Source organism: Malania oleifera, chromosome 3 (assembly GCF_029873635.1).
Source record: "Malania oleifera isolate guangnan ecotype guangnan chromosome 3, ASM2987363v1, whole genome shotgun sequence".
In the NCBI taxonomy this organism is placed as follows: Eukaryota; Viridiplantae; Streptophyta; class Magnoliopsida; order Santalales; family Ximeniaceae; genus Malania; species Malania oleifera.
This window is the reverse complement of record NC_080419.1, coordinates 114,771,103-114,843,191: the sequence shown is the minus strand read 5'-3', so window position 1 is coordinate 114,843,191 and position 72,089 is coordinate 114,771,103. Positions and strand designations below refer to the sequence as shown.

At 36.9% G+C, this 72,089-nt stretch overlaps 1 protein-coding gene across 2 annotated transcripts; it reads right to left on the bottom strand.

The window, feature by feature from the left end:
• Positions 1-17,410: 17,410 nt before the first annotated feature.
• Positions 17,411-57,934, bottom strand: LOC131150793 (uncharacterized). Of its 2 annotated transcripts, XM_058101757.1 has the most exons (11): positions 57,741-57,892; positions 50,956-51,321; positions 50,189-50,392; positions 49,961-50,018; positions 49,712-49,774; positions 49,031-49,106; positions 41,807-41,922; positions 41,260-41,349; positions 41,036-41,167; positions 17,571-17,725; positions 17,411-17,466 (listed from the first exon to the last, which is right to left on the bottom strand). In XM_058101757.1, exons 2-10 carry the CDS (start codon positions 51,309-51,311, stop codon positions 17,588-17,590), a joined length of 1,233 nt encoding a protein of 410 aa, XP_057957740.1. In that variant the 5' UTR covers positions 51,312-51,321; positions 57,741-57,892; the 3' UTR covers positions 17,411-17,466; positions 17,571-17,587. The 2 variants fall into 2 exon arrangements, with proteins under 2 accessions (XP_057957740.1, XP_057957741.1); XM_058101758.1 differs by having other exon boundaries at positions 17,411-17,725; positions 50,956-51,347; positions 57,741-57,934.
• Positions 57,935-72,089: the final 14,155 nt, after the last annotated feature.

The window sequence follows — 72,089 nt, the reverse complement described above, 5'->3', positions numbered from 1 at the left end:
TTTCAAGCCTCTGAAACATGTATTATCATCCCAACATGTATAAGTACAACTTTGCATGTGATGAAGCTATGTGTCTTTAGTTTGTAAATTTGGAAGATGATCTCCAAAAGAAATTATGCTCTATGCCGACAGGAGAAGTCCTCTATGCAAGGTAAATATTTTCTTGCATTAAATATGCAATGAAAGAAAAAAAATAAAAATGGAAGAGAAATATTATCGTCCATATTTAATGTTTAAAAAGGTTGAAAAATATTTTCTCTTTGTTTGGAAAAAAAAAAAAAAAATTTGTTTTCCTTTCTTTACAGCCATTTTCCCCTTTAACCAAGAAAGAAATCTTTGATGCATGCCTTATTCAAATTGAAAAATTTATGAAAACATTTTCTTGCACTACAATGCAGTGTATTGCTCTTTTATTATTATTGCATAATCGAGAACTTACAAAGGTATATATATACAGTAAGATTACAACAGAAACTCAACAATCTAATAACTAAACTAACAACTTGATAACTAAAATATAACTGAAACAACCAAAACAACTAACTGCTTGCTGTTGCTTTTGTTCTGTTACTGTCAACAAAAACTCCAGCTTACTACTCTGTCGTTGTTGCTTTTCTGCTACTAAGATTAACACTCCCCCTCTCAAGTCATAATCTGTAATCTTTGTGACTTGCATTGAAGAAGTTGACTTACTTTGTCTTGGAGCAAAAATATCCTTCAATCCCAACCTTTCTAATAGCCTTGAAAAAGAAGAGAAGCCTAAAGCCTTGGTGAATATATCAGCTACCTGAGAATTTGTTGCAATAAAGAGTTTTTATTATGTCTTCCATAATCTTGTTTCTCACTAAGTGAAAATCCACTTCAATATGTTTTGTCCTCTCATGAAATACAAGATTTGCAGCTATGTATAAAGCTGCTTAATTGTCACAAAATAACATGGCTGGCTTTGGATGTTCAATTTTTAAATCCTTAAGCAATTGTAACACCCATGTAATCTCACAAGCTACAATTGCCATAGCCCTATACTTAGCTTTAGCTGAGGACCTTGAAACCACTCCTTGCTTCTTTGATTTCCAAGATATCAATGATTCACCTAAGTAAACAGCATAGTCAGTTAAAGATCTTCGTGTGTCTGGGCAACCAACCCAATATGCATCACAAAAAGACTTAATATGCAGCTTTGAATTGATTGGAAAGAAAATTCTTTTGCTTGGTGAACCTTTAATATACTGAAGTACTCTATTGGCTGCAAGATGATGAGGTTCCCTAAGTTGAGATACAAATTGGCTTAACCTATGCACAACAAAGGTAATATCTGGTATGGTTAGAGTTAAGTATAACAATCTACCAATTAACCTTCAATATTGAGTTGGATCAAGAAGTGGTTTGCCTTCATACTTGGACAAATGCAAGTTTTGTTCCATAAGAAATTTGACAGGTTTGCTACCAATAAAACCTGTATCATTCAGAATTTCCAATGCATATTTTCTCTGATTTAAGCTAATTCTTTTATCAGTTTTGGCTACTTCAAGGCCTAGAAAATATCGTAATGATCCCAAATCTTTCAAACCAAATTTGGCATAAAAAACATGCTTCAAATTATCTACACAAGTATGATTGTTACCAGTAATCAAAATATCATCTACATAAACCAGTAGCACTATGAAAGAACAACCAGACGTGTGAGTGAACAATGAATAATCAGACTTTGATTGGACAAATCCCATTTGCAAAATTGTGGTAGAAAATTTCTCAAACCACTGTCGGGAAGCTTGGTTAAGTCCATAAAGACTTTTATTCAATTTGCAAACAAGATGCTCCCCCTTGCTGTGAAAGTCTGGTGGAAGAGACATGTTGTAATAACCCGAGAAATTAATCAGGGCCTCATCGACGAACACAGGGGATTCATCGACGAGGATACATGAAGATCTCGTCGACGACAAGATATTGAAAGGGATTTTTGGAAGTCTAAAATTCGTCGATGATGGGTGCAGGTTCGTCGACGAACTTTCTTCTAAAATCGGATTTTAAATGAATTTTCAACGCAAAATCACTCACTCTCTCTCTCTCTCTCTAATATGCTCCCCTCCCCTTCTCTCTTTGATCCCGACTCTGTTTCTCGCTGGATCGAAAATCTGAGACTACCACGACGCTCTTGGTGAAGTTCTCTATAAGTCTACCGAAGCTGATCGTTAGTGGAGTTGGTTTGAAATTCATCCCAATTTCAGGGTAAGATAATTTATTCAATATTAGCTTTCCCTACAGTTATAAGAAATGTTGTATGCAAAAAAATACTGATATTTTGTTCTGGGGGTTGTTGTTTTCAGGATGTTGAGCAGGGAACCCTACGGGTATAGGACCAGAATACAATAGGGGTTTTCCAGAATTTAGGTAAGGGAAATATACTATGTTAAAGATTTTTAATATGTAAAACAGAAGATTATGAATGTGCATTTACAAGCATGCAGATCAAATTATTTTTTTCCCAGAATATCATGAATATTATTTTTACAGCAGAATTATAGAAATTGAGCATGAGATTTTGATTACTCAAATGTGTGGCATGAGTTTATGACAGTATCATATGTTGATTTTATGGCTTTACATATATTCAGTTATACAGATTATTAGCAATGAATAAGACTTATAGTATTTCTCATAATAACATGATTTCTAAATCATAACACTCAAATAAGAGATTATAGATATTATAGACAAAAATTACAGATATTACAGACAGAGATTACTAATATTACGGACAGAAATACATATATTATAGACAGAAATTATAGATATTACAAATATTATAGATAGAAATTATAGATATTATAGATAGAAATTACAGATATTACAAATAGAAATTTCAGATATTACCGATAAAAATTACAGATATTCCATATTTACAGTGTTATGGTTATTTTGAAATCATGTTAACAGCAGCAAGATAAATATATATTTACATATGTGTACAGTATTGCATGATATCAGAAATCCCTATGGAAATTTCATATAGAGATAAATAGCAGAGCACGGTACCGTTGTTAGTACAGAATAGAGTGCAACCACATAACTCAGCTAGTACGTGGATTCCGTCTAACCGTGTCAAGAGATATTGTAGTCTCCCTAGCGAGCTGGGTTGAGGTGACCAGTTAGACGATGTTAGATATGGAGATTGCTTGAAGAAATTGCAGTGGGCCAGATTGGTGGATGTTACAGATATAAATTGACTTGCCTGGTAGGCCAACCGGAGTAAGTCTAGCCTACGGGCCGCACAACCTTATCATGAGGGATTATATCATGATACACAGATCTCAGGGTACAGCAGAAGTTTCTATGTACAAATATATCACATAGCAGCAGTTTATATCATTATATTAACAGTATGTTCAGATAGCAAACTCAAAGACACAGTTATACTTTAAATTACATTACATATATTCTGTATAGTATATCAACTTATTCATTTTTACAATATCAGTATTACTTCAATATTCTAAATGTGTAACTCAGTCACCACACACTAGTAATAGCAAATTAGTAGTATGTTCAGATAGCAAACTTAGAGACACATATATACTTTAAATTACATTACATATATTTTGTATGGTATATCAACTTATTCATTTTTACAGTATCAGTATTATTTCAGTATTCTAAATGTGTAACTCAGCCGCCACACACTAGTAATAGCATATTTCCACTTACTGAGCGTCGTCTTATCCCAGTGACTTACCTTTTTTTAGGAGATCCAGTTAGGCGAGCAAATCATATTAGTATTTTAGACAGACAATATTTATGATATACTGGCAGAAAAAAAAATATTAAAGAAATAGCAAGTCATTACACATGTATACATCCTCAATTAACTCCCCATGAAGAAAAGCATTATTAACATCAAGTTGATGTAAATACCACCCTTTTGCAACAGTTATCCTCACTGAAGCAGACTTGGCAATAGGGGAAAAGGTGTCTGAGTAATCGAAGCCAAGTTTTTGAGTGAAACCCTTGGCAACCAAACAAGCCTTATACCTCTCAATGGAACCATCGGGATGATACTTAATTATGTACAGCCAATTGCAACCAAGGGAGATTTACGAGGAGGCAACGTAGTAAGAGTCCATGTGTTATTGAGTTCAAAAGCAGCAATCTCTTTGTCCATTTCTTCTCTCCACTCATAAAACTGGAATGCTTGATGAAAGGAAGTAGGTTTTAAGGGTGTAGAATTAACAGCCATGACAAAATATTGAAAAGAGAAACCAAGGTGAGAGTATCTTAGACCATTAGAAACATCATATGGTAAACCAGGAACAGGTTTGTTACTTACAAGCTCACAAGAATAATCTGATAAGTAAGTAGGAGTATGATGAGATCTAACAGACCTTCTTAAAGAAGGAAGAGGAAGAATAGAAGGAGAGGATGGAATATCTGTAGAATCAAAGTTAGAAGGAATATTTGCTAAAGAACTACGATTTTCAGAATCAAGGTTAGAAGAATCATGTTCAATGGAAAAATTATGATTTTCAGAATTTGTGGGCAAAGTGGAGTGAGAAGCAGCAAATTGTGGAGAAATGGAAGGAAAAACAAGAACATAATTAAGATCAGAAGATCCAGAAGTACAATGAGGAAAAACAAAATTATCCAAATAAGAAATAGAAGGGTTAACAGATTTCTCAAAAGGAAAGATATGTTCATAAAATTGAACATCTCTGGATATGAAAACAGAATTTGTTTCAATATCCAAAAGCTTATATCCTTTAATACCATGAGGGTAGCCTAGAAACACACACTTTCTGGCCCTTGGAACAAACTTGTGCCTATTATGAGAGAGAGAGTAGAAGCAAAACATAAACAGTAAAAAAATTTTAAATGAAAGTAAGAAGGAGGCTTACTGAAAAGAAGCTCAAAATGACTCTTATTACCTAAATATTTTGAAGGAATCCTGTTGAGTAAATAAAGAACAATCAATATGCAATCACCCAAGTAGCTCAATGGCACTTTGGATTGAAATAACAATGCTCTTGCAACATTGAGTATATGTTGATGCTTCCTTTTAACAATTGCATTTTGTTGAGGAATATCAACACAGCTCAACTGATGCAAAATCCCATTATTATGAAAGAAAATTTTAAGAATAAATTCAATGCCATTGTCACTCTTGATGGTCTAAATTGTGGTATTAAATTGAGTTTTAACCAAAGCAGCAAATTGAGGAAGAAGAAACCGAGTATCAGATTTTTGCTTAACAAGATAAACCCAAGTACACCTAGTGAAATCGTCCACAATTGATAAAAAAAATATCTAAAACCTTGAATAGTACAAGTAGCAAAAGGACCCCATAGATCACAATGTATTAGCTCAAAAGGCTTATTTGAAACATTACTACTACAAGTGAAAGGTAATCTTTTCTGTTTAGAGAAATGACAAACATCACAACATTCTGGTTTATTAGAAATATTTACATCAAGATCATCTTTAAGCAAAGAAAACTTGGAACAAGAAGGATGATTTAGCCTATTATGCCACAACTCTAAAGAAGAATGACCAACATGAGTAGTATTGACAGCAAGAGCAGTATGCATAGCAGAATCTTGCAGCAAATACAGCCCATTGTGTTCTTTACCCAGTCCAATCGTGCTCCATAGAGCAAGATTCTGAATGAAACAACAATTACCAAGAAATATAAGGCAACAATAAATATTTTTTGGTAAGCTTAGTACCTGAATTCAAATTGAAATTGAAGGTAGGAACATATAGAACATCGGTGAGGATGAGAGTAAAAGAAAGTTGTATTGTGTAGTTTGTACAATGGAAGTAATAGAAGTTAGTTGAGAGATAGAATGGACCATATGGTCAGTGGCTCTAGTATCAATGATTCAATCATTGGATTTAGAGTCATGCGTATGAACAGATTAAGCAGAAAATATGGAATGAGATAGATTTGGTTGAAACCAAAAAGAGTTACCTGAAAAGTTAGATGAATAAGAGGGAGTAGAACTGCTATAAGAATTGAAAGAGGATTGAGAAGATGTAATAGGTGCCAAGACAGATGCAACCTGATGAGAAGCTTGCGTACCAAATTCGGATCCAGATGTTGAATGAATTTTCAAAAAGGCAAGCAACTGCTCACATTGAGGCTGAGTAACTGGGCATTGTGCCAAGGAAGGTTGTTGTTGTTAAAAATTTGACTGCAAAGAACCACCAAAACTATTTGATGAAGGCTTCTGTTGTGCTTGAGGCATGATTTCTGATTGAAGACCAATTTGAGGCAAAGAACCAGGCAAACAATCATTTATTTGGGAATTAGTGCCTTGAGAAACAGCAAGAGAATCAAAATTTCTAAAACCACTAGTCACTTGGTTAGCCATAACTTTGTTTCCTCCTTTAGATTTGTACCCTGGAGGATAACCATGAAGCTTATAGCATTTATCAGCTATATGACCTGTTATACCACAATAGGTACAAATTGGTCTTTCTTTCTTAGAATGCCCTCCTCATTTGTAGTAACCCGGACAATTATGAGAATTAAATAATAAAGAAATGAGAGGGAAAAGGAAATTTTAAAGGGAACGCAGCAGGGCCTCGTCGACGAATGCAGAGCGTTCATCAACGAAGAGTCTTCTTGGGCTTGTCGACGTGGACGCGTGTCTTGTCGACGAGAGTTTACCGATGGGCTATTTTCGGGGCCTGAAACTCGTTGATGAGGGTTAGGTATTAATTGAAGAACTCTCTTCTTGGACTCGTTGACGAGGCCATGTGGACAACACTCTATATATGGCCCCAAAACTGATTTTCAGCAGAAAAATTCATTTTATCAATTTACTTTCTCTCTCTAACTTGGTTTCTCTCACTTCTCTCCACGATTCCGACTTTATTCTTCACCGGTTCGAAGATCGGAAGCCGTCATGCTACTCTTGGGAAGATTCTCTTCAAGTCTGCTGAAGTAAATTGTTGGTTAGGCCAACTTGGGCACCATCCCAAAATCAAGGTAAGAAGGTTATTTGGATATTTTTAGTATTACCATGTTCATTTAAGCTTAAATTTGGTATTGTATGAGAATATACTGGTATTTTGTGAAATAAAATTAGGGTGTTATATTTTTAGGGTTAGAGTATTTTTTGGGACTTTGCAAGCATGGGTTGAGGACCCCAGTATATATATTTTTTCAGGAGCCCAGGTATATTAAAGTTTAAGAGAAATTGAATAGGCAAGTTCATGAAATATGAGTGAGATAATTTTCTGGAAAAATTTAGTGATTTATTGAGGAATTTGTATATATGTATTATTTTAGGATTTTGGAGATAGTAAACCGTGAGCATGAGAATAGAGTTGGAGGCGAGCCTCCCAACCAGTTAGGTAAGAGAAATATGCTATGCTAAGAATGTTAGAATATTTATTAATAAATTATTTGTTTTCCAGATTATTATTCAATTCAGAAATTATTTGTATATCAGAAAATATAGTACCAATATATGAGATATTTATTTATGTAGTTGTGTAGCATGAGACAGTATTAGATCAGTATATGAAATATATAGTTTCCAGATTATTATGTTTTATGGTATCTAAATAGAAAAATGTTTATGAGACCTTATCAGATCAGTACAGAAACAATACAGTTTTTAGATTGGTATGATTTATATTATTATGCAGAGATATGTTGTAATGCCCCAAACCCTTAAACCCGATTCGGTGCGTTATACCTAATAAAATCATGATATTCCATAAATACATTCAAACATACGCAGCGGAAAACATAATTATGATCCTCAATCATAAAAATAAATACTAGAGTTTACTATTTCTATCCATAATCCATAAATAACCATTCATCGCCTGTATTCTCATACATACACATATCTCCAAAAATATTTAGTATTCTCAACACTAGTATGTTCCACAACCATCCACAAATTTCAGAAAACTTAAAACATAAAACATAACTTATATACATCCCAAATATCATCAAAATGTTTATACCATTTTCTCTATCTAGAACCCAAAATGCTATCAAACTCGAGTTTCTCTAAGCTTGTTTACATGGTAGTCTTGAACAGATAAATTTGTAATCGGGTAAGACACATCTCAGTAAGGGAAAGAAACAATATATATTAAAAAAGCGTGTGGTTAACATAAGATTATAATCAACATTTTAATATCATTTGCAAACTATTAACATAAATCTTTAAAACCATTTTCTAATCTTATTCAAACACATGCGAAGTATTTACCCACAAGACTACCTAAGGATAGGGGTAATTACCCACTTATACAAGTAGCGCCCCTCTACTCTGATATAATAGGCAACCTAAAGGTTACATCTGAAGCATACCAAAGCACTCACCTTCCTCAGTAAGCTCTCAAGTGATAAATTAATCTCCTACTCACACAATTCATACAAAAGTTTACTAGCGAAGGCTCCCAAGAATAGGGAAATCTACCCGCTCATACAAATAGTTTTCCTCTGCCCTAGTGCATTATGCAGCCTACTGCCACATATGATATTACTAGTGCACTCGCCTTTCTAAGCAAGCCCTCAGGCAAAGAGTTTGCCCCGCCCTAGCATAACATGTTCTACTAGCATAAATACTAAATAATGTCATAACACATTATTATGTATGTCGTTTTTCAACCTTCCATAACTATTCATGTTCATAACTTTAGCATTTCTTGGCATTTCACTTTACCTAACCTTTAATATTTTACATCATTCACATTTCATATTTCATATATGTTTCATTCACATTTCCATTTCATTCATTTTCATTTCATTCATTCGTACTACAGCTCCTTTTAGATGTACATGTAACGACCTGCTTATTTTACCCCATATATATATATATATATATATTTATTTTTTTCCATAATAATAAAATTCAATATAATAATCCACCTGAAATACAATACTGATACCTAAGCAGTAGGAAATGTAATAACATATACATATCAAATTACCATTCAACACAATACCAGAGTTTACTACATCCATCATATGATTACACACAACCCAAAATATCCAAAAACAAGTCCTAGAGTCATCACCCAAAATCCGTTTGACTCTAGCAAAAGACTTACCCTTTAAACGGGTAGAACAGCTAAATCCTAACGCTGCAGAGCTCTATCCGCTCTTCTATCTGGGGCTCCTAAAATGTTTATATAATTTTGAGTGAGACATCTCTTAGTAAGGGAAATAAACTAACATCAATGTGTGGCAACATGAGTATTTTCGTGTTATACATATAACAGTACATAAACATACTTGATAAACTGTCTGTATCATATCTAAGAGAAACATGTTTTATCATATCATGCTATAACATACTGAATTTCTATACACATAAATCATCTCATATAACTGTACATAGAAAATATTCTGGATGGTTAGTTGGCTAGTGTCATGTCTTACTTCCACATGACTGGGTTGTGCGACCCGAATGTGGGACCTAGCAATGGCTGGCCGACCACGCCAAATCAAACAAAAGTCTATAAGTACGATGGGTCTACCCTCTTGGTCCGGACACCAGAGGGATGCCTGCACTACAATAAACCACATCAACTATCAATCTCTCACTGCCTCGTATGGCAAGCGGTAGCACTAACATAAATATGGTCGTAATCATATAACTACGGTACCGTACTTCGTGTAAGCCTAAACCAAGCCAATCAGATTCTAATAACATATAAAATATTTCCAAATACATGGCTATTACATAATCATATCTGTCATATTAATATTTTCATACATCTTTGCATAACATATCATATAAAATTTATGGCCCTTATGCCGGCATTTTGTATTTTATAAATCACGGCTCGTACGCCGGTATTGCATATCATAAAACCTTCGGCCCTTACGCCGGTATTACATATAAAACCCTCGGCCCGTACGCCGACATATCATATAAAAACCTCGACATATAGGCCGATATATCATATAAAAATCCTTAGTTTGAAAAATCCCTGTATCATTTTAACATTTTTGTGGAAGTAGTAAAAATATATTTACTTGTAACCATAATATTTCATCATCATAATTTCCATGGTAAATATTACTCATGTCACACAGAAGAGGTATTAAACTTATTTAAATCATATATCTGTTCACAGCAGTATTTCCCAAACATAATTCTACAATATACATATTTATCTGAAATTAAATGTTGTAAAATAATAATCATATTTTCATAAAAAGACTGACTTAGTTTATTCTCTTACCCGATTTCTGAAAAACCTCTACAAAGTCTAGTCTTACACCCGCAGGGTTTCTCGTTCAACACCTTGAAAACAACCTCTCCCCAAACAAAACTTTAGTATTTCTTCAACTACTACATTTTCTACAACTGGAGGAAAGCCAAATACTAAATAAAAAGTCTTACCCTGAACTTGGGATAGAGTCCAAGTTAGCCCCACCAACGATCCACTCCAGCAGACTTGAAAAGAACTTCCCCAAAAGTGTCGTGGCGGCTTCGGATCATCGATTCGGCGAAGAATGGACCCAGAATCCTAGAGAGAAGGGAGAGGGACGAACATGAGAGAGAGAGAGAGAGAGAGGGAAATTCGCATGAAATTTCTGTACTGAAAATCGAGTTTGAGCTACTTATACACCTGCACTCGTCTATGAGCCACGTCACTTCGTCGATGAGGCCACCAAGGAAGTTCATCAACGAATGCTTACTCCTCGTTGACGAAATTCAGAGCTAAAAGTAGCCTCTCAGTAACTTCTCGTCGATGAGACACGTGTCCCTGTCGACGATCCCCTCAAGCATGTTCGTCGACGAACGTGCTGTGTTCGTCAATGAGACCCCTGTTGAAATTGTAATTACAATTTCCTTTCTTTTATTATTTAAATACCTAATTCTTCGGGTCTCTATAGTACATCAGTTAGTCCACATAGATATGTGTTAGAATCTGCTAACACGGCTCCTTTTAACTGTCATCAATTAGTTTACAGCTCCTTTTAGCTGTCATTAGATATATGATTGCATTATCAAACACAAGCAACATGGTTTGTATAACATTTCATTATCAATGCATTTCTTACAGAGCATGCATCTCATACATATAACATACATTTACACTACATTACCATCTGCTCATGCCACACAATTTTAGTAACAAAGTTCATACATTGCCTGTAAAATAAGTCAACCTACATTTAACGTTTATATACTGAAAATACCTTTCATTTCTTACATAATTATCCTGAAAATATTTTCCACTTTCATCAGTTCATTTTCACATATACATAGCTAAATAAGCAGCCCTAAGCTCATAAAACATAGTTTACATGGTTGGCATTTTATACCCATATGGATATATACATATATATAACATATTCCATATCATTTAATTCATAAAAACCTGATTTAATATATAAATTTCCTCCTTACCTGAATCCTTGAAATTCACCAACAAGTGTCCCAAACTGACGCTTGTGATGCTCACCCGGACCCTGGTTCAAAAACCCTAGTTAATTAAATAAACCTCAAATAAGCTATTATTTCTGCATTTTCACAACTTATAAACCTTAAATAAATTTATAAAAACCCAAAATTGAGAATCCAAGTCCTTACCTTAACTTAGGAGTGTTTCCCAAAAAGCCCAATTTAAGAAATTGATCTGCTAGATGTATAGAGAATCTTCCCTAGAACACCGTAGCGACTTCCATTTAGCGATTCAGGCTGAATTTGGGCCGGATTCTTAGAGAGAAAGGAGAGGAATCATTTAGAGAGAGAAACACTGAAGGAAAATAAGTTTCCTTTGCAAAGAAGCTTCCCCAAATCTTCTTATACTTGACCTTGCCACGTGGACTCCTCGACGAGAAGATAAGACTTGTCGACAAACCACTGAAGAACGCTCATTGGCAAGGCCGTGAGCTCGTCGACGAGTTTCAAAACAGCCAAAACCCTCTCAGTTAATCCTCATCGATGAGACATGCTTACTCGGCGATGAGGCACACAACATCACTCGTCGATGAGAAAATCTTGCTCATCGACGAGCACCTGCTTATTATCCCTTTTCAAATTTCTTTTCTCTTTTTCTTCTAAACTTTTCTTTTCTCCTCTTTTCCTTTATTCCTTATTTATCTTTTTCATCTATTATTTTTCCTAATTATTTTATCATTAAAATTTTCCAGGTCATTACATATGTTTTATCATATTTTACAAGAGTATTAATTACATTGTTTATACAAATATATATTTTACAACATATGCAGATTACCATGATTTTTCAAAATACTAAAGCCATAACACTATGTTATTACAGTTTATACAGCTCAGATAATACAGTATTTTCAAATTAGTTTCCAGTGATATGGTTATTTTCCATAACACTATGGTATTACAGTTTACACAGTACAGATATTACAGTATATTCAGGACTAGCTTTTGGTGATATGGTTATTTTGGAATCATGATGAAACAACAAGATAATTATGTATATCAATACTATATAGTATCAAGCCCTGATGAATCAGTTCAGTAAATATTCAGTTATTAGAGCACGATACCATTGTTATTACATGATTAGAGTGCAACCACACATTTTAGATAGTGTGTGAAAGGTTTCCGTCAACCGTGCCTGGAGGGATTGCAGACTCCCCAAAAGACTGGGTTGAGGTGGCCGGTTTGACGAGGTAGTTACTAGTTCCGTGCCTAGGAGAGGTTGCGGTTTGGCCGGGCTGAGGATTGGTAGAGTTACAATTGACTTACTTGGTAGGCCAACCAGGGTTAAGTCCCACCTACGGGCAGCACAACCCTATCATAAGGGGTTAAATCATGATATACAGTTTTCCAGGGTAAACATCTCAGTTATGTATATGTATACATATTTACAAAATATCAGCAGATATAGTATGATACTAGAAGTACAAAAAAGTAGAAAACTCAGATATTATAGTTATACTTTAAACTATGATAGATGCAAGTTATATGGTATATTGTTTTACCAACTTTTACAGTTTCAGATATTGTCAGTATAATATTTACGTAACTCACCACACATATTAGTTATAGCATATTTCCTCTTACTGAACATTGCCTCATCTCAGTGATTTAATTTTTTTTTCAAGTGATGCAGTTAAGCGAGTGGATCAGGCTCGCAGATAGAGAAGGCGAGTACACTACCCTATTTGTTGGGTAAGTGTATACAGAAGATAGTATTTTTGAATAGATGATACTAGGGTGATGTGTATATATATGTGTGTGTGGTTGGGATGAGTTACTAAAATTCTGGTATTATTTATATGAATGGACAGTTTTATGTTTTTCCGTTGTATAAGTGTGTAATATAATCAGGTTTCCTCAGTGCTCACTTGGGGCCTGAGATGTTATAGCAGATTATACAGGAGTGACATAATGTTATGTTTTGCAGTTTATTTCGAAAAAAAAAGTATAGATTTTCAGGTCGTTACATCCTTTACCACCATTGAAATGTTAAAATTGTCCTTTGTTGTGGTTAACAAACATCGTAGCAGTAGTTGCTTCAAGATTATAACCTATGGTGCCATGACCAATGTTCCTCCTCTTTACTTCTTGTAGAACCAAAGAGCAAACTTTGCTCAATGAAGGAAATGGTTCTATTAACAATATTTGACCAATAAGATTGCTATAACTATCATTTAAGCCCATCAAGAACATGAAATCATATTCCTTGTGTTGGGCATCTAATTGAGAAGCCTTGGATCAACAAATACAAGCATAAGAACAGACGGTAAAAGGCTGATAGTTGACAAACTCATCCTATAAAGTCTTGAACTATGTAAAATAAGAACTTACTGAGAGTGAACCTTGTGAAAGATGAGAGATTTTTTTCTCAAGTTCAAACAATCATGGTGTATTACCTTGTGAAAGCCTATCCTTAAGATCAAACGACAAATCCTTTGCATTATTGATATACATCACACTAACCTTCAATTCCATACTCAAAGAATTGGTTAGCCAAGAAAGAACTGTAATATTGCAGTGACTCCAAGAATTGAATAATGGAGAAGAAGGACCTGGTTCTGTGATTGAGTCATTCACAAATCCAAACTTGTTCTTGGAACTCAAGGCCAAGAACATGGATCTAGCTCAACTCATATAATTTTTTGGACATGTAAGAGGTTGAGAGGTAAGAACAAATCCTGGATTTTCATTCGTAGGAAGAAAGTAAGGATTGTTAGCATATTCATCTACCATTGCTGTGCTTGAATTGGACACAGATTGCGAAGAATTGGAAGTAGATGTTGTCTACAATGAACCAATAGCGAAAGCCATTGAAAATCTTGAAGAAGCTCGAAATCAAGAATTCAGAAATTGAAAGGACGCTCTGATACCATATAAAATTTATGAAAACATATTCTTGCACTGCAATGCAGTGTATTGCTCTTTTATTATTATTGCATAATCGAGAACTTACAAAGGTGTATATATATATAGCAAGATTACAACAAAAACTCAACAATCGAATAACTAAACTAACAACTTGATAACTAAAATATAACTGTAACAACCAAAACAACTAACTGCTTCTTGTTGCTTTTGTTCTGTTACTGCCAACAAAAACTCCAGCTTACTACTCTACTGCTGCTACTTTTCTGCTGCTAAGATTAACACAAATAAAGAGTTAGCTAAGCCAATTAATCAGCTTGCCAGATTTAATTCGAATGAGACGTTGAATATTGTGATAATTAGTTGGAGAATTCAGGTATGAAAAGAATTGCCTTCACTTACTCTCTTAATTCTAATTTTAGGATATTCATACCCTAAATTACATTCTTCTTTTTCATAATTAAAATTCTGCAAGTATCAACAATTGGTGTCAAAGCACAATTTTGGCCTATCATACATGGAACTCTATTAAGTAATTTCAAAAGAATAAAAGAATCAATTAAGAAAATGTAATTAATTTTAATAACATGAAAAAAAAAATCATCTCAAGAATGAACCGAAGGCATGAACAATCAATTTGACAAAAGCCCTAAAGTTGTGAAGGTGAAGACGGCAGCTAATCAAAATGAACAAAAGGCTTTACAGTGGCACAAGTAAAAAAAAAAAAAAAAAGAGTCAACTTGGTGCACAAAACTCCTAAATATGTGGAATCCAAGCAAAGAGCGAATGTTTATAGTTTGTAGTCTTACTTTATATTTTTAAAAGATTATTTCCATGTCTCAACCCGTGACTATCAAGTCACACAACAACTCCACCATTATGGCAAGGCTCCCCTCCTTACAATGGCACTAGTAATAAATCTTGAGCCTTGAATATGCTTTTTCCTCTGCTTTTTTTTTTTTTCTAATAAGGATTAAAAGAAGCGTTACAAAAGCCATTTATCATGCTCAACCCAAAAGTTTGCAAGATGCTTATTCTTTGGCCTATTTCAAGAAGCTATTTTGATTACCCTGACACGATAATCAAAATTAACACACCCAACCCTCAAACCTCACCATTCCAGTCACCCACGATTTCCAATTCTGAGAACAAGTCAATAGCCAATTGAGCCTTCAATGATATAAATCTAGACATAATAAATCAGATCGGATAATCCATGGTAGATTAGGCAGATTATCGGATAAGAAAATTACAATTCATTTCTAATTCAATTAAATAATGAATTTATAGCGATTTGGACCAGATAATCTGTGGCGAATGACGGATAATCCGTCATTCCCATTCCTAGTATAATTCTTTTTATCACCCACTAAACAATTTTTTTCGTAACATAATAATTAAAATTATTTTTAAAATTATAATTTGATAAATTATTAAACATTTTATAATCAATCATAAAATTATAATGTTTTATTATTATTATTTTTTTCAGATCATGAATTTAGGACTTTTAATTTTATCATGAAAATTGATTATTTGAACTTGAGTTTGAATGTGGGCATGAAATGGGCCCAAAAGGTTAGTACAAGAGTTGGGAGTGAGGGATTGGCCTCAAACCAATTGAACTTATGTTGGTTGAACCAGTGCCTAATAAGTATGGGCATATGAAATTATTTATAAATTTAGACATTAGTTGATAATGCATAGACAAATATCCATCAGATAAAACCAAAATCCGTCAATTGACTTATTTAGAGACGAATAAAAAAAATTTAAACCATATTAGACTCATTTAATGTGCGGATCGGTTATGAGTCAATTTAAGCAGGTCGGATCAATTTGAATGAACAAACTTTTATCCGTTTTGTCAGGTCTAACTAAGCCCACACAACCTAGTGTCTCGCCAATACCACCACATCCATGAAGCAAAACCCTAAACCGATTCCCTAAACACAAAATACCAATTCCAATAAAGAATTGGAGGAAATAATAGTTAAAGGTCAACGTTTCCTAGTGAGAAGAAAACTATACACCTGTAAAATGTTCCTAGTCATGGCTTTTAAGTTGACCAAGGGTCCTTGCACTTATAAATGCCTCACGAATGAATTCTCAGGACCATATTAGAGGAATTTTGGTGGTTTTTGAAGATATACATACTAGGAGTATGAAAGAGCATTTGGTACAGTTAAAGCAAACCTTTAAAACTCTCAAAACAAGATTAACTATTGCTTAAGCCGTGAAAATATAGATTGTAGGTGCCAAGATTGAGTATTATCTGCTGATAGGGTGTCAACTAATCCCAAGAAGATTGAATCTATGGCCAATGTACCAAAATATTAAGCAGCAGTTAAGGCTTGACTATAGCTATTATAGAATTGCTCAAGAGGGATTCTTTTACATGGAGCAGTGAGTCCACTAAAACTTTTAATCAGTTAAAATCCGAAATGACTACACCACAAGTGCTGAATCTACCCAATTTCTCAGAAGAATTTGTAATTGAGACAAATGCTTTTGAAGAATGAATAGGAGTTTTATTAATGCAACAAAGACATCCCATTGCTTAAATTAGCAAAAACCTCTCCAAAGCATCAGTTGTTCCCATCTATGGAAAAAGGACTGTCTGCAATTCTTTATGGTGTAGGTAAATGGAATCATTACCTTATGGGTAGATATTTCAGGATTGATACTGATTATCGAAGCTTGAAATTCTTGCTACAATATAGTTGGCTGGAGGATTCTCAATTAGAAAAGACTATAACTCAATCACAATAATGGTAATAAATAAAACCAAATAATCTAAATATACCTGGTAGTCTGGAGAGCTTAAAACAGAATGTTGCTGCAGCAAATAATTGGAATGTATCATAGAAGTTCACTTGGAGCATTCAGGGGTAGAAGCTACAATGAAGAAAATTTCTTCCATCTTGTATTGGGAAAATGTTAAAAAGCATGTCAGGCAGTCTTAGCAAATAATTGGAATGTATCATAACGTTCACTTGGGGAATTCAATGGTAGAAGCTACAATGAAGAGAAATGTTAAAAAAACATGCCAGGCAGTTTGTGAGGGGATGCCAAACCTGTCATAGATCCAAAACTGATAATGCAGACAAAACTCTTAAAATTTTGAAATGCATTATTCTTCCATCAACCAGTTCTCCTTGCAGTTCAAACACATTATTTTCAGAAAAAACATTCTCAAACTGTACAGACACAGTTTTCATGTTGAAAGATGCAATACACACCCACGCACTTGAGACCTACCAACAGGGTATCTACCATCAGCTTTGATGAGACAGCCCAAACCAGTCACTAATAGTTCTAGAAAGCACTCTAGTTTCATTCAGTGTGAAAGTTTTAATCCCTTGAGCAATAGCATCTGCTGGTGTATACAACTGAGCCACTTGCCATCTTGGTTCCTGAAAAGTAAATGCAAAGAGAAAGTGTCAGCAGTTCATAGGATAAAGTGCTGGAAACAAGAATATTAGGGGTTGTTTGGTATCATTTCTGTTTTCTATTTTCTGTTTTAGTTGCTGTACAAAATGACCATGTGATTTTAAAATATAATTGAAATAAAATATCCATATAATTTTGAAAAAAGAAAAGGAAAAAAATTATTTTTAAAAGATATTTTAAATATTTTTTCAATTGCCATGTACAATCAGATTGTTCTTGTAGTACTAAAAAGTGAGTTTGAAATATAATATGTAAAATTATTCAATAATTTCATTTTTATTATAAGATCTTTAATTTGCATTCTTTTGTACTAATTATTTTAATCATATTTTTAGTTGCTATTTGGTTCAAGTACAAAAATGAGTATTTGTTCATTCAAGTTTTTAGCTTGTTTTTGTTTTTACAAATATTAACCAAACAACTGTTTTCTGTTTTTAGCTTTTGTTTTTGGTTTTTAGCTTTCGTTTTTAGTTTTTGTTTTCATAATTTTTTATAGTGATTCCAAATGGCACCTTACAGTTTCGAGAATTGGGTAATATAATGGATATTGTTCTATTAATGAGCAATCTAGCAGAAATCCAAGGCCAAGTACAAATAATTTTTTCCATGGATGAATGGTTTTAAGCTGTGCAGCCTTTGTTTTTTTCCTTGTTGCTGGGATAGTGCATAATGCTGGAATGGCTGAGTTAGATTTTTGGAAACCTTATGCTGAATGACACTTCAAAGGAGCTAAACAGATGTCGTGTCACCCACAGCCAGTACAAAGAATGTGTGAAGATCATCTATAATAGGAACTTTGAAGTTGGTATAGGCTATTAGTATTAGTTGAACCCATGTCACAAATATAAGCCTCTTCTTGTGACTTCGTTAAATAATTTACTTAGCAGTCATAATCTACATCATGATATGCATTTGTGTGTATGTGCATGCATGCATGTGTGTGTGTGTGTGTGAGAGAGAGAGAGAGAGAGGGAGAGAGAGAGAGAGAGAGAGAGAGAGATAATTTCCCATTCCCTTATCATGGAAATTTCTATGAGATTGCAGAAGAAAAATTAGAAATAAAAATTAGAAATTTCTAGCATATAGATTTGGATTTGAAATTACAAGATAGCTATCTTAGCCAAACAATTTTGGATTTGAAGTTACGAGATTGCTTTCTTAGCCAAACAATTTCACTTAATCAAAAAATCTTAGCCATAGCATTAAACAGAAGTATGAGAACTCTATGACAGTTCTTACCAATGCTCTCAAACTCGCTAGACGAGAGGGATGCCCAGTCTCACTCAATAATGCTTTTAATTTTCAAATATTTTGAGGAAGACTGGAACTCACAATATTGGTAAGGGCTTGAGGTGCTCTGAGACCCATGCATCATCATCACAATGGATCTAAGACTCTTAAGTACATCTTTGCGGATAATGACTTTATGACCTCTCTGCATCTCACCCAAGATCCTTCTTTTTAAAATTCGATTATATTAAAATATCCTCATACATGCCTACCTTTGAAAAACAATTTTTTAGGGAAAAAAAAATCCGTATGTTTGAAGTTTATTTGAATATGACTCTTATATGAGCAGACCTTAGGCAATGATATTATATTAGTTTTATATTTCGATATTGTTGAATAATCAAGTAAAATGAAAGACCTAAAAACAATGATAGGTCTCTCCCTCTATTTAAAATATATGTCAAGTACAATATAAATGACCATAATATCCTTACTAACTCATACTTATTACTAACTAAACTCTTAACACATAATAATAATGCTAAATGACTAAATAACCATTAACACTCCCCCTCAATCTAGAGCATACATATCATATGCTCCAAGCTTGTTACAAATGAAGCTCAGACTTCACATGAGTGGTTGTAATAAGCTTTTGTACAAGTTTCTCTCGAATAAAATGGCAATCAACTTCAATGTGCTTTGCCTGCTCATGGAAGACTGGGCTGTAGGCAATATGAATAGCAGCTCAATTATCACACATTAACTCCATCGGCTAAGAATGTGGAAAACCTAGTTCTTTCAATATTTTCTTCAGCCAAACAAGTTCACAAGTAGTGTGTGTCATAGCCCTGTACTCTAACTCAGCCTTGGATCTAAATTGCGATAGCGAGTAGCGTAACGTAATGACAACAAGTGTAACGGGAAGCGAGAGTAGCGGATGTTACATAACAGGAAGTAGGTGTAACAGCTGTGATTTTTTTTCAAGCACGCACAACCTTGTGTATATTAGCGCACTTGCATGTTTTAAGCTTTTATCCCTTCTTCGAAAGAGTTTGCGTACTTTGGTTCCTTTAGTTCAACTAAGTAAGGGCAAGAAGTTTACATTTGTTTTGAACCACCATTGATAGAAAAATTACGTGTGCGTGTATTTATACTTCTCATGTGTGCTAAATTGATTAATAAAACAAAATACATTATACACTCTATTAATCTATTAGACACATAAGACATACGAATAATACAAATACAAAATAACTAGAAAAGAAAGAAGGTTGAAGTTGAAAAATATATAACATAAATATCAAATTACTAATATTATCTAAATAAAATATTTTCCTACGAAGTTAGTATATTGAGAATGATTTATGAAAGTGGGGGAAAAGTGAGAAGAAAAAATAAAAAATAAAATATTTTTTTTGGCATAACAGTCCTGTAGCGATTACGCAACGGTCGTAGTGGCCTTTATGTAGTAGTCGCGATCCATAATGGCTACTACGGCCGTGATTTTTCTTCCCACCGATTTCACAGTGTGTATCGGTATCATTAACCCAAAAACCATTACGTAACAGCATTACGTAATGGTTGTGGCTGTTTTTTAAAACCATGGACTCAACACTCAAACTGGCCACCACAGTTTGTTTCTTACTTTTCCAAGACACCAATTTTCCACCAACAAAGGTACAATACCCGGTTGTGAATCTTCGATTAGGAGATGACCCGGCCCAATCTGCATCTGTATATCCTTGAAAATGAGTGTGACCCTGATTCTGATATAAGAGACCTCTCCCTAGAGCACCTTTGAGATATCTCAAAATTTGAATTACGGCATCCCAATGACTTGCTGTCAGGGAATCGAGAAACTGACTCATAATACTTGTTGCTTGGTTGAGTGACTATGAGATAATTAAACTTTCCAACAAGTCTTCGCTAGTGACCTGGGTTAGGGCAACAAATCACCCATATCTGGCACTAACTTGCCATTAGGATCCATGGGGGTGTCAATAAGTTTGGATCCCAACAGCCCCGTATCATCTAAAAAATCAAGAACATACTTTCGTTGTCACAAGACGATTCCCATACGAGATCTCGATACTTCTATACCCAAGAAGTACTTCAATGGTCCCAAGTCCTTGCTTTGAAACTTACTCTATAGGAAAAGCCTTAGGTCTTAGATGCCTCGATCATCACTAGTGATCACAATGTCATCCACATACACAATAAGTGGAATCCTGCCAGATGGAGTATAACGATAAAATACAGAGTGAAGTGGGACACCGATGAAGGTCAAACTCAAGTATTACAACACTAAAACGGCCAAACCATACTCTTGGAGATTGTTTTAATCCATACAATGATTTCTTAAGTTGACATACTGAGCTTGCCTCCCCCTGAGCAACAAACCCACATGATTGCTCCATATATACCTCCTCATGAAGATCACTATGTAGGAAAGCATTCTTCACATCGAATTGATGTAGAGGCCAATGACAAGTGGTAGCTAAAGAAATGAACAAACGTACTGAGGCAAGTTTAGTGACCAGAGAGAATGTGTCAGAATAATCCAAACCATACACCTAGGTATACCCCTTACAAACAAGGCGGACCTTCAAACAAGCCATAGAACAATCGAGATTGACTTTCACATTGTAGACTTAGCTACAACCAACCACAAACTTATCAGGAGGAAGAGGTACCAAATCACAAGTATCATTATCATGTAGTGCATGCATCTCTTCAACCATTGTTGTCCTCCACCCCGAATGGGATAGGACTTCAAACATAGATTTTGAAATAGCAACAGAAGATAGTACTAAAAAAACAATAATAAAAGGGTGACAAGAAATCATAACAAACAAAATTAGAGTACGGATGTTGGGTATAAGTGCATTTACCTTTTCACACAACTATAAGAGGATCAACATCATGGGAAATAAGATTATCCAAGGAGGGAACTAGAGGCACAGTTGTAGAGGCCGGAGGAGGCACTTTCTTTTTGGAGTCACCGTGTATATACCTACAAATTGGGATGATCCAAGCGACAAGGACTCAAACTGGATGAAGATGGAGGAGGATTAGGCATAGATACTAGGTTTGAACCTAGAAGGCAAGGCAAAGGAAAGGACTAATCAAGGTCAACAGGACTCAAGCAATCAAAGTAGTCTGGTGTAGACTCAAAGAAGGTGACATCGGCAGAGACAAAGAATCGATGTAAAGTAGGAATATAACATCGATATCCTTTTTGAGTATAGGAATAGCCCGGAAAAATACATTTGATAGCACAAGGATCCAACTTATCCATTCCTGGAGTTAACTAATGGACAAAGGACACACAACCGAATATATGAGGAGAAAGGGAGAACAAAGGAGCCTTAGGGAAGATAATTGAATATGGGATTTTACCACCAAGGACAAAGGATGGCATTTTATTGATAGGGGAGAAAGTCGTGAGCACACCATTGCTCCAAAAAACTTTGGGGGCATTTATTTGATACAATAAAGTACGAACAACTTCAAGAATATGTCTGTTTTTCCACTCTATAACTCCATTATGTTGTGGAGTGTGGGCACAAGAAAACTAATGGATCATGCTAGAGGTAATAGAAGAAAGTAAAAGAAAGAGAACCATACAAGAGGAAGAGAATATCACTTGGTGTACTTAGCTTACAACCTTGAGATGTATATATAGCTATACAAGAGAGAGAGGTTATCCTAAAATTCTGATGTGGGACTAAAAACTATACACTATGTTCAATACTCCCCCTCAAGCTGAAACGAAGATGCTAACAAGTCGAAGCTTGGAGAGAGCAGTCTATAATAAACCTGGGCCAACAGACTTGGTGAAGACATCAGCAACCTGGCCTTTGGAGGAGATAAAGTGGGGAGAGGTGATCCCAGAACGAACTTTTTCCATGATGAAGTGAATATCCGCCTGAATATGCTTGGTCCTCTCATGCAGAACTGAATCAAAGGAGAGAGATATAGCAGACTTATTGTCACAAAACAACAAAGAAGAGTCTGTCACAGGAAAGCCAATCTCAAATAGAAGAGAGCTTAGCCACATGATCTCACAAGTACCTTGTGCAATAGCACGGTACTCAGCCTCAGCAGAAGAACATGAAACCACCACCTGGTTCTTACTTTTCCAAGAAAGAAGATGATCACCCTTGAAAGTACAAATACCTGAGGTAGATCGTCTGTTAGTCTTGGACCCAGCATAGTCAGCATCAGTAAACACGAAATGACCTAGTTGTATTCTAGATGAATAGAATAATCCCAGTCCAAGTGAGGTCTTCACATACCGTAAGATGTGATAGATAGCATCAAGATGTGAAGTCCAGGAAAAATGCATGAACTGACTTACTAGACTCATTGGATAGGCCAAATTGGGCCAAGTTTTGGTTAAATAGATGAGGTGACCAACAAGTCTCTGATACACCAAAGGGTTTGTCAATAGATCACCAGACTCTGCAAAAAGGGAAATATTATGATCCAAAGGCGTAGAAGCAGGCCAAAATTCAAACATACCAGTGTCCATAAGGAGATCTAGGGCATACTTCTGCTGAGAGAGGGAAATGCCCTTGCGGGAGCATGCTATCCCAATGCCCAAGAAATACTTGAGGGGTCCCAGATCCTTGATGTCAAAGGTGTCCCCCAAGTCCTTTCTAATCTGAGCAATTCCAGACAAGTCATTACCAGTAACAATAATATCATCCACATAGACAAAGATAATGGTGCAAGGACCATGAGAGAGATGCCTAATAAAGCAAGTGTGGTCTGACTAGCACTGAATAAATCCCATAAAGAGAACCATATCACTGAATCTTCTGAACCATGCACGAGGTGATTGCTTAAGCCCATATAAGGACTTGCGCAATTTACACACCTTTCCAGAATACTCCCCCTGAGCAGAAAAACTGAGAGGGGGATCCATGTAAATAGTATTAGTAAGATCAACATTCAAGAAGGCATTCTTGACATCAAGCTGATATAAAGGCCAAGTGAAAGAAGCCACCAAAGGGATCAGGAGGCGAACAGTAGTAAGCTTTGCCACAGGAGCAAATGTAGCATGAAAACCCTGACCTAGAATCTGCGTAAAACCCTTGGCCACCAAGCGGGCTTTATACCTGTCAATAGTACTATCTATAAGGTGCTTAACGGTGAACACTCATTTACAACCCACTGTGCATGCGCCTAAAGGAAGGGGAACAAGATGCCAAGTATGTTGTTGCTTTAGAGCTTCCATCTCAGTACACATGGCTGCAACCCATTTGGGGTCCTGGAGGGCCTCATGAACTGAGCAAGGTATGATAATAGCATCAATCTATCCCAAAAAGGCTTGATAACTCAAGTAAATATTCTGATAAGAAAGATACCGGAGATTGGGTAGTCAGTAGAACAGGCTAAAAAAAGTCTATTAGGAGTGCGACGGATTCGAGAAGGATACCATGAGGAGGGAGCAGGGGGATCAGGGACTATAGGAGACATACCTGAGCTCGATGAAGATGCTGGCAGAGGCTCCAAAGGGCACAGTCGGCGAGTGTAAACATGTGGAATGAGAGAGATATGGTCTTGCCCAGTGGGAGCAGAGATAGGAGGCTTAGAAGATGAAGACGACACCGGAGAAGAGGGCACTGGTACAGATGGGAGAAAGATAGGCTCGGGTTGAGGAAGTGGAGATGGCACTGGCAGAGATATGGAAGGAGAGAAGTCAGTGTAGAAGGGGGTAGACTCATGGAACGTGACATCGAGAGAGTGATAAGTGTGCCAACCAATCGGATCATAACAGCGATATCCCGTAGACATAGAGGAATACCCTAGAAAAATGCACTAGATGGCCTTATCATAAAGCTTGGTTCGAGAAGGACTCCGGTCATGAACAAAGCAGGTGCATCCAAGCACTCTAGGGAGAAAGGAGAAAAGGGACCTGTCAGGATGCAGAAGATGAAGTGGAGCAGAATTCTGCAATGCACAACTCGGGGTATGGTTGAGAAGATAGGCTGCAGTGAGAACAACTAAGGCCAATAAGACTTGGGTACTTGCATTCCTAAAAGAAGACAATGGACAATAGACATGGTGTGGCGATTTTTGTGTTCAGCCACACCATTTTGTTCAGTAGTGTAGGGAGATGTCAGCTGTTGGAGAATACCCTGTTGATACAACTCAACACGAAACTCATTATTGAGGTACTCATGGCCATTGTTAGACTTTAAGATACGAACCACGGTATTGTATTGATTCTTAATCATTCGCAGGGAAGCCTGAAAATGAGTGAAAACTTTGGATTTATTTTTCATAAGGTAGACTCAGTTACAACAAGAGTAATCGTCAATAAAGGTGACATAATATCGATGCTGAGTGAGTGAAGAGACAGGGGAGGGACCCCAGACATCACTATGAACAATATCAAAAGCTGCAAGAGAACGGTGCATACGAGACGGATAAGATGAATGAACATGCTTAGATAATTCGCAAGTAGCACACTGAAAAATAAAATTCTTGCAAGCTTTATTAAATTCTGGAAACAACCAACACAAATATTTGGGGCATGCCACAAATCCAATGTTTTTAAAGAGAAAACAAAGGAAACATTAGAAGGCAAAACAAATGCCTGAAAGCCAGAAGAGGATGCAAGACAGGAAGGCAGATCGCCAAAGTAGTAAAGCCCTTCCCTTTCAAAGCCCCTACCAAAAATCTTCCTCGAACTCAGGTCCTACAAATAACAAGAGTTGGGTAAGAAAACCATAGCATAGTTATAGTGTTTGGTAATACGGCTAACAGATAACAAGTTACCCTGAGTCCAATATCCAAACGGGTGTGCCATACTTACTTAAAAGGGCAATAGGGTTACCTGCAGCAAAGGTGGCTATAGAGGAAGATGCAATCGGTGAAGCAAAGGCAAAGAGGCAAATTTCAGACTGAAGTTGAGTAAGCTGAGCTTGGAGTTGAGAGAAATCTGGAGCAACAGCAGGTGCAAGAGTAAGAGAAGCCGGAGGTGCAGGAAGAGATTCTACAACAGCTCCAATGTTAGAAGGTCCCCGACCTTTGCCACGGCCACGACCATGAGAGGCTTGTTTAGAGTAATGCTCCTACAGCTCAGGGTGGAGAATGAAGCAACGCTCAATGTGTGATTATTTCGCTGGCAGTGCTGGCAGAATTGAGTCTTGCGGTCAACAGACGTAGCACCAGTAGGGGCTACAAGGGCAACCTGCTCAAGCACACTAGAAGAAGCAAATATAGGGAGAAGACGTCGTCGCCAATCAACACCATCAATCATTGCAAATGCCTCATACAAAGAGGGCATCGGGGATGTGTTCAAAATATGAGTTCGAACTCAAGTTTTAAACCCATCAAGAACCGATAGGTATGCTAACGATCCTGGCGCTTTGCCTCAATAGTTGCTGCCTCTGTAGGAAACTCAGAGAGAGGCTCATACTGGGCGAGCTCCTCCCACCAAGACTGGAGATAAGCGAAGAAGTCAGACACAGATAAACCCAAAGAAGCCTACATCGCTTGGTGGAACTCCCGATAAAGCTCAAAATTTCAAGCCTCACACCTTGCATGGGCGAACTCTAGAATGAGATAGCTTCTTGTGCAAAAAAATGCTCGGGTCCTGGTGAGTGCATAAATTGACTTACCACGCTTATTGCAAAGGCTATTTTAGGACGTGTATGAGAGAGATAAAGGAGTTTCCCTACCAATTTTTGGTATCGCTCTCTGTTGATCACTTCTTCAGCCTTAGCTGGTTGGAGTTTTGTGTTCGGCTCTATAGGTGTTTCTGCTGCTTTGCACCCTAGCAGACTTGTTTCTCCAAGTAAATCAAGCATATACTTGCGTTGGGAAACAAAAATTTCTTTCTTTGACCTTGCAAATTCCATACCAAGAAAATACTTCAAGTTTCCTAAGTCTCTCAAATTCCTGAGCAAGGATCTTCTTTAACCTCTTTAGCTCATTGCTATCATCACCTTTCAGAATTATATCATGTACACAGACAATAAGGATAGCCATTTTACCTTCACTCGTGTGTCTATAGAACATAGTATGATCGGCTTGACCTTGGCTATAGCCATGACTCTTTACTACCTTCCCAAAGCGTTCAAACCAAGCTCTAGGAGATTGTTTGAGTTCATACAATGATTTCCTCAATCTGCACACCTTGCCTTTGCTACCTTTCCCTTCAAATCCTGGCGGTAGATCCATAAAGACTTCCTCCTCTAAGTCTTCATTTAAGAAGGCATTCTTCACATCTAGTTGATATAAGGGCCAGTTAGAGTGAGCTGCTAGAGAGAGCACACACGGATTGAGTTCATCTTGGCTACAAGAGCAAATGTTTCCTGGTAGTCAATTCCATATGTTTGAGTGAACACCTTCGCCACGAGTCTTGCTTTGTACCTTTCTATACTCCCATCAGCCTTGAATTTTACTGTAAATACCCATTTACAGCCAATAGTATTCTTCCCCTCTGGTAAGTCACCAATTTCCCAAGTGTCGTTAGCAATTAGTGCATCCATCTCTTCTTGAGTAGCCAATCTCCATTCTAGGTGGTCTAGTGCTTCTTGAATTGTTCTTGGAATAAACAAATGAGAAATATTTGAACTAAATGCCTTATGAGAATCGGAGAGTCTATGATAGGATAGATGGTTGGAAATAGGATGTGTGGTACAGGTTCTAACTCCTTTCCTAAGGGCAATGGGCAGGTCAAGATCAGAAGAATTATCAAAACAAGGATCTGAAGAAGTAAAAGTACCTGGAGTATGTGAAGGAGGACCAACTTGTGTAGGTGATGATGATTGGCCTTGCTCTGGATTTGAAGAAAGAGCTCTATTATTCTGATGATTTCTTCTTCTGGTATAAACACGAAGCTCAAATAAGGGAATATCTGATAGTAGTACTTCTCCTCCTATTTGTGAATCAAGTATGCCTTGTATAGGTAGACTAGGATTTCCATTATTTTCGTCAATTAAAGTATCGGTTTCCTGACCCTTTAAAGAGTGGATGTCAATGTCAAGGAAAACATTTGGAAGAGACTTAGAGGTTTGCCATAACTCATCTTCAGTTTCCTTTTTCTCTCCCAGAAGATAGTTATGGTTAAAAAAGGGCTGGTTTTCAATAAAAAAAAAAAAATCCATACTGATATGAATTTTTTTGGTCAAAGGATCAAAACATTTGTACCCTTTTTTATTAGGAGCACATCCAAGGAAAACACATTTTTTTGCCCTAGGATCAAGCTTGGATCGAAGATTGGTAGGTATATGAACAAAAACGGTGCATCCAAACACTTTTAGTGGCAGGTTTGATGTTATCCGACATGTAGGAAATAGTTTTTTTAGGCAATCTAAGGGAGTGATGTATTTTAGCACTCGAGTAGGCATCCTATTAATAAGATAACATGCAGTTAAACTAGCATCACCCTATAGATATTCAGGAACTTGCATTGAAAACATTAGGGGCCGTGTAACCTCTAACAAATGGCGATTTTTTCTCTCAGCAATGCCATTTTGTTGTGGGGTGTCACGACAAGTAGATTAATGTTGAATACCCTTTGTTGAAAGAAACGTTCCTAAACATTTGTTAAAATATTCAGTACCATTATTTGTTCTAAGGATATTGATTTTCGTTTGGAATTGGGTTTCAGCCATATTATAAAAAACATTAAAAAAAATTCCAACCTCAAATTTGTCACTCAATAAGTACACCCAACACAAACGTGTATGATCATCAATAAATGTAACAAACCATTTCTTATCAGAAGTAGTAGTGATTTTTTAGGGACCCCAAACATCACTATGAATTAAATAAAAAGGTTTGGAAGAAATATAAGCTTTTGATTGATAGGTGCTTCGGTGACTTTTGGATATGTGGCAAACATCACAATGAAGAGAATTGAAATCCAGTTTTTTACATAAGCTAGGAAACAAATGTCTTAAATAGAGAAAACAAGGATGTCCTAGTCTAAGATGCCAAAGCATTATTTGCTCACGTAAAGAAATAGAACTAGTACTACTACTCAAACACTGAGCTTGTTTATTGTTGAATAAAGTCTCATCGAAGTAGTAGAGTCCATCAATCATCCTAGCACTGCCAATCATCCTCCCCGAGAGTTGGTCCTAAAATTCACAATGGGAATCAAAGAAAATGACACAACAATTAGAATCCCGTGAGAGTTTACTAACAGACAGCATGTTACAAGCAAGTTTAGGGACGTGAAGGACAAATTTGAGTTCTATTTTTTCGGAGATTTGGACAGAATCTGTTCCAGCAATGGATGAAAAACTTCCATCTGCAATTCTAATCTTTCTATTACCAGAACAAGGAGGATAAGATTGAAGCAATTGTGAGGTACTGGTCATGTGATCAGATGCACCGGAATCAATAATCCATGGTGCAAGATTTAAGCAACAAGGGTAGACACTAGAGTTATCACTTGTTTGGGCCAATGAACCAGTAAGAAGACCAAAGGCAAAAGTAGATTTCAGAAGTTGAAGAAGATGATCCACCTGCTCAGCACTTAGGAAATTAGCTTTAGAGACTGCATGATTGCTACCAGAGGATCCAGATTTGTTGCTTTTCTAGTTTGCTGGCTTTCCATGGAGTTTCCAACAATTTTCTCGAGTGTGGCGTGGCTTACTGCAATAGTCACACCATACTTGAGGCTTACCTTCCAACCTCCTTTGATTAGAGTAAGGTTGTTGTGCAGAAATATTGGCAGTAGCCAAATCTGTGTTACTAGCAACATGAGGAGCAAGATTATTGACAGCAAGTAGAGCAGAATTTTCCAGAGTCTCATGCTCCTTTTTCTTCATCATCACACTCCTTCGACAATCTTCTCGTCGTACTTCAGAAAACACTTCCCTGAGTGGGGGTAGAGGTTGCCTCCCTAGGATTCTTCCCCTTACTTCATCAAACTCATCATTAAGTCCAACCAAGAATTTAAAAATTCTTGCTCCACCATCTTCTTATTGTGATTGCAATCAACAGGATTTTTCCATTCATAATCATTGAATAAATCTAGATCTTGCCATAGGCCCTTAAGAAATTGAAATACCTTGTTACACTGCTGTCTCCTTGATAAGTATTGCAGATCTTCTACTGCAATTCATAAATCTGAAAGTAATTCCCAAGGTCAGAGTACATCTGACTCACATTGTCCCAGAGTTCCTTTGCAGTAGAATAGCACATGTAATTAGCATTAATCTCTTCATTCATAGCAGTCACGATCCATGCCATCACCATGGAATTTTCAGCATCCCATATAGCAAAAGATGGGTCTGTCTTCTCAGGCTCTTTAGCTTCACCAGTCAAGTACCCTATCTGAACAAGAGCAAACTAAGCCAGAGATAAGTTAGGGAGTGGAATATCACTGTTTTTGGTAGTCATTGTAAAGAAGAGGAAGAGGCTGCAAAAGTGTCAACGTAGCAAAGCAAAGCAAGTCGCCGAAAGAGTGGTCAAAAAAATGCTGAAAAGTGGCCAAAAAAAATGTTGGGAAAGTCGCCGAAAAGGTTGTTGGAAGTCACCGGAAAAGCAGCCAGAAGACACTGGGAAAATAGTAAACTGAGTTTTTTTATGTACAAAATCCACTAAAAGTAGCAAGTACAAAGCATACGACACAACCTACTACCAATAAAGCTTTCTGATGCACAAGCTCCACATACGTGACAAATGCAGAGCATATGGCTCAATTGAGAACCCGGACCTTAAACAAGGAACCCAACCTTTCTCTGATACCAAGAAGAAATTAAAAGAGTGAGAACTATACAAGAGGAAGTGAATATCACTTGGCGTACTTAGCTTACAACTTTGAGATGTATATATAGTTAGACAAGAGAGTAAGGTTATCCTAACATTCCGATGTGAGACTAAAAACTATACGCTATGTTCAATAGTAATCATATAAGTACTGAATTGGGTACTAAAGTACTTCTTAGCATTATCACTATGAAATATATTGACTAGCATATCAAATTGAGTCTTTATTTGGGAACAGAAGGCACAAAAGATATCAAAAAATGCGGAACAATCTTTCATTAGATATAACCAAGTCATCCTAAAGTAGCCATCAACAAATGTAACAAAGTACCGAAATCCCAACTTTGATGTGACAGGACTAGGACCCCAAATATTGGAATGGATTAGCATGAAAAGACTAACCACCCGTTTGTCGACCCAAGAAGCAAAGGGAACATGATGATGCTTGCCCAATTAACAAGAGTCACACTCAAGATTAGACACAGAACTCAATGGAGGAACTAGCTATTTCAACTTGTCTAAGGACGGATGACCAAGGCAACAATGGATTTGAAGGGATGTAGCTGCGAATGTGTAGGCAATGGGTGCAAAATTGGGTGGAGAAGGTGAGTCAAAATAGTAAAGTCCACGAGCCTCATGTCCTGTGCCAATTTTATTTCTTGTCTTCAGATCCTAAATAACCACAAAATCAGGAAATACTGTGACAGAACAATTTAGTGACTTTGCAAGCTTACTAACTGACATAAGATTGACAGGGGATTTAGGAATGTATAAAGCAGAAGAAAGAGAGATAGAAGGAGTAGTATTTACTGTTCCTGTCCCCTTAGTAGCAATAGTGGACCCATCAACAAGGGTAACTTCAAGTAGATTTTTAGGATACTAGAAATCAGAAAAGAAGTTGGTTGCACTGGTTATATGGTCAATGGCAGCAGAATCGATAACCCAAGGACTAGTAGGAAGGATACCAGATGGCATACAGACTGTAGGATTACCTTCTAGGCAAAAGACGCAATGTGAGAAGATGCTTGTTGAGACGATTGATATTGTAGAAACCTTAATTACTCCTCTAATATAGTTATAGTAAGTGGTTCACTCAAACAAGTGGCTAACGAAGGAACCATACTTTTGGAATTTGCTAACTCCATCCCAACATTCGAAAACTCAAACCAATGACCATAAGATTACTTGTTGGAACAATCAAAACAACCACGAACAAGTCACAAATAAATTAGTACAAGGCTGCCACAGCACCAATAAACTCAGACGCAGCCCCAAGAAAGCAACATGCAGCAATGGAACAATTGGAGAGGTAAACCACCAAAAATACCATGGACAAATCACCAACAAACTTATATTACACTGCCAGAGCCTCACAAAAACAGCTTATGAGCACTGCCACTGCTTCAAGAAAGTCACTAATGACTGTTACTAACACCGAACAACAACTAACGAATTACCACGAGTGCATGGTCACAACAAACATTGGATCTTTGAGCAAAATGCCCAACAGCTTGATATTTTGACATATGGAAAGAATTAGAACATTGAATCAAAACACACAGAAAATCCCACTGTTTCAGACCCACTAAAATCAATAACCATTGATGAAAAGATTCATAAAGCATCAAACAACCATTCCTTGGGTGCCACACATGTGCAATTAAAAAAGGTGAGATCTTTGGGCAAAACACATCATGAAAAACTCCAATAATATGTGAATAGAGGGATTGGATCACTGCTGGATGATTTCTGGTCAAAACCATGCCTGCAAGTAGCTTCATGCGCCGACGTGTGGAGCTGACCCTGGCGGCCTTCTACCGGCGCGTGGGACACTGCGTGGAGATGGGGTTTCAGTGGGAGGCAGATCGGCAGTGTCTCTGTGTGACTATGGTGTTGTTTTTTCAAAATCTATAGCAGATTTGATGTTCTCAAACTGGCAGTGTCGCCCAGAAAATACCAGCGACTGGTCTGACTTTCTGCTGCTGCTCGCTGTTTTCTAGGACTATAGCATTGCTAGAAATTCTTATGTGATGGTAGACATGCAGCGGATTTTGGGTTTTAGGCCTCAGTTTTGATGGTGGTGGTAACAATTAGGGTTTAGGTTCTTTCTGCTGCTGCTGGCTGTTTTCTAGGACTATAGCATTGCTGGAAATTCTTCTATGATGGTAGACATGCAGCGGATTTTGGGTTTTAGGCTTCAGTTTTGATGGTGGTGGTAACAATTAGGGTTTAGGTTTCAGAATCATGCTCTGACACCATGTTGAATGGAAGACCTAAAAACAATTATAGGTCTCTCCCTCTATTTATAATATATGTCAAGTACTATTGAAATGACCATAATACCCTTACTAACTCACACTTATTACTAACTAAACTCAACACAAAATAATAATGCTAAATGACTAAATAACCGTTAACAAATATCTTGCAATAAAATAAATTTGTATTCTGAATGAAAGAATATCTTCCAAAAACAATTAGCTATTGAAATAAAATATGAAAATTTCATCCCCTAAAAAATTTGATAACAATTGTGGAGGTAAAAACATTGTAAACGTCAATCCAAAAATTTTATGACTTAAAAAGGCTCTAAAACATGGAACCACCAAGTCAAGCTAGCCAATTGAAAAATGTCATGCATTTATTGAACTTTTGATCAAACAAATTCAAAGAAAAAATATTAGTATAAATGCATTTTCAACTGATTTGACACATAATTCAAAGACATGCTAATACTAAGGGATTAATGTGTTTCTATGCTAAAAATAAAAATAGAATTTCATCTTATCTATGTCAAAATTGATTATAAAAAATTAAAATTTGCTAATTCACATCCTAACTATAAAGCAATAAAATGATATTAATCTCAAGAAACTCTCATTATCTTGCGTTGATGCTTGATTTGTCCCTTTTTTTTTTGTGGGGGGGCCATCCCCCCGGGGGGGGGGGGGGGGGGGTTTGAGTGGGTGGCACTTAACATCTACACAACATGTACCTAACTTTAAATTGCCTCATTTTCTAATGTATTGAAAACTTCATGCACAATAAACCAACATTTTTATGAATTTAAATAATTATTGTAAAACTCAATAAAAGCAAAGATTTTTAAAATATTTTTTTTTAGTATAAATAAATTGCTAGACATATCTAACCATCTTCCAAAATATTATATCAATACAGCAATCGCTAAAAGTCTAATATATAAGTATATGTCTAGCACATAATATTTTATATCTATTATCTCTTGACTTTTCTCATTTTGATAGCTGAGGCTTTTTTTGGATAATAAAAGAAAATGTATTAATAAAGAAGACAAAACGATTACAACTTAAGAGAGAGTAAGAAATCCTTAAAAGAGGAATAAAAAACAAGCAAAAGAAGAACAACGAAAAAAACCAACCAAAAACTAAATAAGTTCAAAACTATGTGAGTTATTAGTTTATACTATTTAATTTTTTCTTTTAAAAACTGAACTTTAATTATATTCCAATTATATTTTAATGTACATGACAACCATAAAATTGGTTGGATCCTCCAAGCTCCAACTACCTATTGTGGTCTCAAGTAGAGCGAGTGTATGCTAATGCAAAAGGGAATTGTTGCATTCTCCTCCATCTCCAGTCTCCGAGGATTATGAATATTGGATGCAAGAGAGTAGCAAATTGCTTCTGTGATTGTGAAATAGCATGGAACCACTGCTGTGGATGTGATATTTCATAGAACAGCCAAGACTATATGAGATGATCTTCATGAAAGCTTCTCACAAGATAAAAATGAAACATGTGTTTTTTTACCTATATGAGAAGTTTTCCAAATATGACCAAGAGGACACATCCATTAATTAGTATTATAGCACTTTGAAAATTATGTGGGAAGATCTCAACATCTACCAACAATGAGATGATTAAGAGGCACAGTACAGAATTTTTGGCTTCAAAGTTTGTGGGTTGACCGGTTGAGCTATAGGCTTCAACCCATCCGTGATTAGATTCTTGCTAGTGAATACATCCATAAATGAAGCATATTCTAGAACCCAACAGATCACCAAAAATGGCTCTCAATCTTCTTCTGAAGTTTCTTCCTGTGATAGTTCAGCCATGGTTAGCACTACCTCCAACTGCAAGGGAATTGTTGGAGGACAAGGATGGGCTTTGCGGTCATGGCTGAGGTAATGCATCAAGACACAAAGTTCCTCTAGCAATTCTCACATTTGCACACATTGTGGCAAGGAAAACTGTACTATTGATCACTATGAGGATCTCCACAAGAAACTGACTTGGGCCTTTAAAGGGTGATTCGACTGTTGAAACTTCTAGTGCACCTAGCCACTCCACTAGGTAATTGAGTACATCATCTACTGTGTCCCGAGAGACGTATAAAAATCTTATCTACAGTCCAACAACTCCAAACTTAGTCTTCTACTTCTAATGCCAATGTTGCCCATTCAAGTGCAAACGGGCTTCTTGCCTCTTCATGGGGTTATAGAGCGCCTCCTCATATATGACATGTAGTATTCTTATATTTCAATCCTTGAAACCCACTACTTTAAGGTTACTCCTCTTTCTTTACGTTATATGTGCCTAAATTTCCTATTAACCTCTTATTGGTTAGTCAATTGACTAAATCTTATAACTGCTATGTGACCTTCTTTCCTTCTATTTGTACTCATGGTTTTTCTTTTTAATTAGTGGCACACCCATTTGGATCATCCATTCCTTCAAAAACTACAAGTTTTTCCTATGTTCAAGATTGTTTCTCAATTTGAGTGTTATGTGTGTCATTTGGGAAAGCATGTTAGGACATATTTTCTATCTAGAATCGAGTCTTGTAGTCCGTGTAGAGTTAAGAATTTGATTGATCATTGATATTTTGTGTCTTTTGTGGATGATTTTGACGTATGAATCTATTTGTTAAAAGACATGTATGAATTTTTGAATGTATTTCCTAAATTCTACCAAGAAATAAAAACTCAGTTTGGCCTAGGTATTCAAAGTTTTTTAATCTGAGAATGCACTTGATTTTGTTCAAAATGAGTTTCATTATTTTGCTTTGCCAAAGGGATTATTCATCAAATATCTACATATGCATACCAATGGAGTTGCGGAGACCAAAAAAAAAAAAAAAGACATTTACTGTACATAGTAGAGTCTCTACTACTTCATATGCATGTTCCTGAAACCTTTTGGAATAATGCTCTTCTTACAGCCTCAAGATGCCCTTTAGTCTTCTAGGGGGGACAAATTCTCTTCTCCATTGTGTACCCAATAACATACATGGTCTTTGTTATGTCTTGTGTCTTTGGGTGCATGTTTTGTTCATGTCAGGACAAGTTCTCCTATTATGTTGTTAAATTTGTCTCTGTCAAGTATTCAAGAACTCAAAAAGGTTATATATGTTATGATCCCCACACTCGCACAAATTATGTTAGTGCAGGTGTCACCTTTTTTAAAGGGATGCCTTATTTCTCTAGTGCAAGGTCCTCCTTGGATGAATCTATGTTGATTCCATCAAAGATTTACGATCCCCATGTTGATCCTCTTCCTAATCTAGCAATTAAAGACCTAGAGAAACAATTGAGGGTTTGTCAACCATAGAGAGCAAGCACAGACATCACTACCACCATGCCGCCACATCTTTCTGCCCATCAGTGTTTTGAATTCCGGTTGTGGAGATCCATCCCCATGTGACTTGAATTTGTCACTTTGCTCACTGGAAAGGTACTCGAACATGGACTCAACAATCTTAGTTGCTTATCTTATTGCAAATTATGTAACAGTTCTTCACCTTCCTACACCGATGCATTCTTTTGCCCTATCTACTTCCGTTATTTCTATCCTTTCTCACATGTTGAAGCACTTGGTAACCTTCGGTGGAAGCATGCAATGAATGTAGATATGGATGCCTTGATAATTCAAGGGACATGGGACTTGGTGGATCTTCTTCCCTGTGAGGAATTGGTTAGATGTTGTTAGGTCCAAACCATCAAATATCTTCCTAACGGTTATATTGAACGGCTTAAGGCTGATTGATTACCAAGGTGTGCACCCAAACATATGGTAAGGATTATTTTGAGACCTCACCTGTTGCTTGATTAAATCACATACCTATATTGATATCATTGGTAGTTAATTTTGATTGACCATTATACGAATTGGATGTGAAGAATGCCTTCTTGTGTGGAGATTTGTAGTAATACATGGAGCAACCTCTTGAGTATGATGCTCAAGAGGAGGATGGTAAAGCAGGTTGCATAAGTTCATTTATGGGCTAAAGTAGTCTCCTCAAGCTTGGTTTGAAAATTTTAGTTGGAGGCCTCTACATTTGGCTCTACCCAATGTTACTCTAATCATTAGGTCTTTGTTTGCCAAAATGAGATAGTTGTGGAACTTTTATTAGTTTATGTTGATGATATCATCATCATTGATAGAGTGGGTTGTACATGTTAACCAATGGCTTCAAGCTAATTTTCAAATCAAGGACTTGAATACTCCACATCACTTTCGTGGTAATGGGATTGTATGGTGTAGGAAAGGGCTGAATCTATTTCAGCGAGTATACCTTGGACTAGTAAAGTGACATTGGTTTGTTGGGAGCTAAACCAGTTACTCTACGGATTCTAACATGAAGTTGTCTAAGGATGTTGAACTGGAGTTTGAAGAGAGACTTCAACACAGGAAGTTGGTGGAAGTTGATCTACTTGACTATCATTAGACCTAGTATATCTTTTTGCAGTGAGAGGGGAGAGTCAGACTGGAAATTCACAACCAACCACATTGGGTTGTTGTCTATAGGATTTTATGGTATCTCATGAGGTGCTCTCATCTAGATTGGGTTGGCTATCGATACTGTACATTTTTGGGAGTTAACCTTGTTACCTAGCTTAACAAGAAACAAAATTGTAGCAAGATTTAGTTTTGATACAAAATACCGAGCTATGGCTCATTGCATGTGTGAGCTTATATGGCTGCGGTCTCTTATGACAAAGATGGTATTCTTGGCAATGTAACTAATAGATATATTTTGTCATAATCAAGCTTCCATTTATATCACTAGCAATCCATTATTTCATGCGAGGACAAAGCACATTGAAGATGACTGTCATTTTCTAAGAGATGCTGCATTGAAGAAGGTTATGAGGATTCCTCTTTTGAAATATGTGGTTCAATTAGACAATGTTTTCACAAAGCCTTTTATTTAAGCTTGCCTTGTTTGGAGCTGGGGTTTGGTGATATTTTTACACCTCCAGCTTGAGGGTGAGTATTAGAAGATAAATTATATTTTAGTAATTAGGTTGTGTAAGTGGCAGTATTTTTGTCCTAAAGTCTTCTTTTAATCATACATAAATACGTAAGGTAGACCTGGAGCTATATGGAAGGCTCCACTTAAATCTTCTTCATTTCTTCTCTTTTTTCCTGTCACTGCTTCATCTCTAACTTCACAACAATAAGGAAATGTGAGATGGAGATACATTATGTAATACCCAATGCACAAGGCTGACATGCCATTAGGGGTCCAAAGAGGGCAAAGTGTGAGCAATCTTCATTCCATACCTGGAGAGTAAGGACTTAGGAAATGTAAAATGTACAAAAAGTGAGGATGATATTTTCTTGGTTAAGGACAAAGACATTAAAGAAAGATGGTGAAGTTACTTTAGTGAGTTGTTTAAATAAAAAACCAAATAGAAGGCCTTAACTTAGATTTGATAAATGAGGAAAAGACTAAAAATATGAGATTTATTCACAAAATTAGAGTTAATGAAGTTAAGTTTGCACTAAAAAAGATGAAATATGGGAAAGCTATAGGACCAGATAACATTCCAATTAAAGTTTGGAAATGTTTAGGTGATAACAAAATTATATGGCTGACTAATTTATTTAATACAATCATATAAACTAAGAAAATGTCAGAAGAATGGAGGAAAAACACTTCAATACCTATATACAAAAATAAAGGATATATTCAAAATTGTAATAACTATCATGGAATTAAACTTATGAGTCATATGATGAAACTATGGGAAAGGGTAGTTGAACAAAGATTAAGGCTAGAAACGAAGGTCTCAGAAAATCAATTTGGTTTTATGCCTAGGAGATCTACCACAGAAGCTATATATCTTTTAAGAAGATTAATGGAAAAGTTTAGGGAAAAGAAAAGGGACTTGCATATGGTATTTATTGACCTAGAGAAAGCATATGATAGGATACTTAGGGAAGTTCTATGGTGGGTTTTAGAAAAAAAGGGTGTATGTAGTAGATATATTGATGTTATTAAAGATATGTACGATGGAGTAATGACTAGTGTAGGGACAAAAATGGAGAAACTAGAGAATTTCCAATCACCATAGGTGTACATCAAGGATCTACTTTGATCCCTTATCTTTTTACTTTAATGGACCAATTGATAAAGAGTATTCAAAAGGACGTTCCATGGTGTATGTTGTTTGCAGATGATATTGTATTAATTGATGAAACTAGGGGCGGAGTAGAGACTGAGATAGAATTATGGAGAGAAGCTTTGGAATCTAGAGGCCTTAGGAAAAGTAGAAATAAGACTGAATATATGAAATGTAATTTCAGTAATGGTAGGAGGAATATTGGAGACAAAGTTAAACTTGATGATAAAGAAATAAATAGCACTTGTAGATTTCGATACCTTGGATCTATTATGCAAACTAAAAGCGAAATTGAAAATGATGTAATGCATAAAGCAAAAGCAAGTTGGGTAAAATGGAGAAGTGATTCAAGTGTGCTTTGTGATCATAAAATACCGTTAAAATTAAAAAGGAAGTTTTATAAGACGAGTTATGCTATATGGATCAGAATGTTGGGCAACAAAGAAACAGAATATCCAAAAAGTAAAAGTTGTGGATGAGTGGTATAACACTGAAAGATAAATTAAGGAATGAACATATTCACAATAAGTTAGGTGTAGCTTCTATAGAAGATAAGATAAGGGAGGGACGACTCAGATGGTATGAACACATGTAACGTAGGCTACATAGTGTGCCAGTGAGGAAGAGTGAGTTAGTTACTGTGAGGAGAGTAGAAGGGCTAGGGTAGACCTAAAATAACTTGAAAGGAGATAGTAAGGATTTAATAGCCTTGAATCTGTCAAAAGAAGTGGTCCATGATCGCGTAAATTGGCGGAAAATGATTCATATAGCCAACCCCACCTAGTGGGACTTAAGGTTTGGTTTTGTTGTCGTTGTTGTTGTTGTTTGGAGAGACTAATTTGAACCACTAACCTTCAACTTCAAGTTTGAATAACCTCTAGTTTTGATATTTTAACTTATAAACACAATAACAATAATATATTCTCAATTTATTTCATTTTCAAATTAATTTTCATTATGAGTTTTTGTTCCTATCATTTGATAAATATGTTCGTTTATAAATTAAATGATTTAAAAATAAATAATTTAACTATATTTACTCAACTTTATTACAGGCAACTCATGCCACAAATTTACTAGTGTGCGCGAAAACCTCTCTCTGCGTGTGTACGCATGTATGCACACTTTACTCATTCCACATCTACATTTACAACTTAGTGATTGATAAATTTAGTCACTGTTCATGTTCTTATCAAGGGCTTGAAATTTCAAATACTATGTATTATGTTTGGAGACCTCACTGCTCTCTCTCTCTCTTTTTCAAATACTATGTATTATGTTTGGAGACCTCACTGCATATCAAGGATACTATCTCTCTTACCCTATAACTATGAATCAATTTGCCTAGTTTTGGAGATCATTATAAAACATTATTCAAATAATAAGTGATTTGAGTACTTAAACAGATTTTTGCCATGTAATTAGGTGCTCGAATTGTAATTTGGATTACATATTGTCAAAAGCAATAAAACTAATTCAAATTTATGTGACTCTGATTGGAAAGAGGATTGTTCCCAGTCAGACAAGTTGACTCATCCAGTCTGAGTTTAAAAAGCACCGGTTATAGTTTACTACTTGACCTAAAAGTTTAAATTATTAGGTTGTAGGCCAACAAAGTGTAAGCCTCAAGGACTCCCTCAAACATGAATTCCAATTGCATGTGGAAAGGTAAACAAATGATGAATCTAATCCACCACAGGAAAAAGACAATTTTTTGACAAGAAACACAAGAAGCAAGAAGAAAATACTAGGCCAGACACCATGTTAGATTAAAATTTGACCTGAAGGCTTAAGCTGGTAGGTTGTGGCCTTGTGGGTAAACAACGCACACCAAGCTTTAATAACTGGTTCTTACAGTATATGGGAATGCTTCATGAACAATGACTGAAAGAATTGGCAAGCTAACCTGCATGCATGGTGTGATATGGTTACCATCCAATGACACCTTCTCCAGTGTCCCGCCTATAGACTCCACACGAGGCTTCAGTGTCTTCTCAAGGAGATCTGTCTCATCAATTGCATCAAAGTTGAATTTCACCTGGAACAAAATAAATCATCGTCACCACCAAAACAAAACAAACATCAAAAGCATCCATTTCAGTAGTTCTATCATGGAAGCATTATAGATACCAGTAGTGTACGTTTGACATTATATGAGTTCCTAAAAAAATCACGATTCTCAGCAGGTGTTGGCTTGAACTCTGATATCCCTTGTTTGACCTGTAAGAAACAATATCAATAATATCAATTTTACTCATGTATCTAGAGTTAAGACATGAAAAATTTCCTGTCAACCACTCAAGGATGGGAGGGAAGGAAGCATTGAAAATGAAAAACTAGACATTCCTGATTTCCTCTAACCAACCTAAAAAGGATCACCACCAACAGTCACCAACTATAACACCCATAAGCCACCTTAGATGAAATTCCTAGTTATTCACTGACAATTGTGAAGCCAAGAATTTAAGTGTGTGAGCTACGGCGGGGCCACTAACACAAACTTTTAAGGAAACACCCCCCCCCCCTCGAGGCACAAATCTCCAAAAGGAGCATTGTCAGCCAACAGGATTGATTCAAGTATAGTAATCAGTTACAAGGAAGATCGAGTCATTGATCCAAGAAGCAAAGCAAGATGCACCTTGATGCATCTTCTCATGAGTACAAGACAGACAAATACCTGATTCAGCACCGAGGGCAATTGATCAGCAAATTTGGTCAATGAAATTTCAGCTCCCTGATCAAAGTTTTGTCCCATTCTTCCAGCCATGTCAAGCAGCACCTTCCATGCATCTCCTATACATTTGCATAATTAACAAGTTGTAGCATTAGAAAATAACTGCAGACTAGGAACAATAAGTACAAGTATTAGACATGCGAGCAACATACAGTGAAATTAACAAAGACTAGCATGGTAAATTTACAATCATCAGATGTGCAAGTAATGCTTGCTAGATGCATTGGACAAGTGCCTTTCGAAGAAGAAGCAATCCAACTATTTATCAGGTCATGTAAACATATTTTAGATACATAAAAATCAAATCATTTCAGTGAATAAGGATGGGTTGCCAACAATCATTTGCAAATATGGATTAGTGTTGGAGGGCGAGTGTCTGATAAAACTAGGTGCATTCATAAAGAAGATTATGCTTACAATAAAACTATGTGGTGATACTCTTGTCTTTCTTCTCCGACAAAAAATAATGTCTATAGGATTCGAGAGAAAAAGAAGTTGCCCCAAATATCTCAACCTTTTTCTTCATCTAGCATCATCTCATTAAATGCCAGGCTGACCTTTGTAGATGCACTTTTTGCTTATCAAAACAGAAGGTTTCTTAAGTCTTCAAACCTCTAAATGAATACATTTGGAACAGGAGGAAGTTTTTGAAGCTAAGAGCATTAGCTTTTCTGATAGCAAAAGAAATCAATTCCATAAACAAGGCACCAATTTCTCTCTTTCTTTCTTTTCAATTTTCATTCTCTTTCTACATTTCTCCTTCAACTTCTCTGTCAACCAAACATGCATAGCATGGGTCACCATCCAATTTATTAAGAAGATGAATGTACAAAAGCAAGAGAAAAAGCTATCCTCCAAAAAATAATAATAATAAATAAATAAATACAAAAGAACAAACCCAACCCCCACTCCACCACAAAAGAAAAAGGATCATTCAAAGAGACACCCCTAAAAACCTTGAAAGCTCTGTGTAATATCCCAAGCCAAAATTCTAAAATTTTAAGAGTATACCTATTTTCCCACTTTTTTGCTTTAGTTACACATGGGCCTCCATTCATCAAAATTCATAGAGGGGTCAATTTTAATGATGATGGCTTAAGAAAACCCTAACTAGTTGTCTTGTTCAAGAAATCTTTGATGATTCTCAGGAATGTGAGTAGGAAATCCTAGATGCCTATGTTTGGTTTCTTTTTAGGAGCTCTACATGGCGAGCATTTGAGGATTACCGGGAACCTATAATGCCTACAAAATACTCCCAACTTATTTTTGGTAATCTGGATTCCATTAGAAGGGTGATGACAATTAACACCAAAATTTGTAGGAGGACAATTTGGCAAAAGCCCTCACGAGCATATTCTAGCCAGCCCAGTGTACTACCCCATCTACCCCTGCAAGAGTATGAATAAGATTCTACGATTAATTCAAGGACAATTATTAAGGGAATGTATTAGGAAGATTTTTTTTTTTAAATTAATTGCATGATATCTACAGATTTTGGGATAGGAATCATTTAAGATCAAGGGGATGAGATTAACACATTTATTGCTAGTCCCTTAAATTTCGATGAAATTGTCAAAATGTCTGTTGGAAAAGTTCCACTTTCAAGTTCACCACCTACAAAATTGAAATGGCAATCAATTTTTGTTTTATAAAATTTCCATGGAAATTTCCACAAACCACCTGAAATTTATAGAAATCTTGAAATTTTAGTGAAATTTGTCTAAATTTTAATTATAGAATGGAATTTCCTTGAAATCCTTTATTTGCTTTTTCCTTTTCTTCTTTCTGTTGGTTTTTACTTATTTTGCATTCATTTCAAATATATTTTAATCATTAAAAAAAAAAAGTCCAAAAATCTGGAGAAGCAGAAAATACAAAAGCTTTTATGTTATGTATGTAGTTTTATTATTTTTATGGTATTATCACTACTCTTAGTATGGCAGTTTTTGGATTATAATAATAATAACTATTGTTATTATTATCATTATTTTATCAATGAAGAAAATCTTTAAAAAAATTTCAGTTTCTTTTTTTTTTTTTTGTTTATTATTATTATCATCGGGATTATTTAGATGTTATCACTTAATTATTACTAAAAAATTAAAATAAAAAAAAAGGTGACATGATCACACTTAGGTCAAATAACAAGTTAGTACTCAATAGCAACTCTGAACCATCAAAAAATAAATAGACACATTTTTTCGTCAAGGAGCTAGATGTCTAGATCAGCACGTGTTGACAAAAGGCATATTCCCATGCTTAGGGTTTCCTAAACCAAATGCCTAGTAAATGCATCCAATTCTCATATTTCCATCAGCTAATCATAGAAAGGATGGAGAGCCCAATTTTGTGCAAGAGCAAGAGGAAGCCATTGGAGGTTGATTTTGCAGCATCAAATCACATTTTTGAGAATAAAAATTATGGATTTTATAACTTCCTTCATCTTGCATCATAGAAAACGCAAGGTTAGTTGTGCTCATGGTTATTAAGTTTCTAGCCAATTTTCAATGACCAAATTGACCTTGATAGAATCCTTTTGTCAAAATATATTATTATTGATGATATAACCAAAAAAAAATGCGTACATGGAGTATGCAGGATTCACAAATCACATATTGCTAGTGAAGTAAAAACATAAAATAAAATAAAATCATTACAATGATCATTAAACATTTATCTAAAAATAACTATATATTTTACGTAACATTTTTTTATTATCTAAACAATTCACTGTTGAAGCAATTATCATATCATGTGCTATGATATCATCTTAATCATTCCTATCATTCAAAATAATTTGGTCCATTTTGAAATATATTTTAATGGAAAATTTGAGATGGGTCATTCATGCCACTATATTTTTTGAGAGGAAAAGAAGAAGGGAGATCCATTGCAAGTTCATGAATTTAAGAAAAGCCCCAAAATATGCATGTTTTTTCTTCTTTTTTTTCCAACTTCCAAATTTTTTAAAATTTATACTAAAAGTTGAAAGAGAAAAAAAAATAATATTGAAGTTGAGTTTCCACTCATTCACTTCCAAAATCTGCAATTTCAGCCAAAAATTCAGTAATTTCGGTGAAATTTAATGCCTACAATCCAAAACCTTCAAAAGGTCTTGTCAAGGAGACTTGGTCACTTGCGTCTATAGGATTCTAACTAAAGTCTCGTTGAGGAGACTAAGGGAGGCATTGGGGGAACAGGAAACTATTTCATTAGCACAGTCCGCTTTTGCTTAAGAGAGACAAATTCTAGATGCAATCCTGGTAGCTAATGATGTAGTAGAGGATGTTAAAGGACAGGTCATTATTTCTAAATTAGATTAAGCTTAAAAAATGGTTAATTAGGTATTTCTGGACAAGGTGATGGCCAAGTAGGGTTTTGGATTCTTATGGTTATGGTGTAAATGGATCAAAGGTTGCCTTACTTTGGCCAATTTGTCTATGATTACTGATGGTAAGCCCTAGCAATGGTTTGAGATGTCCAAAGGGGTTAAGACAAGGGGATTCATTGTCTCAGTTCTTGTTCACATTGGTTGCAGATAGTTTAAGTAGGCTGGTATCGAGTGCACAGGAGTATGGTGTGATTAGGGGTTTGGAAGTAGGTACGGATAAGGGGGAGGTGTCTCACAATTTGCCGATGATACTATTTTCTTTTCAGAGAATAGTACTGAAAATTTTTTAAAGGTACTCACATTGCTAAAAATTTTTGAGAAAATTTCAGGACTGAAAATTAATTTAGTTAAAAGTGATTTCGCTGGCATTAATTTGAGCAGTAGGAAGTAGGGGGTTTTGGATCTTTTGCAGGGCACGATTTGTTGTCTTGGCCCATTTCATCTCGTGGTCTTCATCTTGGGGGTAATCTGGGTTGGTATTTTGTTAAAATAGTATTCCAAAATCCGTTACTACTTCTCTCCTCTAATGATCATTTAAATAATTTATTTAATTTTATTAACAGTTATAAAAAATGGTTGACCGTTTTGTGACCGTTGTTATCAAACTTTTTGTGACCATTTTGTGACATGTTGTATACCGTTTATGTGACCATTGTTATTAAATGTCTTGTGACTGTATTGTGATTGTTGTTGTTAACTGTTTTATGACCATTGACCATTTTTTAATAATTATTTGTATATATATCTCGAGGGTAGATACATTTTGAAAACGTGATTTTGCAACAATTTTCTTCTTCTTGCTCACAAAATTCTTCTCTTTGAAAACTCTTTTTGTTGCCAATCTGATGATAATTTCTTTTTGTGATCATTGTTACAATATGTGTCTAGGTTAACCAAGTCTTGTTGTTTCTATGTCCCGATTGGTGAGTGCAGACCAATCAGAAGGGCTGTTGTATCTTGAGGTAGTTGCCAACGAGCCTTCTACACCATATTGGAGGGACGAAATCTTACCTAAGAGCAGTGCTATGCACACCTCAACCAATAAGTGTCTCAATATTATTTTTCACATCTTGACTTCAAATTCATTTTTCCAACAATCCGTTGTCCGCCACTTTTGAGATCAGGTGCTTGGGAGAGTAGTGAAGAGACTAGGAGGGTGGAAGAAGGCTTATATTTCCTTGGATGGTAGGATTATTCTCATCAGTGTTTGTCTCTCTAATATTCCTATTTACTATCTCTCTTTTTTAAAATTCCTATGAAAGTAACAGGGAGTTGAGAGAAGCTTATAAGGGGAGGTTAAGAGGGGTCATCTTGTTAGTTGGGAGGCAGTTAGGAGACCAAAATCTGGGGGAGGCCTGGGCACCCGTAGTTTGGATTTTTAAAAAAGTTTCTTTAAAAGACAAATGGTTATGCACATTTCCGCTTAGAGTCTGGTTCCTTATGGCACAAAGTAATAAAGAGTAAGTATGGTATCCATAGGAATGGGCGGGATACTATGGTTCTCATTTCTGGATATTTATTTCCTTTCACTTGTTTTTCTATTGGTGTTAAGGATAGGGTTCATTTTTGTAAAGATATTTGGGTGGGCAAGACATTATTGGAATGCCTTGGATCTTGATTATATAGACTTTCATCTATGCATGATGCTCCTATTTCTGATTTTTTTTCTTCTAAGAGGAATCTTGTGTCTTGGTTCCATCTTTCTAGGAGTCTCGATGAGAGAGAGATAGAAGAGCTCACTTGCTTGTGGAGTGTTCTGAATTCATTCATTACCAAAACCAGGGGGATAATAGGCTTTGGATTGGGGATTCTTCAGGTTCATCTCTTCAAAGTCTTTTTTTGTTCATCTGTTCAAACCCATTATTCCCAGTCCTTTTCATCTGAATGAAGAGGTGTGGAAGGCTGTGGTTCCTTTAAAGATTCGAGCTTTCATATGGACTTTGGCTCTCAGCAGGGTTAATGCAAATGACTGCTTCAGATTAGAAGGCCTTATAAGGCTCTCAGTCCTGACATCTGCTTGATGTTTGACAAGGAAAGTGAGACTAATTGTCATTTATTCCTATATTGTGAGGGGGCAAGGGCGCTATAGAATAATGTGTTTTCCTGCAGTGGTGAGAACTGGTTGGCTTTGAAGACTACTTATGATTTCATATCGTTACAGTTCTGGGGCTTCGGAAGGAAGAGAAAAATGAAAAGGTTTTGGTTTTGTGTTGTTTTTGCTTTATTGTGGACTCTTTGGCTTGAAAGGAAAGCCAACATATTTAGAGATCAGACGACTTCAACGGATTTGATTTGGGAGAAAGCTTCACTTTTGGCTGCATTTTGGGCTTATTCTTTTGGGATTTTAAGGTATTTCGCTGTTCGATATCCAGAGGGAATGGAAAGCAGGATTGATGTAAATACTTGTTTCTTTTTCCCTTTTGTTTTTGCTGCGAAGAGGATGGCTTGTCCTCTTTTTCCTGTAATTTTTTCTCATTTCTTGAATTAATTAAATTTTTGTTATCTCAAAAAGAAAAATCTTCAAAAGGATCCCAAAAAAGAAACGAGCATATGAGATATAACAACCTACTCTAATTAAAATCTCAAAGGATAGTTAATCAAGATAAAAATTTATCACTGGAAACTTCAGCCAAATTAGAAACTTCATAAAAGAAAAATATTCAAATAAAAAGAAATACACTAAAAGAATTAACACCGCCAATACCAGAACCAGATAGCTAAATATCCTGCATACCAGACAACCAATTACTTAAAATTATGAAAATGTCTCTAATAGATTAAAACTTAGATATAACAACCTACTCTAATTAAAATCTCAAAGTTTAGTTAATCAAGATAAAGTATTATCACTGGAAACTTCAGCAAAATTATGAGCTTTGCAAAATAAAAATATTCAAATGAAAATGCATACACTAAAAAAAATTAACACTACAAATAACAGAACCAGATAGCTAATATCCTGCATACCAGACAACCAATTACTTAAAAATATGAAAATGTCTCTATAGATTAAAACTTTAAAAACCCTTATTAAGAGGTACAGAATTAAAACTAATGACCCAAACAATTGTCATGGACACATCATCCCAAGAAAAAAAATATGCTTCTCCCACGGAATTTGGCAAACAGCCCTTGTTTTAGCTACAAAATTGGGTAATGCTTCCCCGATTTTGAACTTCTTAGGATTAAGGAAGGTGTCCAAAACTTGTTAAGAATAGATCCATCAAGAAATGTTCATTGTTACTTATGCCCACAAATGTTTGGTAACAATGAATCAGTTGCACAAATCATGAGCAATTCTTTTCTTCATGAGAGGAGAAAGCATAGTGATGTGTACAGTTTTTTTTTTTTTTTTTTTTTTTTTTGAGATAGTTACTACAAGCAACCTAATATTGCATAAAATGTTAAATTTAGAGATCAGGAAATGTGTTCTTTTTTGTAACATGCCATGCATAGCAGACATCATGTCCCATATCATGGAGGTACATTAAGAGAGCAAAGGGTTAGTTATAAAAGATATTTTGTGCTTTCATGTCTCTCGCCAAAATATATGACGAACGAATAGTTTACCCTGGTTTGTAAAAATCTCTATACCCCTTTAACACTCCTTTCCACAGTTATCCAAGACTGCTTGTTTGTAACACACTTAAATCCATTCAATGTAATCCATAACTAAAATGAGTGACTGTATAGTCCAAACGAAGACAGATAAAATATTCAAAACCACTTTAAACCAGAATAACAATAATATAAAAGGCAAGGGGTGTGAAATCAACCTGAAGCACTTGAAGCAATGGAATACACTGGAGATGCTTCCACAATGGGCATTATTTGACTCACAAGAGGACCCAGCTGCAGAGTAGGCATTATAAGTACTTAGAAAGCATAATATTGAACAAGACAACTACATACTCAGATTAGACAAATTGGATATCCTTACCCCCTTGTCAATTAGACAACTTATCCTTATTTCCAGTTCCATGGGCTGCACCCTTCCCCACCCCCCTTTTCCTCGATTTCCTTACTGTTATTTTTCTTTTGCTTATTAAAAAATTTTCCAAATCCACACCTACCATTCTACCAGTAAAAATCAAATAAATTTACTTTCAGATTTTTATGTAAACGTAATAACTATCGATGCCCCAGTAGTCCTTTCCTCAGTTTTGCTTAAGTTTTGTTTAAGTTGTTTTTGTAGAAACGTCTACCAAATAAAAAAATTTCTCACATAATTGCATGAAAAAGTTAAAGAAAAGACCACAAACCACCAAATGCAAAGACTAGCAGAATAATATAGCCATGCAATGGATCTTAACACTATTTAGAATACTGACTATGAGGACAATCATGACCATGATCAAAGATGATGATGACAAACATGATGAGGAGCAGTAGTACCATCCTGTTGCAATTAATTATTACTTCTATTGAATTGCATTAATCGAAGTTACCAAAATTACCTGCTCAAAGTATGGCACTGCCTCAGTTGCTGGCTTGTTGTTGTAAGAGATTATAACATTAGCCTTCCACATAAGACAGGAGAAAATCCTTTATCACTCTCCACAAATTGCTTCAGAGATTTCAAACTAAAGGGTAATTCATAATCCACATTTTTCTTCAAAACACTAATGCATAAGATCCACTTCTTAGGAATCCCTTTTTAACATCATACTTAGACCAGCTTGTTTTAAAAGAAAGAAAACCCGAACCTTTGGTATCCTCTCCGAGAAATAACTTCCTATGAGTACTTGGAGGAGTGCACCATTGCTATGATTAGAATTTAAATCAAGAAAGAAGTCAGCATGAACATGAACATAGCAGGATCTAAACAGGTGAAATAGATTGTGCTCTTAAGATTCTAATTGATGGCAATATAAATGATTTTGCAGCAATTATCGAAGTGATGACATCTCTATTGAATTAGAGATCACATTCACCTGTGACCAACAGAATAAAGGGGAAGATGAACAAGATCGCCTGCTGTTATGTTCACATCAGGCAGTCCAGATGCTAAAATTATATCCAAGCAGGTGTTAAACTTCTCATATATTTCTCTGGCGGCTTGAGTGTGATCAAATGTCACATGATATGGCACAGAGATTATAAGAAAACCTTCATTCGCCAAACACTCAATCAGATAGCTGCATGTATACAACAGAGACATAATAAAGGTCAAACAATACACACGCAAAACCTTTGGCAAAATGAAGATCAGCATTATGAGATTAAAAAAGTAAAGCATCCAAAAAATTCTAAAAAGAACAAATTATCCATGAAAAAAATTGAATGAAAACAAATCTCCAGTAGTTCTAAAATACAAGTGTGAGAGAGAAGCAATAAAAGTTCACATGAAAACTGGCGCTTCTATGTGATACACTAATTAAGAAAGAGTGATGCTATGCATTCCAACTAACTGGGCTGACTGCCGAATCAAAATAGAAACAATATTATTCCTGTAATTATTTGAAAAATTAGGGCATTAACTTCATGCATATAGATGGAATGGGCCAACCTTTTCCCATTGAAATACGTAGAAATTTCCATTGATAAAACAATAAACTTTAGACCAAATAAATATAGAAAAACAAGAGGCATGACAATGAGAACACAACAAGAAAACAAGGTCAAGATGATCTTGTAACTGTTTTCCCTCTAGATTTCCCTCCATTATACAATTCAACAGTAAGAATATCAGAAGTCTTACCTGTAGGTAACTTCAGGAACTGCTCCAATAAAGGCACCACCCAAGAATTTGATAATTGCACGTGGCTTCTTATCTTTTGGTGGAGGGATGATCAAACAAGAAGCTAATTCCAGCCCTTTGTACAATTTAGTTTTATTATACTTGTAGCTGTCTCGCCCCACATACCCATTGGAAGCCATCTTAATAGCATGGCAACGAGAGAATTGAGACAGCCTTTGTAGTGGAGGCCTAAATAACAAATTACCAAACCAATGCCAATCCTTTTCTAGACATTTACATCTGTATGATATGAAATTATTTTGGGAAACATATCTGAATTCGATTCTTGGGATGCGGGAAAAAGTAACCAATTCCATAGAACCACACCTGTGACAAATTAAAAACAGCAACTTCTGCAGTTCAAAACTAGTATCAAATGACATAATTTGCAAAATAGAAAATAAAAGAGAGTAAATGCATGAACAATTTTATCTTAAAATGAGTCCATCTTACAAATGAAACTTCTAAATATATATATATAACCACAAATAGTCAGGGCTCTCATTTGGACCAACAATTTGACAGAATAATTTACTCCTATTATAACAAGCAACAACTTAGTTGAGTAATGCTATTCATCATGGGCTCGTGACTTCACAGGCTCACATGACAGCATAAGAGACTGTGCATGGGACCACAGCCCCTTTTTCCTCTCCTATGCTGCCATGTGTGCCTTTAATATCATGGGCTCATGACACCAAACATTTGTCCCATTTAGTTGGGAAGTGATCATTATCAGCTTTGGTAGAAACTTCAACAAACCAACATCCTACAAATTCCAACATGACTTACAAATTAAGTTGTTGAAATCTAACAAATGGAATCACTCATAATTGAAAGCGTACCATAAAAGAAGTGCAGTATCACAAAGTGAAGGAAATATTTAAAACCTTAATAAAATAGAATGAAGCTTTTCTTTAATCCTTTTTTTAAAAAATAAATAAATAAATGAGTAAACTGACGAGTCAAACCCTTTCACATGAAAAATATTTTTATCTTTGATATTCACAACTGCATTTTCAAGTTTCTGCCATGACAAAAGTTGTGTGCTTTCACGCACTCACATGATTGCAATATTCAATATGCTTTTACTTCAACTTCAACTAACAAGTAACAAGAACGTATTTCTTTCCCTTCTCATTGCAGTGGTAGCATTAGCAAATGTTTCATATTCTTAGGCAGCAGAAGAGGGAAAAGAATTTCAATCAATAAAGTGAAATGATTTTCAAAAGATAGTCCATCCATAGATACAATCATCCCTTCATCTCCTATGCATGGTTTGTTAAATAGTCCAAAAGGATAGTCTATTCATAGGCTTCCATTTAGTTTTCATCAAACCATGTGATATCTTTTTTATTTAAAAAAACCAAAGAAAAAAAGGTTCCAAAATTTATCGGAAGAATAAGAAAAATAATATATATATATATATATATATATGTACATGTAACAGCCTGCACAAAGCCCCAACATCTACAGGAGTAAATTATGTACGGTCTTACCTCCATGCTTGGAGGTACAAGCCTGAAGCACCAAAAAAAGTTCTCAAATTTTGTAAGTAGCATCAAAGAGAGAGAGAGAGAGAGAGAGAGAGAGAGAGAGAGAGAGAGAGAGAGAGAGAGAGAGAGAGAGGGAAAGAGGGAGAGAGATGTTAAAATCAGAGAAAACGAACCAAAGGAATAAAAGAAATATAGAATTAGAGGAAGAAGAATAAAAAATAAAAAATAAAACTCTATTCAATTGTATATTTTACAACTTACAACACCTATTTATATTTGTAATTGGGGAACGATAGAGTAAATACATAATCAATCCTAAATCAATTTCCACGCTCCTTTCTACAATAAGAAGATTTGCTGACTTTTCTCAAAGGAAATATCACGTAATTGGGGCCTCATGTTTGCTCCTTGATTTGTGGTCTTCCTCAACACTCCCCCTCAAGTTGGCATGGATATTTATAACACCCAACTTGCTAAGTAAGTAGTTAAATTGTGCAAGTCCAAGAGCTTTGGTAAATAAATCAGCGAGTTGCTGGCTTGTGTGCATATGGATTGTTTGAATGGATCCCATTTTGGAGTTTTTCTCAAACTACATGACAATCTATCTCGATATGCTTGATTCGTTCATGAAACACTAGATTTGAGGTTATATGTATAGCAGCTTTGTTGTCACAGTACAGTCTGACTGGTTGAGAATATATCACTGCAAGATCTACGAGTAAAGATTTTAACCCAATGACCTCACAGCATGTAGAGGTCATAGATCTATACTCTGCTTCAGTTGAGGAGCGAGAGACCATTGTTTACTTCTTGGTCTTCCAGGAAATGTGTGATTTTCCAAGCAGAATGCAATACCCGATGACTGATCGTATAGTGTCCCTGCAGCGTGCCCAATCTGCATCGTAATATGCATGGCGTTGGATTTCACTAGAAGCCGACAAGAAAAGCCCTTGGCCTAGAGATTTCTTAATGTACCGCAAGACTCTGTGTGCTGCATTCAAGTGTGGTATACATGGCTTGTCCATAAACTGACTGAGTACATGTGTTGAATAGGCTAAGTCTAGTCTTGTGACAACCAAATAAATCAGTCTTCCAACAAGTAGTCTATAGGATGAAGGATCTGTAATGAGTTCGCCTTCACTCTCATTGAGTGCAAGGTTTTGTTCCATGGGGAAGTTGCTAGGCTCGAAGGAAGCTAGCATCTTCCAATATCTCAAGGGCATACTTAATTTAAGACGGAAATATTCCCTTGGCTGAACGAGCCACTTCAATTCCCAAGAAATACTTGAGAATTCCCAGATCTTTGAGCTTGAAGTGGTCACTTAGAAATTTCTTGACCGCATTGATCTGCTCCAAACTGTTTCCTACAATGATAATGTCATCCACATATACTAAAATGGCAGTGAAATTGTTCTTATGGGATTGGACGAAAAGTGAGTAATCTGCCTTGGACTATGAATATCCTACATCAATAAGGGTGGATGAGAGCTTGGAATACCATTGCCTCGAGGCTTGTTTAAGAAAATAGAGAGACTTAACGAGCTTGCATACTCTAGTCTCCCCCTTTCGTGCGAATCCCAATGGAAGCTGCATGTATACTTCTGCTTCCAAATCTCCAAAGAGGAAAGCGTTGTTGACATCAAGCTGATGAAGATGCCAGTTATGCGCGGAAGCAAGAACCAGAATAGTGCGAACAGTGGTCATCTTGGCGACCGGCGCAAATGTCTCGATATAGTCAATGCCTTCTTGATGACTGTAACCCTTGGCAACGAAGCGAGCCTTGTATCATTCAATGGATCCATCTGGATTGTATTTGATCTTATATACCCATTACATCCAATAGGCTTCTTACCAGGAGGGAGTGGAGTGAGGATCCAGATATTGTTGAGCTCGAGAGCATCAATCTCAACACGCATAGCAGTACGCTAGTTTGGATCAGTCATGGCCTACAAGAAAGATTGTGGCTCTTTGGCAAAAGAGACAACTCAAGTGAAGACACGGTGAGAAGGAGTTAAGCGAGAATAAGAAAGGTAATTAGTGAGAGGATAAGGAGTACCTGATGAATGGACCAGCGCAAAGTCAGATGATTAAGTGGACCGAGATGGTAGAACCTATTCCACATGAAAATCCTTCAAGTATGTCGATGGCTAAGTGGGATGACTAGATCGTCGGGGCACTAGAGAAGGAGATGTTGATGGTGATGGTGATGATGACGGAATGGGAGACGGGTCATCTAGAATGTGGTCAAGGGAAAATACAGGACAAGGTAAGACAGATTTTGTATGTTCAGGTTTAGAAGAGGCAAAAGGGAATATATCTTCATGAAAAATGACATCTCGGGAAACAAAGACTTTGTGTGTACTAAGATTATAGAGCCGGTACCCCTTTTGACCATACGGGTAAACAAGGAAGACACATTGGATGGCTCGCGGGACGAATTTGGCTAGGTTCTGAGAGTGAGTGGAAGCAAAACACAAGCATCCAAATACTTTCAAGTGATTATATATGGGTTTGACACCATGCAATCTTTCATAAGGAGATAAACCACAAAACGGGAGAAGGTGTGCGGTTAATGAGATAGGTGGCAGTAAGAATAGCATCCCCCCAGAAGTGTGTTGGCATATGTGCTTGAAAGAGTAAGGAGCGGGCAACATTGAGAAGGTGACGATGTTTGCGTTCAACCACTCCGTTTTGTTGAGGAGTGGAGACACAACTGGTTTGGTGGACAATACCCTTGGGTGCATAAAATGTGGGCATGTGAAACTTTGGCCCATTATCACTTCGTATGATTTTGATGGTGGTGGAGAATTGGTTTTCAACGAGATGAATGAAAGACTGCAAGAGAGAACAAGTGTTAGATTTGTGGTGCATTAAATAAACCCAAGTACTATGGGTAAAATCGTCAACAATAGTGAGAAAATAATGTGCACCAATAATAGAAGGGGTGCGATGAGCCCCCCAAATGTCAACATGTAGTAGTTCAAAAGGTTTGTGGGATGAAATGGAACTAGTTGGAAATGGAGCACGAGTCTGTTTAGCCAATGGGCAAATTAAACATGGTTTCAAATTAGAACTACAAATTTCTGGTACTTTATTGGAAAGGAAAGACAATTTTTTATTGGACAAATGTCCTAAACGTTGATGCCAAATATGGGAAGTCGAAGTGGAGGTGGCTGCCTAACAACAAGCCTTTCTAGTGTTTGCAAAGTGGTAGAGGTCATCCCGCTCAATTTCCATCTCAATCATCTTCATCGAGCACAGGTGCTGAATAAAACAGAAATCAGAAGAAAAGATAATGAGACAATAGTGTATTTTGCATAACTTACGAACAAAAATTAGGTTGAAATGAAAGGTCAGGACACAAAGAACATTGTCTAAAGTGAGAGTGGGAGAGAAGCGAACGGATCCAATATGAGTAACGGCGACATGGGAGCCATCCGGTAATTGGATAGTTCGACCATGAACTGGAAAAGATTGGGTCGGAATAGTGGGTGTGAAAACCATATGGTCGGTTGCACCACTGTCAAGAATCCACAAATGATCATTATTAGGCGTACCTTCCAATGAAGAGTTGACACTACCTACTTGGTGTGCCATGGATTACGAAGGGGTGGAATTATTGAGAATAGCCAAGACTGGGCTGCAGTCTGAACTGGGGCGCAGGTCGCAGAGATCCAATCTTCCTGGTGTGGGTCGCTTGGGCTTGGATCTGTAGCTATGAAAAGAAGGTTGTCTTCAACCTTTGATTCAGACGAACCAGCGTGTTCTCTGATTTGCTGAAGACGACGACGAAGACGGTCAGGAGATGACATCAAATCGGATGAAGACTATCCACGAAGGCGCAGATCTAAAAGAGCAACGAGCTGATTAAGGAAGACAACGTCAGAGAATGAAGTCGACCGAGACGCCGATGATGGAGATGACGATGTCGAAGACTTCAGCGAAGAACGACGATAAAGACAATGACGTCAGAGGTCGTTGATAGCAGAGACAAAGATCAAATATGAAAGGCCTGGTAAGCGCCAGCGATCGGCAGTGAAGGAGTAACGGTTCCTTCGTTGTCGTCGATGGCGGAGCTGGTGGTGAGCTCATCGGACAATCAGAGCAGAGGTTTGACGAACCAGCTTTGATACCATGTTAAAATCATAGCAAAACGGACCAGAGGAATAAAAGAAATATAGAATTAGAGGAAGAAGAATAAAAAAAAAATAACTCTATTCAATTGTATATTTTACAACAACTTACAACCCCTATTTATACTTGTAATAAGGGAACGATCAAGTAAATACAAAATCAATCCTAAATCAATTTCCACGCTCCTTTCTACAATAAGAAGATTTGCTGACTTTTCTCAAAGGAAATATCACATAATTGGGGCCTCATGTTTGCTCCTTGATTTGTGGTCTTCCTCAACAAGAGATTTGGGTTTTTCTTCCTTTTGAAGGTTTCTTCTCCTAAAGTTTAAAGCTCCTTGTTGAAAGGAGGGAGATTTTCTTTCAAAGCAAGCAGTTTTTGCAGCTGTGTGGTCCATTTGGACTTTAGGAGTAGAGTTATTTCTTGGGCTTCTCTTTAGAGATATGCATTAGTTTTCTTTATAACTATGATTTGTTGAGGATTTCCTGTCTTAATGAGTTGTTTAGTAGGCAGTAATAGAACATATTGGTCTTTATATTTTTACATGTTCACCATATAATTTTTCAATATAGTTCACTCCCATTCTATTTCATCTAACCTACCAGACACTGCATAAATCTAGTACTCTCTTTCTCAACAGATTTTTCTATACATATAAACACACGCACACGTGTTTATAAACGAGAAGAATAAAGCTGTTATTGAAAAATCAATGAAGTAGAAGTTATACAAACAATTAAAGAACACAAATGGAAAAAAAACAAAAACAAAACAAAAAAAACAGGAAAATGGTTCTTAATTATCAGCAGATAACTTTGGTCGGCCCATAAGACTCCAACCAACCAATTAATCAATCCGAGTAATCGGAATCACTACAAACAATTAAAAACACAAATTAAAAAAAAAAAAAAAAAAAGGAGGAAAATGGTCCTCAATTATCAGCAGACAACTTTGGTTGGTCCATGACGCTCCAATCAACCAATTATCAGTCCAAGTAACCGGAATCAGACCCCGTTATGCATTCGCCAAGCAAACCCAAACAAATTCTAGCATTCCACAAAAAAGAATCACCAGAAAAAGAAAATTCGTTTACGGAATCAAGATTAGAAAACTCACGTAGTTGTTTTCTGCCTGTAGCCGGAGCGTGTCCGCCGGAAAGCTATCACCACGCCGTAGCTTAGTGGGACCAACGGATTGCGCGCGTCGGAAGTGTTGGCGCCCAAACAGAGCAGCTTTATCTGCCGTGCATACAAGTGCTGTCCATTATCTCTATATTTATTTTTTTAATGAATTCATGATGAAAATAAAAAATTTAAAAATAAAGACATGAAGGACTGTATTAGTACATATGTTTATTTTTTAACTTGTGTGTGTATATTTATCCGTGTTACCTTACATTAAACTAAAAAATAAAAAACATATAGAATGGATAAGACCTCTTATCCCATTCTCATTCACTCTTTTATTGTTACGATAATATAATCCTTCCAAATTCCCTAACTTAAGCATCGAATCGAAGCGATTCCCTAGAGTACACATTGGTTCTCTAAGCTATTTTTTTATTATTCTGAGTAGCTGTCAAAGTCGTAATTGTTTCAAATTCTCTCGAACAAATTTTTGCTACAATAGTTAGCATCATCTACAGGAAACTTTGAAGGATTTCTTTCTAAAACTCAATCATGGATGAAATACGTAATTCTGAGTCTAAACTTGTTGCTAAGAATCAATCGTCCCAGTCAATATACTCTTCACCATTAGATAATTCGTCGTAAATTGTGTCTTTAGACCAATTTCTAACCTTCCAAAGGAGGATAAAAGGCATATTTAGCATAATCTTAAAATAGGAAAAAGATCCTGTAAAACATGGACTTGGGATTGTTCAAGCATGACAACACTTACGGGTAAAGTGGTAATACTATATGAAGTTACCTTGAAATTTTCATATCCAACAAAGAAAGTAGAAAGAGTGAACAGTGTGAGCATTAACGAGCAACAGTCCCAAAAATTTAAAGAAAAACTTAAGAAAATTGATTAATTAGAAAAGCTAGTAAAAGTTCGCAGTCAACCCTTAATAGGGGAGACCTCAACTAGATTTCTAATTCCCCCTTTACCAAGGAAATAATGGAGACCCCTTTGCTTAGTAAATTCAAGATGCCCAATGTAGAAAGATATGATGGGTCGTTAGATCCCCTAAACCACCTCAACACCTTCATAATGTTGATGTATTTACAAGGTGCAGTTGATCTCATTATGTGTCGAGCATTTGTGGCAACCCCAAAAGAGAATATTAAAGCATGGTATTAGACATTAAAACCCGGCTCTATTGGGCATTTCTCTAAGATAGAGTAGTAATTTTTGGGGCATTTCGTTAATAGCTAAAAAAAGGCAAAGACTTAAACCCACCTTATGAGTCTTAGTCAAGGAAAAGAAGAGATATTGAAAGAGTTCATGCATCATGCTATCAATGCAACTTGGAGATCAAAAACCTGGATCATGGAGTAATAGTAGCTACCTTGACAATGGCTCTGCAACCTTGCGACTTCCTCAATTCCATAAGGAAGAAACCTTCCGCCAATATGGGAGAGCTAACGGCACGAGCCCATAAATATGTCAACCTAATGGAGGTTATCTCCACAAAAAGAAGCAGACCAAATTTGAAGAGAATACATATTAGAGACACTAATGAAATTGTCAAGGTAGGAGTAAGGAAACATACGAAATTGTTAAGGTGGGAGTAAGGAAACATATGAACTGCTTGGAAAAAAAATTTCTAAGCATCACACATGAGGCAACAAGAAATAGGTACTACTTGGAAAAATATTGACTTATCCGATGAGCATCATTCATGAGACTCAAAGATATCCATCTGATGACTTAATCTGAATCTCATGATTATAAAAATACTTATAGTAAATCCAATATACTCACGAGCCAAAAAGGTAACTCTAAAACTCAAGAGTAGACTCGAGAATATGGGGAAATTAACATAACCTAAAAGAGACCATGGCATTAAACTCAGAATTGACTTATGTAGGACCGAAAAATGAAAGACATCAAGGATGTTAGATAATATATATTTAATTAGGGTCATTTTAGTCTTTGTATATTTATTGGGGTTTGGTTTATTGTATTAGGTTTAAATTGTATTATATGCTTTAGTTATCCGCAAGTTGACTCGTTGGTGTGCGGCCACTCTCTCTCTCTCTCTCTCTCTCTCTCTCTCTCTCTTGCATTGGATTATGAACTCTAACATGGTATCATAGCATGGTGCAATGCCTTCTCAGTAAACTAATTCGTCCGTTCTTTCTCTCGTCGACGGGCACATCCGTGCTATCCTAATTGGTCAGAGTTCTTCTTTTTTCGTGGCGACGACTGTTGCAAACACCGAACTCCTTTTCTGCACTGATTCTGCACCGTTTCCGACAGCACGACACCGGTTCTACAACTCTGGCACCGCAACGCCAGAGTTGCAACACGACACTGATTTCAATCCCTCGTAAATCCAGCACCGTCTCTGCAATAGCGGCATCATCTCTATAACTCAGGCACATCACCGACCCCTTGTTCCTCTCCCTGCACTTGCTGCTGCACTTTTGCAATGCTAGCACCGTCTCTGCAATGCCGGCATCGTCACATAATAAGGGGGGATTGTATGTGTTTCTAGTTCCGCCACTGCACTTGCCGCCTTTTTTTCTTGGTGGCTCCCGAATCCAGGGTTTTCTCTCTTTTGATACACATAGATAATTATTTTCTTTTGCAAGATCTTGGTTTTATTTGTTGATTGGATTTCTAAAATTAATTCTTTTTCATTTGAAGATGGTTGGGGAAGGAGATGACTCTCTACAAGCCATTAGTGCTAAATTGAATGGAAAAAATTATTCATATTGGGCATATGTTATGAAGAATTTTTTGATTGGAAAAAACTTATGTGGATATGTTACTTGTAATGTGTCCATGCCCTCTGATAGCAAGAAAGAAAATTATGTAAAATTGTTAGTCATTTGGGAGATGAATAATTCTAAAATTATTACCTAGATTAATAATTTTGTTGATCATTTTATTGGTATGCAGCTAGTTTGAATAAGTCTTACTATACTTGTAGAAAGGAACAATAACTTGTTTAGTTTTTAATGGCACTTTTAGATGAATTTGAAGCATTTCGTGGTTCTATTCTTCATTAGAGTCTTCTTCCCTCTGTCGATTCAATTGTTAGTGAACTAATGGCTGAGGAAGTGCATCTCAAATCACATGTTGGTAAAAGTCTTCTCCCAGTTCCTACTCAGACTGTTTTGGTTGTCTCATCTAAGTAATCTTCCAATGATCAAAATCGACGTAAGAAAGTTACCATTGATGAGTGTAGTTTTTGTAAGCAGAAAGGACATTGGAAAGCTCAATGTCCACTATTATTAAATAAAGGACAACAACAGGCTTCGAAGCCTAAGAATTATCACACTACAACCACTACATCATCAGAAGAATTGTCTCCCTTCGTGCCTACACTATCTATTATTGCAAAGCAGTTGAAGAAGTTTCTTTCGACATCAAAGCCTAATGCCTTATCTGTTTCTCCTTCCATAGATTTCTCCTCCTCATCCACTTCAGGTATGTCTCCGTCCACTTGGATATTTGATTCTGGTGCTACTCATCATATGTCAAATGTCATCTCTATGTTTACATCAATATCTTCTACCTTGAATCCTCCATTTTTTTTTGGCTACCAATGGTACCCCAATGTCAACGGTAGGTACTGGTTCCATCATTTCATGGTATTTGTGTAGCACCCCAACCCGACACGTGGGCCCGGGTGCTACTTTAGTGATGTCTGTGCACCTGATACCATCTCATACATACAAGATATGCAGCGGAATAATGAAACATTTTCCATTTTCTATTACAAGAGTCTAAATTACAATATACATCAAGGTTTTGTCCATACACATATCACATCCAAAAAAAAAAAAAAAACTAGTTCACATGCTCGATCCACATCACCAACGATACAAGCCCGAAGGCATACTACCAAATCTACTCATATCTATGTTCTTCAAGACACTCACAAAAAAAGTAACTAACTAGTCTCTATCCCCTGGATCCCGTTAAACTCAATCTCTGGGATTTCCTGAAAAGATATGTTGTACAATGGGGTCAGACACCTCTTAGTAAGGAAGATTAAGTTAATGACAGTGTGTGGCAACATGTTTTTCAATGTATACTAGAATCATATCTCTTTCTCTTACTGAACATAGTATGTATACTCATTTCTCATTTCTTATAACATATATCAATACTGGAAAACATTTACATTATTACATAAATATACAGATATGCATAAAAGATACACCCTAGAACTACTCACCATGTATAAACCCACGTGGTCAGGGTTGTGCAGCCCAAAGGCTAGACAAAAACTCGGGGGGTTAACCCAAACCAAGTCAACTTCTTGTTACATATGTCAGTAGGCTTCCGCAAGCTCGCTTACGGGTCCAATTGCGTCTAGGTCCATCGGCTAGGACCACCCAACACCACATGCTTATAGATGTGGGCGCACGCGGTCAGCTGGTGAAACTCTCTTTAGCAACGATACTGCGCTCGCAACACTGGGTTTATAGGTTTCCTAAAGCATATCGTGCAATTTAAGGAAATAAAACTATACTTTAAAACTCATTTCATAAAATCCGGCCACTTACCGTTTAACACCACTTGGGTCTCTGTCCTCTCATAAAGTTCAAATCTCGAGCCTCGGCCCCTCTGTTACAACTTGGTCGTTTAATACAAACTCTGCCCTCAAAATAAACTATGTTATTTATAAAATCTGACCTCGATCATTTAATACAAACTCGACCTCGGCCCTCTCACAAGTTCTTGCATTTGTCAAAACAATTCCAGTATTTTCGCAAACAATTCAGTATTACATAACATACCCTCTCTAGTATTTCCATAATTAAAAAAACAATATACACCCGCCACACAATTTTCTTTATTTAACACATAACCCATAGGTAACTATAAAACACCGTGCAAATGGTTTGTAAGATCAAACAGAACTTTCCACCGTTCATATCTATTCAAAATATCATATGGTATATCTTAGGTTTGTAAACAAACCCGTTGAACGGTTGGTTTTCAAAAGAATAACTGAAAACATAAAAAAACACATACCATAAACATATCCACCGATCAAAAATGATAAAACACTACATTAAACATAATCCCCTTACCTGATTTCCAAACAAAAACCGAAACGCTTGAAAACCAAATCCCGACCTTTTTCACCAAATTGAAAATCTAATCAGCTAGAATTGTAGATCCTAGTTCCCTGATCCTTGCAGTAACTTTCGATCATTAAAACGGGCGACAAACGGCGAAGATGGTAAAGAGAGAGAGAGAGAGAGAGAGTGAACTCGCCGATTCTAGAGAGAGAGAGAGAGAGAGAGAGAGAGAGAGAGAAATTTGGGTTTCTTAACCCTTAAGCAATGAAAAATGATATTTATAGGCCTCATGACCCAGTCAAACTCATCGACGAATTGGTTTGTAACGCCCCGAACCCTTAAACCCGGGTTTGGTGCGTTATACCTGATAAAATCCCTAATAAATCATGATCCATAACATACGCAGCGGAAAACATAAACAAAATCTTCATATAACATAATACCAGAGTTTAGTAATTTCTATCTATAATCCAAAGTATCCATCCAACACCTGTATTTCCATATGTACATACATCTCCAAAAGCATTTCAGTATTTTCACAACCATTCTGTTCTCAACAGGCTTAAAACATAAAAACTTAAAATATAAATATTTACATTCCCCCAAAGTATATAAAAATATACCCTTTCTCTTTGTACAATCCTTAGAAGGCTAAAAACCCTCGAGCTCTCGAAGTCTGACCTCGAGGATGTCCTGAAAAGAAATAATCATATTCGGGTGAGACACATCTCAGTAAGGGAAGAAACATACATATTAAAATAGCGTGTGGCCAACATGAGATAAATAGATATCATTTTTATTTCATTTGCAAATCATCATATAACATTGAAATCGTTTTCTGAACCTAAACAATCACATGCAAATATTTAACCCACGAGATTACCCAAAGATAGGGGTGATTACCCGCCCATACAAGTAGCACCTCTCTGCTCTGATACTTAGGTAACCCTAAGGTCACAATTAAAACATATCAAAGCACTCACCTTACTCAGTAAGCCCTAAAGTGGTAGATTAATCTCGTACTCACACAGTTCAACAATAGTTTACCGACAAAAGCCCTAAGGATAGGGAATTCTACCCGCCCATACAAGTAGGTTCCCTTTTCCCTAGTGCTTTATGCAACTACTCCCACATCTGAAGCCACTAGTGCAGTCGTCTTACTCAACAAGCCCTCAGGCGAAGAGTGCGCCCCGCCCAAACATAACATGTTCTACATACATAAATACTTATAATATCATAATACATCATTATTTCCATCATTATTCAATCATTCACATTCTTTCATGTTCATAACTTAATCTTATAATATCATAATACATCATTCTTTCCATCATTATTCAATCATTCACATTCTTTCATGTTCATAACTTAATATTTCCTTGTATTTCACTTTAAGTGACTCTTTCCCATTTGTATCATTCACATTTCACATTTCATTTCATTGCATTGTCATTCCTTGTCATTTCATTTCATAACATTTTCATTCCATTCCTTTGTACTACAATCGCTCTTTAGCCGTAATTTGTTAGTCCACATAGAAATGCACTAGAACCCACTACAGTTAGTCCACATAGAAATGCGCTAGAATCTGCTAACCCGGCTTTTAGCTGTTGTACCTTTACATGGTTGCATTTAACATGCATAGGCAACATTGTCCATATCATATTTTATTCTCATTGCTTTACTTACTTAGCCTGCATCTCATACATTTAACATATATGTGCACAGAATCTCATGTCACACAATTTAATAGTAAAATTCATACATATTTCTCATAAAATAAGTCAACCCACATTTAACATTTATATGCTCAAAATATATTTCATTTCTTATTTAATTCATCAAAAAATTATTTTCACTTCCATTCGTTCACTTTCACATATACACAACTATATCGACAATCCTAAGCTCAGAAAACATAAATTTCATGGCTGGTATTTTAAACCCACATAAAAACATATATACATACATAACACATAGTCATTTTTAATTTATGAAAAACCTGATTTAATACATAAATTTCCCCCTTACCTGAATTCTCGAACTACACCAGACAGGGACTCCAGAAAAATACCTGCGGCGCTTACCCGGATCCTGAGATAACGTGCCCCAAGAACACGACCTTCTCAAGCCAGAATTCACATTTACTGAACTTGGCATACAACTTCTTTTCCTGAAGTGTCTGTAAAACCAGCCTCAAGTGCGTCTCATGCTCCTCATAGCTCCTCAAATAGACTAGTACATCATCAATAAAAACAACAACAAACTGGTCTAGGTATCGGTGGAAGACTCTATTCATCAAGTCCATAAATACCGCAGGAGCATTCGTCAATCATAACGAGAAACTCATAATGCCCGTATCGGGTCCTAAAGGCCGTCTTCGAGACGTCTTCTACTTTTACCTTTACCTGATGGTAGCCGGATCTGAGGTCAATCTTCAAATACACTCGTGTACCCTGAAGCTAGTCAAACAAATCGTCGATACGGGGTAAAGGATACTTATTCTTGATTGTTACTTTATTAATTTCCCTATAGTCTATACACATCCTCATAGTCCCGTCTTTCTTCTTCACAAATAAAACTAAAGCTCCCCATGGAGATACACTAGGTTGTATAAAGCCCTTATCAAGAAGATTTTGCGACTGATTTTTCAATTCTGCCAACTCTACTAGCGCCATTCGATAAGGTGCTTTGAAAATAGGCGTTGTACCTGTAAGTAAATCTATGAAAAAATCTACCTCACGATCGGGTGGCGAGCCTGGTAACTCATCTGGGAAAACATCTGTAAACTCCTTTACTACAGGCGTGCTAGCAAGTTTCAATTCATTTTCTGACATCTCTTTCACCATAGCCACAAACCCCTGACACCCACTCAGCAGTAGTCTCCTAACCTGAATAGCTGAAACTAGCTGAGGCGGGGATTGTACTCGCGACCCGAAGAACTTAAACTCTGCTTTCCCTAGAGATCTTAATATCACTTCTCATGCACGGCAATCTATGCTTGCAAAATTAGCTGCTAGCCAATCCATGCCAAATAAAACATCAAACCCGTGCATGTCCAGCACTATCAAATCAGCAGACAAAGCCTTCCCTTGAATATCAACTGGACAACCTCGGAGCACCCTATTACACCTTACTGCTAACCCATTCGGTGTAGATACCAACAGTTCAACTTTTAATAGTTGTGTTTCAACCCTACATAATTTAACACACCCCGAAGACATGAATGAGTGTGTAGCTCCTGAATCAAATAATGCAATAAATTTAAAAGAAAGCATAATGACCATACCTGTCACCACGTCACCTGATGTCTCGGCATTAGAGTAAACACCCTAACTGGTGCCGTATTCCTCTACTGGCCCCCACATGGCGTCTGATAACCTCCCCGATATGGTCTAAGAGCTGGAACTACATCTGGTGGGGTAGGGTAGTTTCGTACCATATGCCCCGATCTACCGCAGCGATAGCACACCAGAGCTACATCTAGTGGGGTAGGACAATCTCGCACTATATGCCCCGATCTACTACAGCGATAGCACACTACACCACCAGCTCGACACTCTCCCTAGTGCCTCCTACCACAAGTCGGACAGATTGAAGGACCCTGCCCTGTCTGCACCTCACGTCCTCCGACCTCCTGTCTATGTCCTCTGCCATGATTTCCTTTCCTCCACTGGCCCGGTCTATGACCCTGCTGGTAACCGGTAGATGTAGATCTCTTCCTCTGTCCCTGCTCCTCTGCATCAAAACGCTTACCAATCTCTACCAAGGCTGCCCTGTCGACTAACTCAGCAAAGTCCTGGATCCACAGCACCACCACCTGCTTGAATATGCTCCGTCTCAAGCCTCTCTCAAACTGCCTCGCCTTCTTCACTTCTTCAAGAACAATGTATGGGGTGAAACGAGAGAGCTCGATAAACCTTATTGCATACTGCTAGACCGATAGCTGTCCCTACTTCAGACTCAGGAACTTTTCTACTTTAGCCTCCCTAACAGTAGCTGGAAAATATCTATCGAAGAACAGCTCCTTAAACCGGTCTCATGTTATGGCTATCAAAGTCACCTTCTGCTGCTCCAGCAGTCTCACCGCAGTCCACCACCTCTTAGCCTCTCCTATCAGTCTATAGGTCGTTAAGAGGACTTTCTGCTCCTCTATACACTGTAACATTGCCAAGACCTTCTCGGTCTCCTGCATCTAGTTCTCGGCGGCTACAGGATCAACTCCACCCGAGAATGACGGAGGATTCATCTTCGTAAACTTCTTTATAATGCACCCATGGCCTGTAGATGGACCACTCTGTTCCCTCGAGCTCCTAGCGATCTCAGCCATGACCTGCTGAGCCACGCTACGCAATACCGCGTCAGAGTCGGTCCCAGCTGCACCTGATGGTCCTGCTCCATCACTGCCACTCGCATGGGCACTATTTCCCTCTAGATCCATCCTGAAAACAACAACCACAACTTAGGAATTCTATCTTTATAGTTTACCCACCTATCCTCACCACTTCTCTCAACATTCCTAACTCATTTCTAAACCCCAGTCCTACATTCTAGGAACACAACCTGACAATAGTTTACTATGGTTTTCCTGAAATCGTCACCCCAGGAAAAATACAGAAACTACCATAGAAGTCCTGCCTCTAAACTGTAGAACAAAACCTAAAATCATTTCCTAGACTCTGGTATTGTTTCCGCTGCATTCTAAAGTCTACAGAACCTAGCAACCTAGACTCTGATACCAAACTGTCACGACCTGCTCATTTTCCATATTTTTTTTATAATAATATCAACGTCATACATTCTAGCTCAGTAGGTCACCATCCACCTGGACCCGTGGGTACCAAGGATATAACAGAATATATAGCAAAAGCCTAAGCAGCATAAAGCATATAATCATATACATCTCATCATAACATGCATTACAACACCAGAGTTACTACAATCACTATATCTCAATATATACATCCCAAAAATCATATCTAGGGACATTCCCCGCAAAATCTAACTGTTCCTACAAAAACTTACCCTTCAAAAAGGGCAGATAAATAGTACTATATCAGCGGGGCTTTTCCCGCTCTTTTATCTGGGGCTTCTAAAAAGTTAATAAGATTTAGGGGTGAGACACCTCTCAGTAAGGGAAATAAACTATTACCAGTGTGTGGCAACATGAGTATTATGTGTTCTACATATATCATACATAACATATTTATTACTATTTCGTCAAATCTAGAAAATATATATATATATATATATATATATCAACACATGGCAGAACATACTGCATTTTCGTAAACATATCTCATCTCATACAATAATAATATCACAAAAACATTCCTGGTAGGTTAGTTGGTTGTTGTCATGTATTACCCCCCACATGACTGGGTTGTGTGAGCCGAAGGCGGGACCTGACAATGGTTGGCTAACCACTGCCAAGTCAATCATAAAGTCTGTAAGTCCGATGGGTCTGCCAGACCTGGTCCGTACACCAGGGGCGATCACAGCACACTTCTTTAATAACAACATATCGACCATCCAATCTCACACCACTCCATACAGTGGCGTTAACACAAATATCATGATCATGAAGACCATGGACACATAGCAACGGTATCGTGTAAGTGCTAACCTAGACCAAGCCAACCAGTTTCTGATATCATATAACATATTTTAAAACCGTGATACATGGATATCTCATATCATTAATTTTCACATCAATCATATCATTTTGCATATATATATATATATATATATATATATGTGTGTGTGTGTGTCATAAAAATCATCGGCCCATATGCCGGTAACACATAGCACAACCCGTACGCTGGCAAATCACATCATAGCACGACCTATACGCCGGCAAACATATCATAGCACAGCCTGTACGCTGGCAAATCACATCCACATACCACGGCCTGTACACCGGCAAATCACAATCACATAGCACGGCCCGTATACCGGCAAATCACCGTCACATAGCACGGCCCGTACGCCGGCAAAACATATAAAAACCTCGGCTTGTACGCCGATTTTTCCATTATAAAAATTCGTATCATTTACATGCCTAGAAAATAGTATTTCATAACATTCCTACTCATGCCACACAAACAGGTTTTTCACATATTCAATATACCATCATTTAGCAGTATTTTTCCAAATATAAATCATATATATATATATATATACATGCATTCTCTCAAAAGAACTAGCTTAGTTTATCCCCTTACCTGATTCCTGAAAAGCCCCTAAGAAAATTGTCCTGCACCCGCAGGATTCCTAACTCAACACCCTGAAAATGGAAACTCCCAGTATTAAATTTCAATATTTCTAACCATATAACACTTTTCTCAATTGTCGCAAATCCAAATATTGAGTAAAAAGCCTTACCCTGGATTTGGCATGGTTTCCACCTTACTTTCACCAACGATCCGCTCCGGCAGATTTGGAGAGAACTTCCCCAAGAGCATCGTGGTGACTTCGGATTGTCGATCCGGCGAAGATCTAGCCCAAAATCGATGAAAGAAAGAGAGAGGACCGAAGAGGAGAGAGAAAGATGATAAATTTCTTAATCTTGAAGTAAAATCTGGATTTTCCATATTTATAGAACAGGGGGTTTCGTCGACGAGCCACATCATTCGTCAACGAATCCTTCATTAATTTCGTCGACGAAATTCAATCCTTCGTCGATGAAATTCAGTCGGCTCAAACCTCTCTTGGTATTTCTTCGTCGACGAAATTCAGTCTTCGTTGAAGAATTCTCCAAAGCCTTTCGTCGACGAATCCCCTGTGTTCGTCGATGAATCTTCTTATGCCTTCGTCGACGTATCCCCTGTGTTCGTCGACGAGGCCCTGACAATTTTCCCCTGGTTTCTCCTTCCAAAATGTAATGTCGTCGACGAACGTTCGCGACTGCCTCCTTCTGTTTCTGGTTTCTATTCCCCTTTCTTTTATTATTTAAATACCATTTTAAATTCGGGTCGTTACACCGAGGGCTCAACTTCCCTTTTTTCTCAAACCACATCACTCCTTTCATCGGGGCAATCTTTAGGAATATCTTATCCCCGATATCAAACTCTAACTCCTATCGGCGAGTATCCACATAACTCTTATGCCGACTCTTAGTTGCTCTAACCCTTTCTTTGATAAGCTCAACCTTTGCGGACACCTGTTGCATCAGTTTTGGTCCCAACACCTGCCGCTCTCCTACCTCATCCTAATATAACGAAGATCGATACCGATGACCATACAATGTCTCATATGGTGCCATTTCTATACTAGCCTGGTAGCTGTTATTATTTGCAAACTCCATGAGCGGTAGATACCGAATCCAACTTTCCCCAAAGTCTAGCACACACGTTCGCAACATATCTTCTAAGGTCTGAATGGTCATCTCTGATTGTTCATCCATTTACGGGTGAAACGAGGTGCTGAAAGTGAGCTGTGATCCCAAAGCATCCTGCAAACGCTACTAGAACCGAAAGGTAAATTGTGGGTCTCGGTCTGAAACTATAGAAACAAGGACGTCATGAAGCTGCACTATCTCCTTCACATATAACTCTATTAGCCTATTCATGGAACAACTGACTCTAATAGGAATGAAGTGTGCAGTATTCGTCAACCAATGCACTATAACCCAAATGGCATTCTACCTATGCAACACTGCAGGTAACCCAGATACAAAATCCATCGAGATATGCTCCCACTTCCACTTCGGAATGTCAAGTGGTTGTAGTGGTCCTACTGGCCTCTGGTGTTTTGCTTTAACTTGTTGACACGGTAGGCATTGCTCCACAAATCTAGCAATTTCCTTCTTCATGTTACTCCACCAAAATGACTCCCACAAATCCATATACATTTTCATACTCCTTGGATGCACAGTATAGAGAGAGCGATGAGCCTCCTCTAGAAAGACCCATCTAATATTGGTGTCATTTGGTACACAAATTCGGGTATGGAATCTCAACATCCCATCAGTAGAGACATTGAAATCCAGCTTCAATCCATTCTGCACTCCTTCCCTGACCTCTACTAGCTCTGCGTCTTCCCTCTGAGTTGTCTTGATTCTCTCTCATAAGGTTGGCTGAACAACTAAACTAGTGATGAACACATATGGATCTTCATCCACCAACTCTAACCCTAACCTCCCTAGATCCATCACGATCTGATGTTGTAGGACAACTGCTGAAACCGACGCGTTCATTGACTTTCGGCTCAAAGCATTAGCCACCATATTAGTTTTTCCCGGGTGGTAACTAATGGTGCAGTCGTAGTCCTTAATCAGCTCGAGCCATTTACGTTGCCTCATATTTAGCTCCTTCATGGTGAAGAAGTATTTAAGGCTTTTATGCTCAGTAAAGATCTCGCACTTTTCACTGTAAAGGTAGTGCCGCTAGATATTTAGTGCAAACACCACTCCTGCCAATTCTAAATCATGCGTAGTGTAGTTCTTCTTGTACTCCTTGAGTTGGCGAGAAGCACAAGCAATAACTTTACTCTGCTACATCAAAATGTACCCGAGTCCTTTCAGGGATGCGTCGCTATAAATCACATAACTACCATCCCCTGATGGAATGGCCAACACTGGAGTCGTGACCAAACGTTGCTTCAACTCCTAAAAGCACTGCTCACAATCACTGGTTCAGTCAAGCCTACTATTCTTTTTCGTAAGCTGTGTCAACGGACCTAATAGCCTAGAAAAGCCTTCAATAAAACGGTGGTAGTACCCAACCAGACCTAAGAAACTTCTGACCTCGTGAACGTTCTTCGGTCTCGCCTAGTTTACTACTACCTTTACTTTGCCCGGGTCTACTGATACTCCTTCCTTGGACACAACATGTCCCAAAAATGCAACCTGCTCAAGCTAGAATTCGTATTTCCTGAATTTAACAAACAACTTCTTCTCTCTAAGTACTTGAAGTACTAGCCTCAAATGAGTTTCATGCTCTGAAGGACTCCTTGAATAGATCAGGATGTCATCTATAAATACTACCACAAACCGATCCAAGTACCCGTGGAATACCCGGTTCATTAGTTCTATGAATGTTGCAGGCGCATTCGTCAAACCGAATGGCATAATGAAAAATTCATAATGGCCATACCGGGTTCGAAAGGCCGTCTTCGATACATCATCTAACTTCACCTTTAGTTGGTGATACCCGGATCGCAGATCGATCTTAGAGAAAACCTGAGTTCCCTTCAGTTGGTCAAACAAGTCATCAATATATGGTAACAGGTATTTGTTCTTTATAGTTACCTTGTT

What these genes read in the sequence shown, in the direction of transcription:
- LOC131150793 (XM_058101758.1), bottom strand. Translation starts at nt 51,311, where the DNA reads ATGGAATTGGTTACTTTTTCCCGCATCCCAAGAATCGAATTCAGATAT. An exon ending in CTTTATTCTGTTGGTCACAG is followed by an intron (nt 50,019 to 50,188) that starts GTGAATGTGATC and finishes TTCTAATCATAG; the next exon opens with CAATGGTGCACTCCTCCAAG. An exon ending in CATTGCTTCAAGTGCTTCAG is followed by an intron (nt 41,923 to 49,030) that starts GTTGATTTCACA and finishes GCAAATGTATAG; the next exon opens with GAGATGCATGGAAGGTGCTG.